The sequence below is a fragment of the Calypte anna genome, chromosome 1 (assembly GCF_003957555.1).
Source record: "Calypte anna isolate BGI_N300 chromosome 1, bCalAnn1_v1.p, whole genome shotgun sequence".
NCBI lineage: Eukaryota > Metazoa > Chordata > Aves > Apodiformes > Trochilidae > Calypte > Calypte anna.
This window is the reverse complement of record NC_044244.1, coordinates 77,887,914-77,952,719: the sequence shown is the minus strand read 5'-3', so window position 1 is coordinate 77,952,719 and position 64,806 is coordinate 77,887,914. Positions and strand designations below refer to the sequence as shown.

The 64,806-nt window shown below is 46.7% G+C and overlaps 2 protein-coding genes and 1 long non-coding RNA gene across 3 annotated transcripts; 1 reads left to right on the top strand and 2 right to left on the bottom strand.

Annotated features, from left to right (window-relative positions):
* Positions 1 to 8,296: 8,296 nt before the first annotated feature.
* Positions 8,297 to 33,439, bottom strand: SPICE1 (spindle and centriole associated protein 1). Its single transcript, XM_030469415.1, is given in 19 exon segments — positions 8,297 to 9,112; positions 9,894 to 9,981; positions 10,300 to 10,402; positions 11,588 to 11,759; positions 14,575 to 14,606; positions 14,609 to 14,968; positions 16,992 to 17,216; positions 19,496 to 19,562; positions 19,564 to 19,644; positions 20,810 to 20,941; positions 24,118 to 24,383; positions 25,308 to 25,448; positions 25,701 to 25,843; positions 26,147 to 26,244; positions 27,821 to 27,936; positions 28,688 to 28,790; positions 31,485 to 31,631; positions 32,656 to 32,703; positions 33,275 to 33,439. Coding segments are annotated over 19 exon segments (2,460 nt in total). The 5' UTR covers positions 33,359 to 33,439; the 3' UTR covers positions 8,297 to 9,058.
* Positions 33,440 to 45,460: 12,021 nt separating this feature from the next.
* On the top strand, positions 45,461 to 49,374 carry LOC115598276 (coiled-coil domain-containing protein 183-like). The gene is made up of 12 exons (XM_030450055.1): positions 45,461 to 45,617; positions 45,710 to 45,831; positions 45,979 to 46,056; positions 46,465 to 46,632; positions 46,766 to 46,870; positions 47,026 to 47,148; positions 47,520 to 47,648; positions 47,798 to 47,846; positions 47,929 to 48,029; positions 48,295 to 48,455; positions 48,841 to 49,000; positions 49,144 to 49,374. The coding sequence occupies exons 1-12, from the start codon at positions 45,461 to 45,463 to the stop codon at positions 49,372 to 49,374; spliced, it is 1,584 nt and encodes a 527-aa protein (XP_030305915.1).
* A 9,036-nt stretch (positions 49,375 to 58,410) lies between these two features.
* LOC115599139 lies at positions 58,411 to 59,013 on the bottom strand. The gene is made up of 3 exons (XR_003988159.1): positions 58,948 to 59,013; positions 58,780 to 58,836; positions 58,411 to 58,451 (listed from the first exon to the last, which is right to left on the bottom strand). It is a non-coding gene; the product is annotated as an uncharacterized LOC115599139 (long non-coding RNA).
* Between the last annotated feature and the right edge of the window lie 5,793 nt (positions 59,014 to 64,806).

Sequence of the window (64,806 nt, the reverse complement as noted above, 5' to 3'; positions counted from 1 at the left end):
TACACCCTTCCTTTCAGGGAGTTGTAGAGACCGATGAGGTCTCCCCTGAGCCGCCTCTTCTTTAGGCTGAACAGCCCCAGCTCCCTCAGCCTCTCCTCAAGTTCCCTACATTGTGTTAAAAATCAACAAGCAAGGGAGATCTCTCTGGTCAGGGCTTTTGTTTTTAGGACTAAAAACCTACTGATCTGTAAATACTTAATGTGTAACAGATGTTAACACCCCTCTGATGCATCATGGCTTGACACTGATGTCTTCTTCATGAGATACACTCAAACACTTCAGTGTCTTTTATGCTGTACTATGAGAACAAAGTTTTAGGTCACGATCAAGTATTCACAAGTTTGAAACAGATCAAAAAAAGAAAGATGTTTCAGCAGCCTCCTTTGGATTAACTTTTAGCGAGGGAAGTGGTTGTGGTTGGAGGTTAGGATAGAAGTTGCAGTAATTGTGAGACAAGATGACTTGATAACGATATTAGATATTGTGGCAGAGAGGAGAGACTGGTTCTTTTAATCATGCTGGTGGAAGGAAATAGCAAATGACATAGTAAGTGTGAGTGTGGGAAGAAAACAGAGCAATCATAATGTCTGCCTTGTGCAGAAAAGGCAAGCTACCTAGAGAATAACATAATCTTCCATCCCTGCAGAGAGATGGTGAAATTGGCTGTGGCTAGCAGCTGCAGAGGAAACCTGAGGTTCCACCCCAGCTGATTTTGTCTGATTATCTGCCCTGAGGCTGATCAGGTTGGAGCACAGGACAGATAGCTGCCAAGTTATTCATGAGCCATTAGCACAAAGCAGTAGCAACCTCTGGATGTCTAGAGGAAGCCAAAGGGAAGTGGGCAGGAGAGTGGTCACGAGAACCCTGTGAGACTCAGAGAAACAAAAGAGAAACAGAAATGCCAAAAGGAAAATAGAAGAAAAAAAAAAAGCAAACCCAGTGGCCTGCAAAACAGGAGCTGCATTAGTACAAGCTCATGATGTGGTTTTGGTTATTCACCCCATAATATTGTTTTCTTAGCTATTGCCTATCAGTGGAGGAAGACTCTATGCCACCAAGTCCTAAATTGTGGAAAGCAATTCAATAGACATGGACAGTGATGATCTGTAAATATCTTCAAGTAATACAGGGCTAGAAAGCACTGTAAGAATTGAATTGGGAGGCCCTCTTCTGTTTCAAGTTACTCAGTTTGCTTTCTAAGTGGAAAAACAGTAAGGATGAAAATAATGTGTTAACTTATAAACACTGATGGACAATAAAGGAGCATAGTTACAAAACCAGAACAATTAAAATGTGAAATTCAAATTACACTAAGCAATAGTGGTTTCCTGGCATGGCTAATTATATCCTCATTTCACCCAAGATTTACTTGAAATAAAGTCCTCTTCAAATTTGTTTCCCTGCTTCTATTGTTAAAGATGTCTATTCAGAGACTCTCAAGTACTTGCTCTGGGTCACATATTCTTTACCTACCACAATTTCCCTGCCAGCTCCTTCCTCTTTTACCTGTTAATTTGCTTCTTATTTCCTACCATTACACATAGGATCATCACACTGAGACACAGAAGATTTGATGGCTTCCTTCAAGGACTCCTGACTAATAATTCGATTGTATTTGCTAATTAGCCCATTCTGGGTACAGCTTAATGTTCCTTTCCTGTTTATATTTTTCTGAAGAAATATTGGCAAAACTTTTTATATCGCGCACCAAAACATCTTAAAAGCATTAATTTCCTTCCTAGACTCTTTGTGAGTAGTGTGGATATAAACCATCCATTACATTTGGAATGGGATGCCCCATGCTTTCCTATGCCTACCTACTCTGTTAATTTCAGGGAGCTGTTTCTGGATATCCTGCCATAAGAAATAAACCTGCCAAAAGAAAAGGTAGTGAAGCTGAAGTCATTAGTGATCAGGACAGCAAAGAGCAGGCCAGCAATCCTCTGGCTTGCAGAAAAGTCCAAGATGACTAAAGATAAAAAATAAGTTTCTGAAAGTTATTTAGAAAGAAATTATGAGATATCTTAAATGGAGGAGCCTGTGAAAGGAAACAGAAAATGGAGAACCTGTCAAAGTGCCACTGTCTGGATTAATGCAACCCAGGTTCATATGCTCATGGTTGGGTATAAATTATTAATAACTGGTCTTTGTGAATGAGACCCTCCCCTGACTTTTGTATGTATAATGTCTCAGACACACTTTCATGTGCACTTAGTTATAAAAAATGCTCTTGGTTCAGTTCATGTGTCCCTATCTCAGCCTGAACTTCTGTGACTAATATTTTCTCTGACTCCTACAGCAGTCTAGCTACTACTAGGCAGTGCCATACAACTTGTGAGGCCACACAAGTGTTGCTTTTTCTTTCTTCTCTATGAGGTGGCAAAGATCAGTCCCATCGGAGATGGGAGGGAGGACTGCTCTCCAGCATGGCAGGATCAAGCCACAAGGAGCAAGTCTGCCTACAGAAAAGGAAAACCCAGTTGACTTTTGTTTGTGCTGGGCCTGGAGGACACACAAGTGCAAAGCTCACAATAGAATTTCTGCAAGCTGATGGCATAGAGGAATGTGACAGCTGCTGCAGAAGGATGACACTGATCCTCTGTTTGGAGACATTGCTTGAGATGGAGAGGGAGGATTTCTGCCCTGGGATCTCCCACAGACTTTCTACAAGGCATCCCTGGGGATACTCACTCTTCGGAGAAACACCTTCACTACCAGACATGTCCCTTCATGCATACACTCACACAGTGCATACACTCACACAGTCTCTCATTTAAATTTGCTTGTAGCTTTTCCCCTCAGGCTGGTGTTGAACTTGAGGGATGAAACTACACTGAGACTCATGAGACCTCATTTAACATAAGTCCAAGTCTCTTCGTTTTCATGCCGGACTCCAAAGTACAATTCCGTAAGCTGCTGCCCACACACCACAGCCAAACTCCAGCAGAAGTACCTAAGCCATTGCAGTGTGGCCTGGGAGAAGTGAAAGAAACATGTAGCAGGACGAATCTTTCTTCAGGGATCGGTGCCTCAAGGTCTGAGAAGGTGTAGCAGTATAGACTTGAGAGTTGTGCTCTAAGTCTATCACTCACGTAGTGGAACTAGCAAGATCGGACCGTGGCTTGATGAGCTACCAGCCTCTCTTGTGACTAGCCCAAGAGTGAGATAGTCTGTGGGCATGAGTTTCACCTCTAGGGTGAGGCTCTCTGTGGAGTCTTGAACCCGGGGCCTTCGGCAACAGAAACAGGCAGCGAAACAACACACCTGACAGAAAACCTGTGCCACTACCAACTAATGGAACAGGGACAAACACTACATACATATGGGTGCTTGGTGTGGCCCTGGAAGAGCAAACCAAAAGTAGATAGGGTACAGAGAGCTTGTAACACATGAAACACAGAAATCAAGCAGCAAAAGAGATGTGGGCCTCTTGTCCTCTAGATTTGCAACGGAGCAGAGTTAGAGATGCGATGTTCCTTTCAGTTGGTAAGCATCCCTTTGAAGATAAAAGCAGCTGCAGCTGCACTGGCTTTGTGCAGACTTGCCCTTGCTGGGGCTTCTGACCAGGCATTCTTTCTTTCCCCTCCTCCCTGCAGCTTTCCAGCCACCTGCTGCCACTTTCAACTTTCTGCTGCTATATATATTCTTTTTAATCTCTCCCGAGTCCCGCCTAGATTTTTTGAAGGGGAAAAGAGACTGGATTTTTTTCAAGACAGGCTTTTTAACGAAGCAAGTTTTATGTGATCTATCAGGACAATAATCTCTCTAACCTCCTATTCCACCATATTTCAGACTTTCAGAAAGACAAAGTTTCTAAATGCAAAAGAGGACTGACTAATAAGACATTTAATAGCATACATAACATACATACCTAACATTTAACAACATGTTTGGAGGAGGACTAAGCTCTCTCTAGAGTAGATGTCAATCTAATGAGAGTCAGCATTTTGTTTCAGGCAGGCACAGGCTGGCTGCAGTTGTGCATACCTTATCACATTAGTTCCCAGGCAGAAAAGCCTGATCTGGCCAGCACACACCTGCTTTCAGCATAGCTCTTCTGCTTCCTTATTCGTTTGCCTTGCCCGTGCCTCCTCTTCTCTGGCTCACCCAGCTCCTTTCCTGTCCCTAACACACCACGCCCACTCCTGTTTAGTGTGTTGGCTGGAAAGTAAAACTGCATAAGGCAGGAGAAGCTCAAACTATTTTCCTCACTTTTGCCATTGAGATCTGCTGAATTAAAACAAACAAAAAACCCCAAAACCAAACCAATCAAACAAAAAAACCCACAACAAAAGTGCAATGGGTAGGAAACCTATTGTTAAGTTTTTCACTCACATGTCCAAGCAAGAATTTAGGCTGCTCACCTCTGTACTGCAAGATGGCTCCTTCTGAGCACCTCACAGACTCACTCAGGTGTTGTGCAGCGGAGTACGGGGAAGCACAGATGATCACTCAACAAAGACAAAGGTCTTTTTGATTTTTTTTTTAAGCTTCTGTCAAAACTATGCCTGTCAGGCTTGTCAAACTGAAAAGAGGCACTCATCCTTTTCTCTTTAGTGCCATCACAGTTGCAACCCAGAAGTTCTCAAGAAGATGGAGCTCGACTGGAGCTTTTGATGTTGTTAGTGGTGAAGTAACTGTGCTCCACATTCTGGGGCCAGGGAGCACACTCAAGCCCTGGCCCCATTCAGTTCCACCACACCCAGAGCTGGAGGTCCACTTCTCTGCAGCTCATGCAGAGAGTTAGAAGTGCCTTAGCTGCAATCTGGAGTCAGGCACTTGTTCTCTGTGCTGCTTTCTCTGCCTCCCTCACACCTTCTTCTGCCTTCTACTCACCTGGAGAACTGATGTGTTGGAAGTGAAGAGTGAGAATCACGTGTGTTTTCTGTGCTTAGAGAAATGCTCCTGTGGCAGTGCACTTACTTAGATGTCTGAAAACGGAAATACAAGGAATATATATAAATTAATATTTCTATTTGTCCATTATTAACATGGGAGATTATCTCCTGAGACTTCTGGGTTCCTCTTCCACAGTACGCAAAGCCCTCCCTGCACTCAAGGGCCACAGAAGGCAAAACAAAATAACAGGATTGTGAATCCTGCCACAGGACAAGACCACATAGAAGACAGCTGTCAGGATGGTGTGCACTCACTGAACACCAGAAAAGTAAATTGCATCTGTTTCCCCACAACTCTGGTCCAGATACAGCAGTAAAGACAAAGACAGAAAACTAAAGCAGCAAAGAGATCAAGACCATTTTCTGACCCATCCACCTTTATTCGGTTACATCCCTCCCTTTTATACCCATCTGTCTGCCTCTGCAGACCCCAGGTGTTTGATGTTCTTATCTGTCTGCATGCAAGCATTCACCAAATATACCTCTGACTGTTTTCAGTCTTGTCCATCCACACCAGCAGTTTTTCTGCTTCTTTTCACAAAGACAAGCAACCTTTTATCTATGAACCTTGTTCTTCTAGCTTACTTTTCTACTCTCCATGCAGCTGGGTAACAAATCCACAGTTAGTTTATTTGATTCTGGGAAAGTTTTGTAACTTTTTGTGAGTATTCTTGGCATTCCTCTGCAGCTGCATCCTACTTCAACAGAGGCTACTCAATATGCAGCATCAGTTGCTCTGTTCTCCCACAGTAATATCGTGGGGATTGCCTTGATCAAAACTTGTGCTTCTAAAGAGCCTAAAATGACCCAGGCAGGACTCACCAGTCTTCCATCCACCTCAGGGACACACGTTTCTCAGTGCTGGGGTACTGTATCACTCACGCCAGCCAGGGTGAGGCAGTGTTGTGCTGGGGACTAAGTAAATGTTGAATTTTCCACCAGTTTGCGTCTGTGTCTCAGTTTCCCCTGATAAAATATCAGATAGGAAAACCTTTCGGTTTTCTTACAAAAAAACCCAAAACCAAAACAAAAAACCTATTAATAAGCTCTACAGAAGAGAACTTCTTGCTGCAGTGTTGGACACAGCTAAGGCCCACACAAACATTGAAGCTCACAGATACCAGAAGGAGCTGCCTGAGGGCTTTTTTGTTTACAGACAGCTGAGCTGAGTCCTGCATGAGCAGTAGGTCATCCAGGCCTGGATAAGCTGCACAGCCCAGGCCCGTTCCTACTCAGGTTAACCATTACACAGACACATCGACATTTTTTAATCCAGTAGATGTTTTTTAAACTTCATCTCTCCTTTGTCTGTGTCTTTGGAGGCATAGATTTATCTCAGTGTCAGGTTAGAAGTGCTTGAACAGAAGTGCTATTTGTAGAACGTAAGGCTCAGCAAGGGTTCAGGGACTAGGTTTAAAGAGACACACGAGTTGTGCTTCTGTGCGGAATGCCTCATCTAGCCTTGACATTTTACAGTATTTCATTCAAAGGCCCAAAGTTATGTGTGCAGAAATGTGTGGATAAACTTTTGAAAAATAAGCTGGTAGCCCTAAATATGATCCCATGTAGATACTGCAATGGAATAGTTGTATCTTATACCATGGACCCCACAAAGAGACACATGTGGTGTCATAGCTGATCTGAATATCCAGAATACCCAGACACAGCATTTTATCTCTCAGGAGAAGCATCCTAAAACCGTGTGTCCAAAGTGTCACTTAAGAACAGGAAGTCTGGCAAAAGCAAGGCACTGAGATACCGTGAGGTTTAATTAGCATACGGCATTTAAATGCATTGCACTACAGAAAAAATTCAGCCATAGAAAAAGTATTGAAAAAAAGGTAAATAAAGCAGCAATTTTTTCTTAGAAGACCTTGTGGACTTCGCATGTACTTCTGAAGTCTAATAGAAAACAAAATGGTGTCAGACCTAAAAAATACTGAGTTTCCCTCTAGCAACTGGAGCAAGTAAGGGTAAGCTTAAAAGCAGAAGGCAAAATCTGTTTACAGGGTAATTTAGACTGGAATACAGCTAGATTACAACTTACAAACAATTAGTTATTTCATAGAATGGTTGGAAGCGACCTTGAAGATCATTTAGTCCCAACCCCACTGCATCGGCAGGGACAGCTCCCATCTAAACCAGGTTGCTCAAAGCCCCATCACTCTGGCCTTCAAGTCTTCCAGGGAGGGGGCAGCCACAGCCTCCATGGGCAACCTGTGCCAGTGTTTTACCACCCTCACAGTAAAGAATTTTTTCCTAATGTCTAATGTAAATCTACCCTCTTCCAGTTTAAAGCCATTACTCCTTGTCCTGTCCTTCCATGCCCTTGTGCTTTCCTGCAGGCCCTCCCCAGGTACTTAAAGGTCACTGTAAGGTCTCCCCAGACCCTCCTCCTCTCCAGACTGAACAACCCCCACTTTCTTATCTTGTCTTCAGAGATAGGAGGGGTGCTTCAGATCTCATCATCTTTGTGGCCCTCCTTTAAACTCACTCCAAGAGCTCCATGTCCTTCCTGTGTTGGGAGCTCCAGAACTGAACCCAGCACTCCAAAGTGGGGTCTCACAACAAAGGAGTGGGACAGTCACCTGCCCCCTTCACCTGCCAGATACACTTCTTTTAATGCAGCCCAGACCTACACCAAAGAGAGTAACTCCCAAATTAAGGAAACCAGGTTATGACTCAAAAGATTAATTCCAAGCCCATAATCCAAAAGGAAATCTTGGATGTTACAGAGCATTTATAGCAATGATTAGCTTAGAGGAAGTCAGAAGCAACAGTATTAATGTGTGTGATGCAGTCCATCCTAACCTTGCAATTCATACCTCTGCATGAGTTGAGGGATTTCTTCCAAGCAATTTTAGCTGTTGCTTCACAAAACACAGGACTTGGAGCCTTCTTCACTTCCCAAAGTTAACAATAGAAAAACAAATATTAGAAATGTCAGTGAATATTTGAACATGTCCTCCTGTGAATCCCTCATTTTTTAGATATTCTGTATCTGTCTAAAAGGAACCTACCCTTAAAAATAAAACCCCAAACAACAAAATCAAAACAAAAAACCCAAAACAAACAATCCTTACAGGAAATGGAAAAGAAAGAATTAATTTATCTTCGTTCTTCTAAAACTGAACGGATTTGAAGGCTTTGTGTCCACCCCACACCCCATAAATATCTTTGGAGGCAAATTTAATAGTTAAAAGAAAAAACAAAAATATTAAAGCAACTTAAAAGCTGGTTTTGAGACTTGCAGATATGTTTTTCTTTTTCTAATCTCTATTATAAAGGTTTTTGTCCAGGTTTACTACAGTATAAGGAAGAGATATATGAGCATTTCCTCACAGTCATAGATTTTATTGTAAGTGATAAAACTGTGGCTAGCCTAAAAAGTCAAATAAAAACAGTATTAAAATATAGTCAGTATTATATACATACATATCAAAGCAGCTTAATACAATTGTACTCATCACATATTTCTGCTGTATCAAGAGGAGCATACTTTAGTACACAGAAAACAGAGATTCTGATTTCAACTTCAAATAGTCACTTTATTATTTGCTATAAAAAGATTTTAAAAACGCAATTCTCAAGTCCAGATGTAATCCCTGATATGTTTACTGAACAGAAAACACAACTTTTGGAAGGAACTGTAAACCACAGAAGGAACACATTATTTCTAATCCAAATTCTTAGCCATCAGGAACAGACTGGCTTCCTAATCTCCACATTGCTTTTGAACATAGTTAAATTCCCTCATCTCAGTTTTTCTTACTGTTTCATTCCCATATCTTGGGTGAATACATACTTCAGGAAGTTTCACATTCATTAAGTTTTCTAAAACCTCCTGTCTTCAGCATATCTAATGCAGATGTCAGATGTTAATTTGTATTGCTTACAACAGTCTACAATCTTGTGAAAGATCTGTTCAGTGGAAAAGGGTAATGTCACTGCATCCTGTCCAGTTTAGAAACTCATTCCCAGGATTTCCTACAGTGCTCTGTACAGCACAAATACAATAAGCATACAGATCTTTTATGGTAATGACACTGACATGAAAGCATTTTAGAGTTAAACTGTACAACTGGAGAGGGTGATTGTTGTGATCTAATTGTGGTTCATAAAAAATTTTTATAAAATACAGGACTTGACAGCAGCATCTTTTACATAATGTGCATTGACAATGCAAACCAGCCTTCTTCTTTTTGCTTTTCCACCTGTGACAAAAGAAACCAGTTGAAATTAATGTATTACAAATTTCTCACAGACTTGTTAGTTAGTTGCAGCTTGTGTGGCACCACAGAGACAGCCACATCACCTACTTCAGACACCTGGTTTAAGCCACATCTACTTTAAGCATTCCTAATTTCCCCACTGAAGATGTACAGTTTGCTGTCAGAACAGGGAGCCTTGGACCCTAATTTTGTTTCTCTTTATCACTCCTAATTAAGGTTATCTTGGACACCAGGAAAGACAGTATTGCATGGTTGCTTTCAAGCAAACAAAAAGATCTGTGTGTGGTTTACCAGACTGCCTGCAGTTACCCACTGTAGTCTGTTCTCTTTACACACCAGGAATCAAAGATCCAGACTGGCAATTTTTCTTTGCATTTGGATTTATTTACCCTTCAGCAACTGACCTTAGCAACAGCTAGATAAGAGCTTGCTTGGCTCTTCTATGTGGTTCTACTAGTACATCATCATGGTTACATGAAATTTTCTGGAGTCACTATGAAAAGACTGACAGAGGTTCCCAGTGCTAACACAGGAAGATGCCCCAGCATAAAGTGTAATTACAGCATTATTCACTTGTAAATAACAGCTCTGTCACTAGCACTCAGGCCCCTTACCAACTGTCTAGAATCCAAACTGCCATGAATTGATTATGATTAGCCTTAGAAGACTTAAGGTAGGAGAGATCTCTCCTGTTTATCTGTCTCACTTTTGCCTTACATGGCACTGCAATCAAACTTTCTGGCTGCAGATCCTTCAGTCTTACCTTTGGTCTTTGGCTGACAGGAGTTAATGTCACACTTTCTGTCGTGGCACTTAGGGGTGAATAAGGTTTGCTAGAGTCTCCTACACACCTGCAGACATTGAAAATGAGATGGAAAAAGTGAAAAATGGCAGTGACCACTAGAATCGTGTCTCACTTCCTTAGTTAGGATGCCTCAGCATCCTTTGTCATCTGTCTTATGTTACATGGCAAGAAATTTAAAAAAAAAACAATGGAAGTTGTGAAAAAGCTTATAGGACCTTTGTCCCATTTCCACAGAGCTGAGTATAACAGAATCAGGGGAAGTCTATGAAGCCAAAGAAAAACACTGCAGCTTTTCCATCATGAACCATTTCTGCTGGACAGTCAAGACACCAGAGAAATGAAATAGTAAAGGGTTAATTTTTACCTTCTTAAACTGGTTGTACTGGCAGAGGAAACACTATCTTCTTTGGAGCTGTCCATAGCAACTGCCACAGGAATAGACACTTCCATTGTCCTCCTTGCATTTTCTAGGCAATAAAGAATAGCTTAATTCTAAAGAGAACACAGCAGAATTGCAAAGCATTCATTTAATTTTCACATTTTTGGAGGGCCACTGCATAACTCTTCAATTGCATGGAATACACATATCAGACACAAAATCAGGATAAACATCAGCCCCATACCCACTCTCTGGAAATGACAGATGTTGAAAGCAGCTACATATTAAGTACATAACATGCACTACAGAATGATTCTTCCATGGATAAACCCTCTGACTTTTGCCAAACAGAGCCTCTGAGACTTGATTTCTCTACTTTGTTCCTTTAAGATTTTATTCACTGTGCTGAGTTTATGTTACAACAGCCTTAGAAGTGTTGTAAGTATTATGAATCAATTGCATATCTACCTGCATGAATATGTACACACACGTGGTCTCTCCTCACTGCCTCAAGTCCTTCCCTTTAGACATCCTCTGTGCTTTAGGAAGGGGGGAAGGGCAGGTGTCCTAGACAGCAGATGTGTACATGCTCATGTGCAGTTCTGCCAGTATTTTTAGTAACTCCATGAAAAGACAAAAGCAGCCTTCACCTGCTAGAGAGTGTTCTAGCTCATAGTTAAACAATGCAGCTAATCTGTGGAATGAACTGCATCTGTGGATATTCCCTTCATATGACTGGAAGCTTCAGTTATTTCTTTCTGTTAGCACTGGCAGTAACTCAGCAAGACAGTTTAGTGGAAAGAGCATCCAAAATACCAAAAATTAAAATGTGGTTGAGAATTGGATAACCACTATGCCGTGATTTCTAGGAGCCTGATGTAAACTCTTAGACTTTTTTCCCTGATCTGTCCCAGCAGGAAAGACTGATTAAAAAAGTCTCTGCAGAGATGACTGATTAAAAAAGCCTGGTTCTGCCCACCAGTGACTATGCAGCAGAATACTTCTGCAGACGATGACATAACAAAGAACAGATTTACCATGAAGCACGATATTTGCAGTAAATTACTATGAAAATAACTATGAAAATAAGAGAAGTTTAGCTGATATATTTTTAGCTTTCTAAAGTGAAGAGTGTTTGCAACACACAGTCCTTAAGAGCAAATATACTGCTGACCACAACTGCTGATCCAATCACATATGAGCACTGAACTCCCAAAAGGGGGAAAAAATATTGTTTTACTAGATTTTGTTTCTCCTGAAGCTGGATACTTACCAGTATTATTTAGGGATGGGGGCAGAGCAGAAGATATTGTCGGTGGGACTGTATCAGGGGCAGCTGATTTCTGCTGGTCTATTAGCTGCAGCAGTTTATCACGTGCTTCTGTACTCTGACGATTCAGCTCTGCTATTCTTTCCTCCAAGCTCTTGGCTACCACAAGATGAGTCTACTTGGATAATTGAATAATTACTTCCAGTTAAAAACTTTGAATTCGCATCTTCAAAGACAGCATGCAATCTGTTTTTTCAAATACTTCTATGCATTTAATTTCAACCCAAAAAGAAATATAATTACATAGCATCCCCTGTGAAAAAAACCTGTTTCTGTCCCTTTCACTGTCCTGTATCTAGGTCCTTAATTTACTGTAACCAATTAATATTTAATTGGTCTTCCTACAAATAGGAAAAGCCAGCTACTGTTTATACCATTAAAATAAACAATAAAAAAAAAAACCCTAACCGTCCCACATTTAACCATAACTAAGAAAATATTTTATGGGAGAGATACACATTCAGGATGGTGAAGGGAAGCAAAAGCATATTTCTACAAGTATCATAGAACTCATCTTTAAACCAGGTTTTGATCCACTCTGACTTCTACCCCTCCCCCTACAGCAACTGCTTCCACAAAATCAACACAAAATCAACGTTTGCATCACCTTGTACAATTAAATGACTAAACATTACAGAACATAATAAAATCTGGAATGTTACAACATTCAGCCTATATTTGCATGAGGAAATTAAAAAACTTTAGGATCCTTAACTGAAAAGTAATTCAGCCACTGTGACAGAACAACAGGAAAGACAGCAGCAAGGGCAGGGATCAGGAATTTCTGTGATGTTAATTCCACTCACTGGGGTGCCACTGAAGAGCTGTTTAGTTGCAGATTAAAGGTTTTCTGTGTGAAGTGAAGCCTTCAAGTTCTTTCTTCCCTAAAGATTTTGGAATTTTCGCCACACAGCAGGACAGACTGATCCAACTAGTATATGCACTGCAATCAAGTATTTGCAAGAGATGTACTTGCATCACCTTTAATCCCATAGGTTTTTGGGTCACAGTAGTAAGAGAGGTAAAAGGCACAGATTTAAACATGTATTTTACAAGACTGAAAAGAACCTGTGGGTTGGTGCAGTGGTCTCACTGTTACTATTCTCCATGTTGTAGAAACCAAAGGCAGGGACTGGATAGAGGAAGATCCCCCCCACTGTAGATCACCTACGGACCCTGAAGTCCATGCACAAGTCCATGGGACCTGATGGGATTCACCTACAGAGAGAACTGCTGGATGAGTTGCAAAGGCCACTGCCCATCATATTTGAAAATTCATGGCAGTCTGGTGAAGTTCCTGCTGACTGATGAGGGGAAACATAACCCCCATTTTCAAAATTGGAATAAAAATAAGAATACCCAGAGACCTACAGGCCAGTCTCACCTCTGTGCCTGGCAAGATCATGGAGCAGATCCTCCTGAGGGCTCTGCTAAGGCAAGCAGGTAACAAAGGGGTGACAGCCAACAGGGCTTCACTAAGGGCAAATCCTGCCTAGCTGATTTGGTGGCTTTTTACAGTGGGGTCACAGCCTGGGTGGGCAAAGGCAGAGCAACAGACATCATCTACCTGGACCTGTGCAAAGCATTCTACACTGTCCCACACAACATTCTGATCTCTAAACTGGAACAATATGGATTCAATATGGATTTGCTGGATAAGGAATTGGCTGGCTGGTCGCACCCATAGAGCTATGATCAGTGCCTCAGTGTCCAAATGGAGATGTGTGAGGAGTAGAGTTCCTCAAGGGTTGATACTCAGGCCAGTGCTGCTTAACATCTTTGTCAGCAACATGGGCACTAGAATTGCATGCATCCTCAGTGAGTTTGCTGACGACACCAAACTGTGTGAAGTCAACACACTGGAGGGAAGGGATGGCATCTAGAGGGACCCTGACAGGCTTGAGGAGTGGACTCATGCAAGCTGCATGAAGGTCAGCAAGACCAAGTTCAAGGTTCTGTACCTGGGTTGAGGAGATCCCATGCATCATACAGGCTGAGAGGAGAAAAGATTATGGACATCCCTGAGGAGAAGGACACTGGTACACCAGAAGCTCATCAGGAGCCATCAGTGTGTGCTTGCTGCCCTGAAAGCCAACGATGCCCTGGGCTGCATCAGAAGAAGCAGTGACAGCCGGACAAGGGAGGGGATTCTCCCCCCTCTTGTCAGACCCCACCTGGAGTAATGTGTCCAGTTCTGGAGTCCCCAGCATAAGAAGGACATAGAGCTCAGGGAACATGTCCAGAGGAGAGACAATAAAATGATCAGAGGGTTGCAGCACTTCCTCTAAGAAGCCAGGCTGAGGAAGTTGGGGTTGTTCAGCTTAGAGAAGAGGAGACTCCAAGATGACCTTACCATGACTTTCCAATATCTGAAAGGGGCCTACAAGAAAGCTGGGGTAGGGCTTTTTACATGGGTGTGTAGTGAGAGGATAAGGAAGAAATTCTTTAATTTGAGCGTGGTGAGACACTGGCACAGGTTGCCCAAGGAAGTTGTGGCTGCCCCTCCCTGGAAGTGTTCAAGGCCAGGCTGGATGTGGCCTTAAGCAACCTGGTCTGGTGGAAGGTGTCCCTGCCCATGCAGGGGGATTGGAACTAAGAGATATTTAAGGTGCCTTCCAACCAAACCATTCTATGATTACTCAAGGTAAGAGACGCTTGATAGTGTTGCAACCATACCTCTCTTTTTGCAGCATAACCTTATCCTAAGCTTCTATGTGTGCTCAATATAAGAAACTAGTATTAACATCCTTAAGGAATGATAAAAATCAAAGTCTCCAAGTAAACGAATGAAAATAATCTTTTTTTTCTATTCTTTTCCTTAAAACACTTGGCAACAGGGAAAAAGACTCTTAAAGCATCACAGATGCTATTTTTAATGTATGGGAAAGCAGAAAGATGAATTCAGCAATACTTTCTTGTTAAATTCTCACCTGTCCTTGTGAAGAGTCTGGACTAGGATTATAGTTTGTATTGGGTCTGGCTGAGGTAGGCAGTCATTTCTGTCTTCAGATAAGCTTCCAAATTTGCTCAGTTGAGCCTTCATGAGAGCGTTCTGTCGTGTAAGCTCAGCTATCTGTCTCAGGAGATCACCATTTTGAAAAGACTCTTCAGCTGTGCTGTTTTTTCTAGTGTCACCTGGGCAGGACAGACTGTTTTTCTTGTGGGAACTCTCCAAGCCTTTGTCTGCAGGAGGAATTGATTGCCTTTGAGAGATGAGAGAGTTTTCCTCAGTTGTGCTCTGTGTTTGCAGGGAAGAAGGTGAGCTCCTTTCCTTGCATGGTTCTTTTTTGGTGTTTTCAGGAGACTGAGAAATGGCTGTAAATGCTACTAAAAGAAACAAAGGAAAAGTAAGGAGAGAGATGTGATCCTTGTCAAGAAACTTAACAGTGACTTACTGCATCAGGCTAGTAATAATCAAGTAGTAACCTGAATTGTAACATCTGTCTGGAATGGTATTATGTTACTGATCAAAGTTACTCTATGCATGATCCTGTTGCAAAAACTCATCAGGTTTACTATTTTCTATTCCAAATAGTCTTACATTTACATCATTAAAGAGAACTAAGAAGAATCTAAGAGAACAAGATAAATTGTCTTGAATTCTCAGAAAGTAAAAATATTTCTTACGTATTAGTCCTTCATTTCTAAAAATCCAACATAAACAAGTCGTGGCATCTAAGAGTTGGTAGCAAACGTCTAGAAAAATATGATAAGACTGGTAAAAAACGTGAGAGTCTAAATAAGCTTTTACTCAGCCCTAAGAAAAAGACTGCATGCCCCCAGTCCAGCAAAAAGATATTAAGGTTATTTTTTGTGTGCTAATGCTGACCACTGATAACACCACACACACATGACCAAATACCTTACAGTACTGTCAGCTGCTACAGGTTAAGTCCAAGTTGGATTTTGTTATCAAAGCCAGATTTTCTGTATTTTATATACCAAATAGCCCATTCCTTCCCAAGCTTTAGTTTTGTCTCCTGAGCAGAGGATGTCATTGAAAAATTTACACATAAATCTGTTTTATGAATATTTTTTCATAAGGAAACATTCATGAAGTTTAACATTTGTTAAACCATTTAGGATCATTAACAGTCTTAGAGTAACAATACATTTCTTACACCGCTAAACTATAGTGAAGTCTATGAATACTGTTTTCTATTGTTTCAAATAACAGAAAAACATCTAGCAGTTCTCAGTGGGATTGAAGACACATGTTTTCTGCAGAAGCTACCTTTAGTTCACTTCCTCCTGATTTATCATGTGACTCCTTGCAGCATAGGTGACCACTAAAAGCTTGAACTAGATCTAAAACTTTCAATTGTCCTGCAAAATCCTTAGATCAAAAAGACCCAAACCCTAGAGGCTGACTTTCTGACTCGATAAAGGCTTGCACAGCAACACAGCTGAAAGGGGGAAGGAAAAAAAAGGAGGGTAGGCACAAAATGCCACTACAGTGCCCATCTTCCTGTCAGCAGTCATCAGGCTAGCCATAGACTTATCCACCTCTCCACATCAGAGGGTTGCAAGGGCCTAAGCACACTAAGATGCATGTGGTTACAATTAAAGTTGCAGGAGGAAACAGCTAACTCGGAGAGTCACAAAGGGTTCTCCCTTCTGCTCACTGCATTAAGTTTAAACAAGAAATACCTTCCTTAATCACCCCTGATGAACTTTCTTCCTCCCAACAGCCAGAACTGAGCTACTGACCTATAAAACTCCTGAAGCCTGTAGCTACTGAAGACTGAGTACATTTGATTATCCAACACTACACAGTTACACATGAAAGTTCTCCAACTACTTCCTGTGTATTACATAAAACCCAGTGGAAACCTGCTCCCAAAGCTTTTAGAAAAACCTTTCCTGAAAGAGTATGCAGCCTACAGACATCCTGGTTTGTGCACTGAATTTCCAGTCTTCAGTAGTTGCACCATTAAAGGTGATGGAGGCCAGATTATACCATCAGCAGATGGCAACCTGATGATATGCTTGCTATAAACAAACAAAAAGTTATAGCAAATCATACCAAAGCAACAATCAAAACAAGTATAAAATAAAAATGCTGGTCTTGATTGCCACTGGCAGGACTGCACAGAGTAGATGGAGAACTGCAGGGGACAAAAAAAAAACCCTAAAGATTGTATAGCAACAGGCATAGGAAGAAATGAAATGCATATCTGTGTGCAGAAGTAGGATATAGGGCCCAGCTATATTCCAGCTACAGGGTCAATGTGGCCAATCATACAAATTTTTAAATTTCCACAGAAAATGAATCCAGGTAGTGTGAGACTGAAACAGTGACATGCTACACAGACTCTGAAGTCTCCTATCACCAGAGAGACCTCACCGTTTTGGAAGGGAGACAATTCCTGATTGCTCTTCTGCCGGGGAGGTGACAATAGTACAGCTGGCTGGAAGACATGAGGTGGCAAGCTTCTACCACCTCCTGCACCACCTGAAGCTTCTGACCTCTGGAGAAACTTAAAAGAAAGCTCTTCTCGTGGGAATTTCAGCATACCTTCCCTGATGCCTGCATCAGCCTTAGGCTCAAAATAGCACACATCAGCTTTTTCTAAAGGAAGAGACAAAAAAAAACAGAGATAGAATTAAAAAAGAAGAAAATCATATAATAAGCATCTTAGTGCCCCAGGGAAAATTCTCAATACCAACTTTTATGTTCAGGTATCTGATAAAACAGATTAGAATATGTTCCCCACAGATTACTAAATTCCTTCTGATTCCTTCTGTACAAAATTCTTTCACTGGAGCATAACACAAATTTTAATTGGCCTTAAAAGCAAAAAGAGTTCTTGTATGCAGCCTCACAGCTTCAGGGCACTAGTAAGTGATCTGTTTATAGATCATGCACAGGACTTACAGATGTGTCTTGTGAGGAATACATATTTCAGTGAGCTGCCTTTGGCAATACTGTCTTGAGAAAAGCAAACCTGCGTACCCGTCCTAACAAATATTATACATTTGATGGCAACAGTGGTGGAGTGGAAAATATTTTTTATAAATTAATTCAAATTGGATATATCTTCAGAAAAAAAAAAAAGGTAATTGTTCTGTATTTAATTACTACTATCTTGTCTCTAGGTTGCCATCTATTTTGAACATACCAAGGAGGCACAAAATGAACAGCATGAAATCAAAGTCGTAGCTGAACTGTGAGATCAGTTATTTTAATACACTTACATCCATTGCTATAGCAGTGCTATCTTTGAATTCTCTCTTCACAATTTTGTTTGGGACATTTGTTTCCAAAAGAAACATCAATGGAAAAAAAGCAGAACATAACTTGATTCCAAAATCCAAGAGACAAAAATAAATAAATAAAAAAAATCATCCTTCAAAGGCTAGGAACCAGAAAAGGCTGTTTGCCTAAGATACTGCTTGTGGCTCACACTAGTGAGGTTCTGAGACTGAACTTAAAACCTGTCACCCACTATTCAATGACTGTGGTAAGAAATGAGCAACATCTTTTTGCCCTGTTTCACCATACAGCACTGCATTTCTAAAGTATCCCTCTTACGTGCTACGTGCCACTATGATACACCCCCAACTCCTTTCTCAGCCACTCTGGTGTCTCTAGTGCAGTCCTGGGAGTTTTAGCACGGAAACTGTGTGTATCTCAAATGTTGGCACATCCAGTCAGATGTCTTCAGCATACAAGAGACCTCCTTCAGAGGGAGGAAGGCATTTTTTTGTACTTCAGGAAGCTTCTGCTCTGGGAGGTTACTTTTCCTGAGCAGAGAGACCAATAAGGAAAAAAGATTGGGAAATTCTAGGTTTTGCACAACTGTTGAATAGCACGGTTTGGGGTTTTTATGAAGCAGGAGGGTCTGTTTTTTGGTTGGCTGGATTTTTTGAGGGGTGCTTTTCTGATTGCTTGGGGGTATATTTTGGGGTTGGATTTTTCATTTGCTTTTATGACACCCGGGGCAAATCACAAAAAAGGGGGTCTGGAACATGGCTTCTTCCTGAGAACCCCACACAGTCAGGAAGAAAGGTTTTTTACCACAAAAATGGTCCAAAAAAACAACATTTAAACTAAAAAATACAAATAGTTCCAAGGACTCTTGGAATATCACAAAGAGTTACTGACCTTGAGAGCAGAAATTGTCCAATTAAGCAACCAACAGGGGAAGACAGTTGGGAGAAAACTCCATGGTGAAAGAATGTAAAAAGTACAAGGTGGATCATGTTTGCTTAGTTTGGCCATCAATGCTACTACCTCAACGTAGCCATGTATCACACAACTGCTGATTCACCTCTGACATAAAGTCAAACACATCAAGACTTCTGCCCGATTAAAGGGCTTCAAGCAGCTGCTGTTTCTGGTCAGCAGCGACCTCCAGTGTTTTACAGAAGAAGCAATCTCACACTGTAGAGCTGTCTTAGCAAGGCGGTAAACAATAAAGGTGGGGTCCTGATTCGGCTGTTTGCTTTTTCTTTTTTAGGAACCTCAGAATAAAACCTGACTTTTAAACTTATCTTAATGGAAGGATACTACTTTAAAAAAAAGGATGACACTTTAAAAAAAAACAAACTACGTATCACTTAAAGTTCAAGCCCAGGATTTGGCTAGAAGGTTAATCTTGAAGTCCTGACCCAGACAGCAGAATGCCAGGAGGGATGGAATACAACCTGTAATGCTGTTAAAAAACAACCTGTAGCACACTCCTTGTGCTTAAAGCAGAACCCATGGCATATGAATTTCCAGAAGTGACATGCATGCTCAAGGAAGAGGTATTGTTCAAGCAGACATCTACTAAATACCAAATTTTCCACTACAGGGATTAACTAGCCACAACTCCCACCGCATTCTTCCCACATGCAGGCACACACCTTGGCCGTTCACTGGACTTGTGCTTGCAATTCCAAAATGGTTTGGACTTTGTTCTCTTCTAGGTTCTTACCAAAGGGAGGTTTTTAAATGCTTGTGTGAGAGAGATCAGCTGTTCATTTGTTACTGTCATGTACTGCTGAAGCTTCTTCTAAAGGATGAAGGAAAAATAAGAGACATACAGAATTCTGTATTCACAGAATCACAGAATGGTTTAGGTTGGAAGGGACCTTAAGAATCATCTAGTTTGGAACCCCCTGCATGGACAGGGACACCTCCCACCAGACCAGGTTGCTCAAGGTTGGCCTTGAACACTTCCAGGGAGGGGACAACCACAACCTCCCTGGGCAACCTGTGACAGTGACTTGCCACCCTCACACTTAAATTTCTTCCTGATGTCTAACCCAAATACATTCTCTTCCTGTTTAAAGCCACTGCCCCTTCTCTGATCACTACATGCCCTTGTAAAAAGCCCCTCTGTAGTGTAACAAGGCAACCAGGTGCCACTAATTGCCACGAGCTTGTGTCGAGCCCACCTGTGCCCAATTAGGGTGGGCCCCCACTGCGCATGAGCAGGACCAGGGGGCCAATAAAAGGGCCCACCCTAATTGGGCACAGGTGGGCTTGACACAAGCTCATGCTCACTCCCTGGCAATTAGTGGCACCTGGTTGCCTTGTTACACTACACCCCTCTCTAGCTTTCTTGTAGGGCCCTTCAAGTAGTGGAAAAGTATTCAGTACTTGAGCAGGTCTGAGAAGAAATTTGGCCTCTTAACACCACTGCATGAATTTGTGAGATTCCAGTGAAGTAATAAGTATTGGTATCTCCATGTTTCTCATTTATTTTCTCTCCTGCCCCTCCAAAATTCTTTGTTTTTCTCTTTTCTAACTCATCACTCCCTCTACAAGGCAGCTTTATTGCTTCATTCCAATTGTAACCATTCAACAAATCTATTTCCACTGAGAAATGGAAAAAAGAAATATGTAGGATTATAACTAGTCTACTCTCTTGCTTCTGTAGTGTTACTAGTATAGAAGCTTAGATGCAGACATTTAAACCAGTAGACCAATAAAGTAAATCTCAGATTAACAGAAATATCATCTCAGACTTTAAAGTTAAATATCATGCAGGAAGGTAAAATGTTATCTTCCCAAACAATCCTTTCTGGCCCCATCCCCCTTACCATAATTATCAGACTCCTTGTTCAATTTTAGTTTTCTTCCTGTTTATTGTTAAGATCTAAACATACGACACACACTAGCAAGACAACTCAGTATTCTAACAAGTCATTCTGAGGGGAACTGGGGCTCAGTACCTGTATAGTAGTGTTTTCTTCCCTCACTAGAAGTGTTTCTGCAGTCAGAGCATCAATCAGTTCTCTGTGTTCATTCAACATCTCCTCGTACTGCTGTCTCATCACTTCTTTCTCACGAAGCTGTGTTTCACTCTGAAGAGGGAGAAAAGTTAAAAACCTGCTATATCTGATACAAATTCATACTGGAAATCAGTAATGGGTATATACCACATCATACTTTTAACAGCTCTCGCCCCTTTTTCTAGATTGACTTCGTTACTTTCATGACAAAATCCAATTTTCAGGTCTTGAGAACTGTCAGAGAGCTTACTGCTCCTTCTATGTTACTCCAAGACACTGTAGAAAATGGTACACATCCTTGATCTTCTGCCTTGACAACTTTTACAAGCTGAAATTACCAGCATTGTCTCTTCACATGGATAAAGTTTTGTCATTCATTGAGTCTTAATGCAGTAATACAGTAACTCCAGGTGTGCTGATGCTTGTCAGTATCCTGTGCTACTTGTGCCTATTCTTTAGTTTCCTTAATTCATTAATGCAGACAAATTTAAGTAAATAAAGGAGAAAGTAGCTGCTTTTTAATGTTTTCCCTCAGGGAAAAGAAAAGTTCTAGAGGGTTTAATTTATTTTTTTAAGAAGACAAAAAGCCTTCTTCAAAAGACTTCGAGCACGATGCAGAAGACCTTACTGTAGATGGTATCTTCAGTGGGCAGTAAGTTCTATTACTTTAGGACAGATCACTGCATTAGCCAGGCTTCCTGCACACAACAGAGTCCTTTACACCTCTAATGGAATACAAAACTGCCACTTTTGGGACCTGTGTAGCTTAAAAAGTGGAAGCTGCAGAGTCACATAAACACATCAGAATTAGCAGGTGGGGCCCTTCCCCAGAGAGATCCCTGCATTTACTCAAAGGAATCCCTCAAGAAGAGAAATACATCCCATCTCCAAAACACAAGAGATCCTGGAAAGCAACTGGGGTACTCTTGTCTGCTGCACAGGCAAAATTAGAAGATGATCTGCCCATAACATAGCATATTTTCTGCTGCCATTGAGGCCAGAATTGAAAAAACACCAACGAAGAAGTGTTAATACACAACACCTCTGTAGCCACATAAAGTAAATGGATAAATAAATATTTTTGAGAAGAAACCATAGAGACTGTCACTAGAGATAGACAGATATACTTCTTTTAAGCATATCAGAGATATGCCATCCACTTTGTGGTTCTCTTTCACCTAGAGAGAACAACTTTACTGATCTGTATTGATCCCAGTGAAGCAGGACGGCACAGAAAATGGAAAAAAAATGTAAACAGTCCTACCACCTCAGAAACCAAAGACAGAACAAAATAAGAATGTTAAACCTGGTAGCAGTGTTGAAGTCTATTGATGCCTTAGGTCATCTGGATGAGCTATTGTACCTACTCATCCTATGGACTGTTAACCTTGTATTGGAGGAAAAGCCTCAAAGCTGCTATGTCTCTTATATTTATGCATGGGGAAAGCATGAGGGTTAACAGCTGTATACATCCATTTGGGTTCAGTACACCTGGAAAGAAGTCTTTTCCTTCCAGCCCATTGCCACTCTTGAAGACCAATTGTAAACCTGAAACCATAGGCTTTTAAAATTCCTTCTTCAAAACCATTTTATTGAAATGCATTGATAGCTGTAATTTGGGCATTAGAACTTTGCTAACTCCCCTGGCTAGGCAAAACAGACGGTGCACAGGGCACTTGATTTATTCCTATCACCATGGTGATCAGGCTTTCAGATATACTCAGGCAAGCTGTGACTCTTCACAGTGAATTCTAAAATTCTATAGTAATTTGAGTTCCATGAAAAGCACAAAAGTCAGCAAAAGTTAAGGATGAACACTGACTACCTATTGAGCAACTCTGAACACAACTAACCATCTTTGTAGCTTGAGCGATTCATATATATATTTCTCCTCATCATTTTAGGTAGTTAATCTAAAAAAGTTGCAGATAATTCTGAAACAACAATCAACTCCTAGAAGGAAGAAATTATAACACATCTATTAAAGTAGAAAAAACATCATAGAGGTGCTCAGTAAAAATTGTCAATACAAGTAAGAGTTGGTACACATCTTTTAAAATAAGAAGTCACCTTAAACACTTAAACTCCTTGACCTTGTGTTTGAACAGGATAAAACCTCTTCAGATACACTGAATGTTACATTCATAAAGAGAAAGTAGCAACTAGGAAGGAAAAAACCCCTGAATATTCTACTCAAAATCCACAAAATCCTTCCCCATAACTGCAAAGGAACCAAATTTAATACCCTGCTTTGGTATTACAACTTCAATCATTCTTATCTTCTTTCAAAGTCTAAGACCTTCTCCGCCAAAGTCCATCTTCTGGTAGTAGTGGCTTTTCACTCTTGAACTGACCATTTAGCATTTGCTTACAGGTCTTAAAGAAAGTAAATTATTCCACACAGACTAAATGCAGGGTAATAAGGTGTTCTAGATCCAGAAAAAAAAATCACATTCTTAAATAAGGCATTGTTTTTTCCCCCAATTATTATATACTCTGAAAAAGAATCAAAAACCAGTTCCACATTCATTAGCAATCTATTGCCTTTGCTATTAAACTGAGGATTGGGGTTTAGGTAAAATATTCTGTATCTATTAAGAGGGTTGGAACTCCCATAACCTAGTTTAAGATTTTACACAAGCCAAATGAATCTGTGAGCCACTGATGCATCTTGAATAACTCTGCGCTGGAGATTAAGTCAAACACACTTTTTTCCTTTTCTTTTTTAAAAGGAAGTTCTACACAGCTTACAGGTCCTCTTGTCCATGCAATTCCATTGATAGCCAGATGTGCATTGCTACAGTGAGCATTTCAGGTCATTCTTGCTTAAGGTGAAGTTGCTACTATAGATAGAGAGGGAAGGAATCCCTCAGAGAAAACTGGGGATTTGGATCCACTGCTCTGACAATAGAGGAAAACAAAGGAAGAAAATTCATCTCTAAACAAGGCTGTAGTTAATACCCTGTTACAAATCTGAACATACTTGAACAACAAGCTTTAAACTATTTCAATTGGTATTGTCTGCTAACAGTCACTGAGAGACTTTCATTGCAGTCTTTTCATCAGGGATGTTTCTAGCAAAGTTTTAACTCCTGACTGCATGCAGTTCAACTAATAAGCAAGTATCATAAGACTTCAAAGTAAACTTGTAAGGAGACAGAAAAAGACCGAAATTCACATCTGTAAAGTAACATGGCATCAACGTGGCATTTCATTCACTCTACAGAAGTTATTCAAAGTCTCCTCACCTCTTTCAGGTAGCGCATTAATCGGCAGAGCGCGTTCACCAGTGACAAGGTAAACCCAGTGAGGCCTTCCCTTCTCTCTGTTTTTTGAACCTCACGGCCTGTACATCGCTCATATTCCTCCAATTCATGCTCCACTTCATGTATCATGCTGTTGAGAGTATCTAGGCTGGATTTGTTGTCCTTCTGAAAGCCAATGGAGACTGAACTAGCTGGAGAATCATCTGTCCTCTGCCTTGCAGAGTTCTGCGCTGTTTGTTTTCTTTTCACTGAGAGGAGAGAGAAGTGTCATTGGGATTTCAATTTCTATAGAAAGCATTGTGATACCAATGAAGTTACAGTGTTTACTGAAGTAAATCTCAGCAGAGGCCCTGTCCTGCCCTGAGCTGAAATGGTTCGTCAAAGAACATCCTCAGCCACCCCAGTTATTTTCATATAATCAAAAAAGGACATTTTCTGCCACCACATTACCGCCTCTCAAGTATGACTGGAGGGCATTTTACAGAACCACAGAATGGTTCAGTTTGAAAAGGACTTTATATTTAATCATCTACTTCCAACCCTCTGGCCATGGGCAGAGACACCTTCCACTAGAATGTGTTATCTTAAATATCTTAGATCAGGATATTTAGAGGTTATCATGGATACCTGTTTGTACTTCCCTCCGACTCAGTTAAAAGCATGGAAATAGTTTGGTAGTGAAATACCAGTGCAAAATATCAGCTGCTTTACAGGTCTTGTATTTAGTGAGCAACTCCTTTACAGCAAAACTTTCATGTTACAGTTGGTATCTCATGTCAGTTCCCATATATAAATGTGTGTAGATTATGGGGCCTGAAATATATCATAAGTCTGTGCAGCACAGAACCGAAAGCTGTACCAGAAACAGAAGAGCCCCAGGCAGGAGAGAACTTTACAGCTATGAAGGTAATGGTTAGCATCAAAGGGGGCCATATTTATGGTTCCCAGATACCTATGGACTTTGTCAGTGAATGAGCAAAATACAGAGGAACACACTACACACTACTGTGGAATGTCCATCCTGCTCAATATCCAGCTGGACAAAACTGTCCCTCATCAAGCTTTGAAGTTAGTCCTGCCAAAACTTCCAAAGGTCCCTTTAAACCTGTATTTTCTTATGATAATAAAGACCTTGGTCAAATTAAGGTATGTTATTTTTAAAAGTACTAAACTTTTTCCTGCAATTTGCTTTTGTTTCCTTGCATGTGGGTTCAGCACTTGTCTCACAGTGTGAGTGGAGTCTGCAGTCTCTTCTCCACCTTCATTCTGAAGTCTTGAAGAGATTCTCTTGACTACATTGGTAGCATTGAGGGCTGATTTAAACACAACACCACACAAAACAAACAAACAAAAAAATACACATATTAAGTATTTCAAGTATGTTCTTAAAAGTAATACCTTATAAATTAATTTTATTAAAAGAGCTGGCTCCTTAGTCTGGAAATTAATCTGAGCCAAATTAGCACATGTCTCTGTCTCTCACCCCCACCCAGAAAAGGAATTCCAGAGAGGATCCTGTGAAGAGCCTAACAACCCTTCAGGAGTTTTGATTTGGCAGTTCCAACCTGACTGATTCAATGATGTGGAAACAGCTATTGGAGTCAAAGGAATATCTGATTCCTGTGATAAAGTAGTTTTTCTCACATCCTTTTCAGCCCACAATGGAGAATTCATCAAGGAATTGTCTTCTTGCAGTAGATGAAGTAGCCTACATTCAAAACAAGCAGAACAGTGAATTGTAACAGGTTAATAGCATGATTCTAGACTACCTGTACATTGTAGAAAGCACCCTTTAAAAATATCTCTAACAGCTCAGGTGAGTTCCCATCTCACATTCATTCCCCATCTAAATGTTTACAACAAAACAATATTCCTAGAATTCTGAGGTAAGGAAAGGAGAAGGGGCAGAAACAGAAAAAGTAACTTAACTATACCCACGTAGCAGCCTTTTAAGTACATCTATTTTCAGTTTTAAGAAGCTATAAGCCTGAATGAATAAATTTGTACTGACCTATGAGAACTGATGCTGGATTTCAAATTCAGAGAGTCATGGTGTCCATCTTCTGATGGATAAGTTGATAATGCTTCCTCCTCCACTTCATTAGGAGCCTTTTAGGAGACAACAACAAAAACAACAGAGACTTCAGAGCAATTTCAGTTTTTCCTTACAAAGAAGTCAGAAATCAATTTTCTTGAGCTATTTCAAGAAAAAACCCAAACTCATTAGTTTTTCTCCACCTTCAAAACAAAATTTAAAATAAAGAAAACCCCGCTCATCTTTGTGGGAGCGGTTTTGGGAGACTTCAGTACCCACTACTGATACTGACAATTGTCTCTGCAAATATTTTTATTTGGATGATTTCTATTAAATAACAAACTTCACAAATACTGTAGGATTTTAAAAGAAGCTTTAAAGACTGAACGAAACAAATACACAGCTATGTCAGGAAGAAGACAAAAAAAGCTACCTCAATTATAGCATTCCTAAAATTTCAGCTATTTAACATTACTAGCCTAACCACCTCATAACGAGATATGCAAAATTACATTTATATTTATGTGTAAAATGCAACCAGAAGAAAAGAGAAACCTATGTCCCACAATCAAAGCAAAACTTAAGCAATCAAATTTGGAGTTAAGTTTCCCCTAACTAGCAAGTTTCTAAGCTTCTGGTTATGCTTTACCAGACAGTATTTAACTTTGATTTTTGTAGGCATGCAAGGAAAAGAAAATCTCCCACCTCAGCAGACAACTATGAGTCCACATTTCTTTTAAAAATTTAAGCTTATCCAGTAGCATGAATCCAGCGTTACTACACAATCAAGGCTTCCCATTAAAAAAAAAAAAAAAAAATCAAACAAACCCCCCTCCCAAAACGAATGACCGAAAACCAAATACTACACCAAAGTATGTCAAAAGGAAGTACTGCAACTGAAACTGCAGGTATTTGTGCATGACAGTAGGAAACATGATGAGAGTATGGCACCATCACTTTTGCTTCCATGGCCCTTTTGGTCTTCATCAGTGAGATGTTTTCTGGGACTGTCACATGCCTGTTCTAAAATCACAGTGAGCACCAGTGGTACAATTCATGTCACAAAAGGACAACTGAATGCAAAGGCAATCTAAATGCAATTTTAAACAAATAGAAGCAATTCAAAGACTTTTTTACAAAAACTAAATAATTGTAAAATAGTGTGAACTATCAAAAACTAAACTTGTAGGACTAACCAAGGCTGTGGAATTAACTGGAGTACTCTTCAGAAATAAATTCAAGCCCAAATGGCTTTGTCCCCGATAAGAAGACACAATTAGAAAATCAGAGGTATATTTCAATAACTAGCACATAGTTAAATGACACAAGAATATTTTTTCTTAGTCTGCAATTACTTTGTTCTCTTGGTAATAATTACAGTATTTAAGAGAGTGCGTGATAACATGAGAGACTTATAAGATGTTGGTGTTTCTCATATTTCAGGATTGAGAAACCAAAAAAATCACGATTCTCACAGTCTCACAAAACAAACTCACCTCAATCTAACACCATTTTTTACATATGTCATCAACACGGTACACAATAGACAGAAGACAGGTTTACACCTGCTAGGAAACTCTACCTTTGAGTATTCTTATTTTGTGCAAATAAAAAAGCCACAGGACATGCATGGAGGTAAATATACATTACCTGGGAATCCATGACAGATTCACTAAGGTTGGAAAGATGGGTGTGAGGATCACATTTTTGTACTATGGGTCTTTGAGATGAGTCACAATTAGGAGCCATTGTTACATTAGGGAAACCTAGAGGAATCAGACAAAACAGGGAACAACACAGAGGACTGGGTCTGCTGTACGTCACGGGACTTAGTAGCAAAAAACCCTTCCTGTACCTTGAACAAAAAGGGTCATAGGGGTGTATGTTGCTTTAAACAACTACCAAAGGCCAACCATAGAGTTATCCTACAACATTTGGCCACGTACTAGGCTTCTGTCCTTCTCATCTATGTAAAGACACTTGTGCAGAAGCAGCATGTAGGATGAAACTGTGATTATAAGCAAAACAAAATGGCAGCCTACAGAGAAAATAATCTAAGTTTAAGATATCACATGCAAACAGCCAATCCTGCCTTCCAGCACCACAAGGACCCACAAACCAGGATAGGAAACTCTTGTTCACAAATTGGTGATAAATCTTTAGTGATATCCAAGAGCAGGTAATCAATCCATGTAGCAATGAGAAACAGAATTACTTCAATGGCTCAAAGCAGTGCTCTGTATAGGCTGGTGGATAGGTTGTGGAAATGGTGAGCATCAGGTATTTCACAGTAAGTGATCCAAATTCCACTGTGGACCATATCAGTAGAATAATGTGCCACAGTTTGCTCTTCCCTGCCGTGGGGGGTGTTATTCTCATCTGTTTCATTCAATATTAACAGGATCATATGTTACGTGATGAGAGGAAAATAGTTAAAAAGAATATTTTACCAAGCAAGCCTATTTACAAAAACAAAGGAGAAAATCTTACTTATACTACCACATATAAAGGGTCTACCTGTTCGTGTGCGAGGAGCATCCCCAAACAAGTCTTTTGCCACAGCCATAGCCTGATCAGATCGTTCCAATACAGCTGGCAAATAGTATTGATCAGACAGAATCTGAAAGTATAGCATATAAAGAAATATTTCATACCAAGCAGACTGATTTTTTCCTTTGTGTTTTTGGTATTGTTCTTCTAGAACAATATCTGCTTATGTCTGCTTCCATCCAGACATAAACAAGAAGCTGGGTGTTTATAACATTTTCATCAAAACATACATCTGGCAATTAAAAAAAATCAGAATGCATCCTCAAATCACTTGATCTCCATGCTGTCAGGACAAAAACCACTTACCTACATGTGACAGACACATAAAAACTGCGCTATCTGATTAAATCCAAGCAATTCAGGAATATCTGTTTCATTTTTGTTTCATCTCGCTACAAGAAGGACACTGAGGTGCTGGAACATGTCCAAAAAAATTAATGAAGCTGGTGAAGGATTCAGAGAACAAGTCTGATTTAAAATGTCTGAAGGAACTGGGGTTGTTTAGCCTGGAGGCTGAGGGGAGACCTTACTGCTCTCTACACCTGCCTGAAAGGAGGCTGTAGCAAGGAAGGGATTGGTCTCTTCCCCCAGGTGACAGAATAAGAGGATATGGCCTGAAGGGAGGTTTAAATTCAGTATCAGCAAAAGTCTCTTTACTGAAAGGGTTGTCAAGCACTGGAACAGGCTGCCCAGGGCAGTGTTAGAGTTACCATCCTTGGAGGGATTTAAAAGACCTGCAGATGTGGTGCTTAGGGGCATGGTTTAATGGTGGACTTGGCAGTGTTAGGTTAGCAGTTGGGAGTCAGTGATCATCCTAAGGGTCTTTTCCAAACTAAATGATTCTATGAGTCAGTCTTGATACTGAAAATCCAGCCTAAAAATAAAGCCAGACACAGCCATAAAAGTTTCAACATCCATAAACACAGGTGTCTACATCTGGCATCAGATGTTTTGGGTCTCTCCATACCTTTCTCCCAAGACACAGCTTATCTCTCTCCCTTAGTATTTCAAGTCCTTCCCTGCCACCACAACAGCAGCCACCTAACAAGGGAGGTCTCTGAGCCCAAAGCAAGAGGATTTCACCTATTGTGAGCCAATGGAGGTGACTGGGACATGGCTCTGTGGGCAGAACACAACTCAAAACTCAGTTAACTGACTGGTGGTTTCATTCACAAACTTGGAAATGAAAAACTAGTCAAATTATATTTCACAATCTGGAAAGAAGGTAGTTACTCTTAAACACCTGAGAGGAGACGAGACATTTGTAAGTGATCTCCACTTCATTGTAGTTAATCAAATTGGCCAGAGAGACTGCAAGTAATTCAGGAGATCCCACAAGAAAGACATGCTCATGCATGTCCTTCTACTCAAAATTTGAGAACTGGGAGACAATATCTGCTCTCCCAGGAATCATAAGAAGAACTGGTTGGCAGCAGTTTCAGAGGACTATGTGCTGTTATTGCTACAGTTTCTTTCAGTGTTGGTTGGCAGGTGTCCTGATTTATATTCCGCCCCATTCAAAAAATTGCAGACAGTGGCATTTCACCTGGTTCACTCTCTCCCCATTTTACTATGCTTTGTTATGTCAAAATGGTTTCCCATACACCAAATTTTCATGTCTTTCTAGTTTTCTGAGCTTGAATTACATGGCAATATATTGCACTTCTCAAAATTCAGCAAGCATCTCACGTATCTACTTTTCCAAATCCCTACTCAGTCTTCACACTTGATGCTAAATCTAGTCTTCCCATCTAGCCATCTAATGTTTACCTGCCCCAAACCCTAAGGCAATTAAAAGTAAGGTGATGTGTTTAATCAGATCAAAATTACCCTGACTGATTTGTTTTCACCCTCTCTAATAGCTGAACATTAGCAGATTCCTAACTTTCACTCTCAACAATCCATAGTTACAGAGACTAACTCATAGTGTTTTTCATTCAGATTTTTAGGCAGACAAATCCCCAAAACATCAAAATTTTGCTTATCCCTTTAAATGCCTTTGCTCTTTCTCTTCAGTCTACAACTACAAGGAAAAAACACTAGTAGCAGCATCTTCCTAGGTTTTTTTTTTGAGTCTTTTGTAACTGAGTAGTATTCAAGGGGCTTAGGAAGATATACTCTCACAGAAGTAAGCAAAAACCATAACAACAGTAACAGAGAAAAGGAGACAATATAGAGTGGTTGTGCACTAAGGTGAGACACAGACTGAAAAGTCTCTCTAGTCATATCCTAGCAGTCATGGCTCCCCAACATTTGCTCTGTCAATTTTCCTTCCAGACAAGCTCTTTCTTACTGATTTCTTGCTTCAACCTTTCTGCCCCTATAACTCTGCATTTTATCTCTCTTAAACAAACAATGGCATGTAAATATGTTCCTCCCAGAAAGAGAAACATGCCTATATCCATCAAAGAAAAATACTAGACAGAGGAAGAAGGCAAGACAGGCAGTAAGAACACGTATCTTTCTCACAGAACACAGTTTTAACTTCACAAACAGTTCCTCTTCAGACCCAGAGAGGTCTGCAGAAATATAGAGGGCATAGCCAGGCAACAAGGATCAAATGAGCAACTGTACAGATCAGTTAATGTTAGACAGCCTAATCCAGTCATTGCATGCACCCAACACAGAGGAGGGAGAGTGTACACATTATATGGAGTCAAATTATCTAACACGGGGAGCAAATGTTGACCTACGTCCGAGAGCAGATTTCCACTACTGCTGAAAATCATCTGCACCAAGCTGAAAGTGAAAATTTAGCTCTCACCTCATGCATCAGGGTCAATTTCCTTTTCTCCAGGGAATCAGCAGCCAGTTGTTTTTGCTTCCTCCATTTTCTTTTGAGTGCTTTCTCTTGCAGTTCCAGATGTGCCAGCTCTTTGTTTTTTGATTTGTGTATTTCATGGCGACGCAACTAGGTAAACATGAAAGAAACCATTTCAAAATCAAGGGAAAATCTAAATCAAAATCTGCAGGGTAATGTTAACAAACTCTTCTTAATTGTATCATGCATATGTTGAATAACATTTATGTTAACTTCATGGTAGTACCAATGACAGCCTCAGAAACATCTGGAAGTGTAAAATGCCATTAAGACCAGCAAACTTTAAAGCACTCCAGAGGTGAATGGGGAAAGTCTCAGTTTACATCTGCTCTACACCACTGACTCAGTAAATACTTTCTCAGCTGTAAGGGAAGGAAAAAAAGAAACACTACCACCTATAATATGCATGAAGAGACACACCCCATTTTCCTGATGTCAGTTACCTGAGATATTCTACCAATTATTTATATATTCAGTTTAAGTACAAATTACACAAATGAAACCTGTGAGGGACTTGCAAAAGTGAGCTATCAGAACAGTAATGTATTGAATCTAGTCTCTCTCTGCTGTTGTGTCCAAGTGTCTTGAAGACCCTCCCAAAATCTATAAGCAACAGCAGTTCATACTGCCTATTCCAACCTGGTGAATAAGTGCTACCACAGAAAACAAACTGGAAGTCACATATTTCATACTAAACAGGTTGCTCAGTGTAAAAAAACAAAAAAAGCTAAATTTTTAAAATTAAAATTTAATATCCTCAGAACTCAAGAGATTCATTAAGTAAGCCATGTGTTTCAGTTCTTCCAGCAGAGACAGGACTTCACTGAGTTTTGATTTGATTATGTTTTTATGCTTTTATGATGACATACACTTTATTGAAATAGCAACTATGGCTACCACCATGGAAAAAAAAATTGAAAAACACAAACTGTTGGATGCAGAATATTGTAAAGAACCAACACAGAAGAAGCAGTACTTTCAGAAGCTTAAAAAAGGAGATTAAACACTGGCAGAAAACATCCTAAGAATGGTAAACACTGACTCCAGATAACCAACTACCCCTCCTTGCTACAGGAAAGGAACAGCAGTGGATAAATAATAGTAACAAACTTACTATGTCCTCAGGAGTTGCACGGAGGACTGTCAAATCACGGACAGTATTCTGCAAATAGGAACCAGAGAACACATCAGAAGCAGAACTGAGGACAAACTTGTTTGGGTTTTTTCCAAGATTCACTTGGGAAAAAAAAAAAAAGCTTCTAAATTACAATACAGCTCGCTAGCATTTTAAGTCAACTCCCATTTGTATCGCATTGCAAAGCATTCCACCCTCAGTGAAGCGGGACATGACCAACAACACCCCTGCCATGACTGCTGGGGGCCTCATCTCAAACAGCATCAAGGCCGAGAGAGGGGCCGTGTCCACGCCACCCACGCACAACTCCCGTCACGGTCTGCCCTCCCCGCCCAAGCCCCCACACAGAAAGGGGAAATCCAGACATGAGTCCATACGGAGAACAGTGACCTCCAAAGGCTCCCCCCGCCGGCAGGTCCGAGGGTACGGAGGCTCCCCAGCCCTTCACCAGCCGGCAAAAGGCTACGGCGCCGGCCCCCTCGTCGTGGCTACCGGGCCCGCCTGCAGCCCGCAAGCCGGAGGAGAAGCGGGAAGAGCGGCCGAGGCCGCAGCAGGCCCGAGGCCCGGGCTCGGCAGCGGGGCAGGGGGAAGCACTCACGTCCCAGTCCCGCTTGACTGCCGGCGGCTTCCTGGGGCCCTTCCTGCCGGCGTCGCGGGGCCGCGACCTCCGCAGCAGCGACATGGCCGAGCCTGCCGCGGGGAGGGCACGGAAACAGCGCCACGGGGGAGGGCAGAGCGGGGCCGGGTGATCCTCCGCCCGCCGTTGTCATAGCGACGGAGCCGATCGTTGGGGTTTGGGTTTTTTCTTTCGTGTTTTTTTTTTCTCTATTTATTTATTTCTTTGTTTTCTCCCCGCCCTAACGGGAGGGAGGTGGCAACGGCTCTCCCCACCCCGCGCGGTTCACGCCGCGTTCCTCTCGCCGGAGAACAGCTCCTTCCCCCCCAACCCCGAAGTGCAGCAGTGCTTTGGCTGCGTTGTCCTTGTCCTGAGGGGTCTCTCCATACTCCACTGGGAAAATCCACGAGCTCCTCCTTGCTGTGTCACTTTTCCGCGCCTTCCACTTCTTAATTCTTCAACTCACAAACATCTCACCTCCCTGCAAATACCCTCTGATACAAAAATAAAAAGAAGACTGAAATTACGAGAGGTGACAAAGAAAGACAATCAGCAAGTGCCTTTGCTGAAACGATGCAGATATGGCTAAGTCTTTTTTTTTATACTGGGTGTTGCTCGACCTGAATTTCAGTTTCTGTTTATGCACTAAACATAGGTACCACATGCAACTTGAAACTGACCATCAGAGTTCAGCTTCTGATAAAAGAAATCTTGGTCCTGGGCACACATGCAAGGAAATGCACCAGATTCATTGCTCACTGTGTTTTTTTAAGTTTGCAACCCAAAAGCCTAATATAAGGGCACATCTGGAGCTGTCTCCTAGCATCACTTTAAATTGTCTTGAAGAACAAGATCTGCTGAAGAAGGCGGTCAAGGTACAACTAGGTTAATCTATCATCCACTTTCAAACCTCTTAACCTCTCTGCTGCTATTAAATGCAATCGAATATAAATGTTAAACAACAAATACAACCAAATATAATGCAATCCAGAAACAATATTAATTCAATAAGACTCTTCTCAAAACAATTTAGCAGCCTATTGGAAAATAGGAAGCAGGTTCATGATTCCCTGAGAACATAATCTGTATGTTGTTGACTGAGGTCTGGAAGGTGAATGTCCTGTCCCATGTCCCCAGTAGGTAGGGGTAAAACATCTTGATCTCCCCTGGCTAATGTAAGCTGCCTCTGCAGAGGACTGCTGTTCACCCGAAGGGGAGTGTCACCTGCAGCGTCCTGCACAAAGGACTGGTCACACACTTTGCAAAAATATTCTATTTTGACTTTTTCCAACTGCCCCCAAAGGCAGTGATCTCTTCTGTTCTATTTCTCTTCCCAGACACCCAGCAGGAACATCTGCACCTTCCTGGTAGCTCTGTAGAGAGGTGGCCAGCCAGCTGAGAGTGCAGCCTGGGTCTGGCAGTGGTTACAAGAGGGAGAGATTTGTTTTGCTTTGGGCCAACCTATCTGAAAGGCCTGAGATGTGCTGGGCTTGGCTTGGGAAACTCTCACAGTTTCAGTATGAGGAAGTAAAGCAGGAGGGCTTTCAGACTCAGAGAGGAGCGGCACACAGAGGGCTCTATTCCCTCCCATTCCCTGCCCATCCTCTCTCTAGGTCATGCACACCATCAGCCCTTCCTCTCTTTCGCCCACTCCTTGCTCCGCTGCTCCTCTGCTGCACTCCTTTACCCCCAGATCCCCACCTGATCTGCAGAAACCATATCCATCGGGTCCTGGGCAGACCCGTGGAGCCCCTCCTGAGGCAGCCCTGCCCTGAGGAGCCTTCAGGCATCCATCCCTGCTTCCATCGAGATTGGGTTGGATATATTTGTGGTTTTGTTTTGTATGCCTTATGTAATTGTGTGTGCTCTGTGCTGGTAAGTCTGTTTCCAAGTGTTTCGATTTCCAACTCAAGTCTCCACTCTTTATTCCCTTTTAGTTTCCCTGCGTGGGGTGGAGAACAATTCTGTCCTTTGCTTTTTGGTCCTTCCAAACTGCTAATCCATGTCAGAAACTTATCTTGCATTGATTGTGACAACCCAGTGAGTATCTCCCATGCCCTTTTCTTTGCTTTCTGATCCTCTGAAAGGCTGAGCTACCAAACAGCGCAGGTGGTGTGTGTGAGAGCTGCAGCCTTTGCCTGGAGTTTGTTAGGGACTGGGTTTAGGGCCCAGGCAGTGTAGTTTTGAAGCAAGTGTGCTCCCTTTGGAAATGGGACAGGAGTCTCAGGAGCACTGTGATAATCTGGGAAGTGTGGGAATATGCATGGTGAATCCTTTCTGAGGTGATGTCCCATCTTTGGAAGCACTCTCAGGTCGTGTTACCATGTCAGTGTGACAGCAGCACTGAGGATGTCTGAGGGCATCCAGGCTGCTGTGTGGCCGTGCTCTGAGTCAGTGGGGGAGAGGGAGTCCTGACATTCTGGCCTCACAGCCTGTGAAGCTCAGCAATACCATTTTCAAGCTACACACTTGCTTTCTTGTTCGGTCTTCATTTAATTTCCCTGGAACTTTCATCCTCTTCCAGGTTGGACGAAATACTGACAGGTGCCTGTGGATGCTCAGTGAGATGCTCTCTTTGTCTCCCTGGTGTTTTTTCCTCTCCTTCCCCTTCAGCCTTCCAGAGGTGTTTGGTGAAAAGAAGAGCCAGTGTCTGTCAGCTGGACCAGGGGTTCCTATCATTTGGGATAAACACCTGTGGCAGATGCTCCGTGTCCTCCAAAGTTACTCCCCTGAAATGTATGTGTCACCTAAAATGTCAAATCTAAGAGTCCCTTCGACAGCTTCATTGTTCTTCTCTGGACCTGCTCCTGCATCCTCAATATCCTTCCTGAATTCAGGGGCCCAGAACTGAACACCATACTGAAGGTCCTTTGGCCCTGAAGAAGAGAGTGGATCAGGCCAAACTGTTTATGTGAATTACTTAATGAAAAATTAAGACTTGTAATATATGCTAATGAATTTGTGTTCATAACTACTAATAATTCAGGGTTAAACTGAGAAAGAAGCTAACAAAGCAGCCGAGACATTTCACTTTCCCATACAAAGCAGCTGAGACATGTCATTTTTCTACTAGAACAATGTAACCAATACAAGGTCCTAACGGGATTAATTTCTAGCTAGCAAAATAATTAAAGTGTAAGTCTTTTCTTCTGTAACTCTTTTCTTAAAACAAGTCTTGTTCTAAAAGCAAGGTACTGCCAAGGCCAGCTGGACACTAAAGGATGTGAACATCCGCACAAGAAGACTATAAAGATATCATCACCAACGGATAAGAAGAAATTATGGCTGGGGTCTTGTAACAATATTGCTTTGTAACAACCTGATGAAGTCAGCAAGAACTAAGAATGTAGTATTGTTGTAACCTCCCCCTTTTACTGTATAAATACCCTAACCCCTTTTCCCTTAACCCTTCGGAACTCTTTGTCCGGCGCAAGCTGGGGGTTCCCCGGATCCGAAAATAAATACCTTTGCTGTTTAAAGACTCAAACTCTGTCTCTAAACAGTTTTGTTTGGCCTTTGTTTTGACTCCATTCTTTTTGCTCATACAGCTGGTTGTTACGTAGCACATGAATGTTCAAGCCAGACTCGGGGTGTAATGCCACGCGTGGTGTACCAACCCATGGTATTGCCTTAACTATTCGTGCCCGAGCAATGTTTTGTGATAAGGTCATACTTATCCAGAGTCCAAGCATCAACACTAAAGGTTGCCAGTCCATAGTGTCGAGCTTCTTCAGGAATCTTCAGGAGTCTTCTTGGCAATGTTCAGGGGCCCTCTTGACCCGGGAGTAGTGGATCCAGGTGGGTCGCTCCTTAATTCGGACTGCGGTGAAGGTGGTGAGCAACACTTGAAAGGGTCCTTCCCATTTCTCTTGCAGAGGTTTCCCTAAAAGATTCTGAACATATACCCAATCACCAGGATTAAAAGGATGCAGTTTACAATCTGGCTGCTTAGGTTGGTGATCCATCACCACTGTGGCATTTTTATCAAAGTGTTTCCCCACAGCTATAACATAGTCATACACATATTGATTACCTATTTGATCTACAGCCTCACTATTTACAGTCTGCATAGCATAAGGTCTCCCATATAAAATTTCATATGGACTCAGTTTTTCTTTTGACCGGGGCTTCACCCTTAGTCTGATTAGAGCAATAGGTAAGGCTTGGTACCAGTGCAAGTTAGTTTCTTGGCATATTTTTGCAATTTGTTGTTTAATAAGATGATTCATCTTTTCTACTTGCCCACTAGCTTGCAGTCTATAGGGCGTGTGCAATTGCCATTTGATTTGCAGTGCCTTACTTATTGCTCGTACAATTTTAGCACAAAAGTGCGAGCCTCTGTCCGAGGAGATGCTCCTGGGCACCCCAAACCTCGGAATGATTTCATTAAACAAGACTTTTGTCACTTCCCTTTCTTTGTTTGTTCTGCATGGGAATGCTTCAGGCCACCCAGAAAATGTATCAGTCAAAACCAAGAGGTACTTATACCCCCCTTTCCTTGGGAGTTCAGAGAAATCAATCTGCCACACTTCCCCTGGGAATTTTCCTCTAGCAATTACTCCCTGGTGTACTTTTGTTCCCGTGTTTGGATTATTTTTCAAACAGCGCTCACATTGGGATGTAACCTGTTTTACTGCTGTGAATAGCTTTGGCCCTGCTATTCTAACTTTTAAATACTGATAAAGAGGATCTAATCCCCAGTGGGCCTTGTCATGTTCTGTTTTTACAAACTGCCATACTGATTTCTCTGGCAGTACCAGTTGTCCTGTTTCTAGCTGACCCCATCCATTATCTAACAGTTTACCTTTGTTCCTTTGCATCCACTTATGGTCTGATTCCTGGTACTCTGGTTGGAAATTAGTGTCTAATTCTTCTGGTACCAGGGCCAATACTAAATCATTGGATCTTGTAGCAGCGAGTTTAGCTTCTGCATCTGCTTCTCTATTACCTATTTCTGGAACGGTGTTACCTTTCAGGTGCCCCTTGCAATGCATTATGGCCACTTGGGTTGGGAGCTGAACAGCCTCCAGCAACTGTAGGATTTCTGCTGCATATTTTATGGGTCTTCCCTGGGCAGTCAGCAGTCCTCTCTCCTTCCAGATCGCTCCATGGGCATGCACGACAGAGAAAGCATACTTAGAGTCCGTCCATATATTAATCCTTTTCCCTTTTGCCAGCTCGAGGGCTCGGGTAAGAGCTATGAGTTCGGCCTTCTGTGCTGAAGTTCCCACAGGCAAGGGATTTGATTCGATTACCTGCTCTGTTGTAGTTACTGCGTAGCCAGCCATCCTTACTCCCTGTTTTACGAAGCTGCTGCCATCCGAGAACCAGTCGTCTGCCCCTTCGAGTGGCTCCTCTTTGAGATCCGGACGGCTGGAATACACAGCCTCGATGGTTTCCAGACAGTCATGCTCAATTGGCTCTGCTGACACTCTTCCTTCTAGGAATGATGCTGGGTTGACAACATTAGTCACTTGAATGTTTATGTCATCTGATTCTACTAAAATTGCCTGGTACTTCAGGAACCGGGAAGGTGACAGCCAATGGCCACCTTTCTGTTCCAGTACTGCTGATACAGTGTGGGACACCAATACAGTCATTCTCTGGCCCATAGTAAATTTTCTGGCCTCTTTTATGTTTATGATTACTGCTGCCACTGCCTTCAGGCATGTGGGCCATCCTTTACTTACTTCATCTAGTTGCTTAGAGAAGTAAGCCACAGCCCTTTTGTATGGTCCCAGTTGTTGAGCTAGGACTCCCAGGGCCATTCCCTGGCGCTCATGTGAGAACAGCCAAAATGGTTTTGTTACATCGGGTAGGCCTAATGCCGGGGCTTTCATTAGTTCCTGTTTCAGTCTTTTAAAGGCTGTTTCTGCCGCAGGAGTCCAGAGCAAAATATATTTAGACTCTTTCAGCAAATCATAGAGGGGTTTAGCAAGTATGCCGTACTGGTATATCCACAGGCGACACCAACCTGTCACTCCCAGGAAGGCTCGCAGGTCTCTCACCGTTTCAGGCCTGGGCATCTGGCAGATGGCTTCTTTCCTCGCTGTTCCCAGAGATCGCTGTCCTCCAGAGATCTCGTATCCAAGGTAGACCACCTTTTCTTGCACCAGCTGTGCTTTCTGTTGGGAGACTCGATAACCGTTTAAACCCAAGAAATTTAACAACGAGATTGTCCACTCAACACATTGTTCTTCTGTTTCAGTTGCTATCAGTAAGTCATCCACATATTGCAGGAGGGTGCCCTCTCCCTGTGGCCGCTCCCACTGTTCCAATTCTTTGGCCAATTGATTTCCAAATATTGTAGGACTATTTTTATAACCTTGAGGTAACACCGTCCAGGTTAGTTGTGTTTTTCTCCCTTTACCAACAAACTCCCATTCGAAGGCAAAAATCTTTTGGCTTTCTGGGGCTAAGGTAAGGCAGAAAAATGCATCTTTCAAATCTAACACTGTAAACCAGATCAGATTATCTTTTAGTTTTGTCAAAAGTGTGTAAGGATTAGCAACCACTGGATGTAAAGTCTTTGTAATCTCATTTACAGCCCTTAAATCCTGTACCAATCTGTAAGTTCCATTTGGTTTCTTGACTGGTAATATTGGTGTATTGAAATCTGATTCACATTCTATCAATAGCCCCAATTCTAAAAACTTCTCAATCAATGGCTCGATTCCCTTCCTATCTTCCAGCCTCAGGAGGTATTGTCTTCTGTTCACTGGTTTAGCCCCTGGTATTAATTCGATAACAATGGGGGCAGCCTGTTTTGATCTTCCAGGTACATCAGTTGCCCACACGGACGGATATGTTCCATTTGTGATTCGGGTGATGTTATGATTATCAGATCCCGGTTTAACACAACTTATAGTCAGACTTAGGGCAGTTATGAATTGTTCTTCGTTTACCTGGAGTTCAAGTTTGTTTTTATCAAATTTGATTACAGCCCCTAAATTCTCTAACAAGTCTCTCCCTAGCAAAGGTTTTGGAGAGTTAGGCAAGTATAAGAATTGGTGAATCCCCATCTGTTTCCCAATTTTGTATTTAAGAGGTTTCAGGAAGAAAGCCTTTTCTGCTTGGCCTGTTGCCCCCACAACATGCACAAATTCATCAGATTTTGGTATTAATTCCTGATTTAAAACTGAATAGGTGGCTCCTGTGTCAATTAAAAAATCCAGTTCCTCTTTATTTTCCCCTAGCTTTATTTTAACCAGTGGGTCTGCTAGGGAATGACCCACCGGTCCTCTTCAGTTATCAGTGTCATGAGCAACTGGAACAACAGATGCCCCTCCAAGGTCTCTTTTTAGTTTAGGGCAGTCTCGTTGCCAGTGTCCCATTTGGTGGCAATAAAAGCATTGATTCGGGTCCACCTTATTTTGCTGAACGCTTCCTCTCCCTCTCATAGAATAACCACGCCCTCTACCTCTAGCATTTGGAAGCCTTGGACTTGCGTTTACTGCTGCTACGATTCTGGCAAGTCTCTTACTCTCTTTTTTATCTCTTTCTCGTTCCCTATTGTTGTACACTTTCCATGCCTCATTCATTAAAATTTCCAGATTTCTATTTGCGGGGTAATCAAGTTTTTGTAATCTTTTTCTAATGTCTGGACAACACTGCCCCATTACCAATCCTAGCAGTTGTTGTTTACCCATTTCTGACCCAGGATCTAAGGGGGTATATTGTCTCATTGTCGCTCTAAGCCTTTCTAAAAAGTCTGTTGGTGTTTCATTCTCTCCTTGTCTTACTTCAAACAGGGCTGCCCAGTTTACTGCTTTCGGTATTGCTCTTCGCAAGCCCTGTGCAATTAACCTTCTGTATTGCAGCAATAAATCATATTGGCGTGGGTTGTTTGGATCCCAGTTTGGATTACTAGTTGGAAATACGACATCCACAGGCTCCTGTAGCAGTTCAGCCCGATCCTTTGCAGTTTGTAAAACAAGTTCTCTTTCTGTCTCTGATAATTCAGATAGCATTAAATTGATATTCCCCCAATCAATGTCTAAATTCTTTGCAGTTAATTCAAACCTCCTAGCGACTCCTTCTGGGTCTCTCCTTAAATTTTTCACGTCCTCTTTCCAATTATTAAGGTCACTTCTAGTAAATGGTACTTTTATCCGTGCTTGTTCTCCTAATTTGGGCATTACTTGCCGAAGTGGGGCTATTGTATAGCCCTCTGGGATTTCTTTTCCTCCCTCTCTTTCACTATCTCCGGTCTGAGTTTTTGCCCTTTCTACTTCCGCTTTTTCTGTCTCCAGCCTTGCTTTCTCTGCTTCTAGTTTTACCTTGTCCGCTTCAGCTTTAGCCTCTATCCTAGCTTTCTCTGCTTCTAGTTTTACCCTCTCTGCCTCAGCCTTAGCCTCTATCCTGGCTTTTTCTGCTTCTAGTCTTGCTGCTTCTAATCTTGCTCTTTCTGCCTCAGCTTTGGCTTCTACCTCACCTATCTTTGCTTCTAATCTCGCTTTTTCTATTTCCGATTTTACTCTTTCCTCTATCTTTGCCATTTCTGTCTCCCTTTCCTTTTCCTTTCGCTCGGTCGCCCTTGTGTAATATGAATGGCTGGTTCCTTCTCCGGGATCATCTCTCAGGTTTTCGGTGTCTGCTCTATTCTCTTTCTTCTTCACCTTTTTCCTTGTCTCCTTTGGGGCTTTCTCTTCGTCTTTGTCTCCCCCCGCCAACTTTTGCGAAACACATTCCAATTTCTTTTTCTCCTCACTCTCCAACTCCTTTCTTTTCTCACTCTCCAACTCCTTTCTTTTATCACTTTCCAACTCCTTTCTTGTCTCACTTTCCAGCTCCTTTCTTGTCTCACTTTCCAGCTCCTTTCTTGTCTCACTTTCCAGCTCTGTGGAGCTACTGCTGCTTTCACATCCTAGCACAAGAGGCTGATATTCTTGGAGGCTAATGGTACTTTCCGCATCACTGTTTTTTTCCTTCAACTTAAGGCACCGTTTCCCTGCACTACAAGCATAACAACAGCGTTCCTTAACTTTGCTGTTCCTTTGATCCTGTTCTAGGGCTAAAACCAAGAGGTCTTGTGATACATTTACTCCACAATCCTTTTGCCATTCCGGCTTATCCCTTAAAGTGAGAAACATGTCTGCATATATCACTTCATCCCACTTTCCTCTTTTATTGAGAAACAACATAAGTTGTTGGATGGTATTATAATTTAAACTTCCCTCCGGTGGCCACTTTTCCCCATCATTTAGTTTATACAGCGGCCACCAATCTCGACAGTATTTCACAAGTGTCTCTTTCCTTATATTTCCCCCCGGGATTTCACCAAGTTCTTTCCAATGTTTTAAAATGCATCCCAAGGGGGTTTTAGCATCAATTTCCTTACTCTGTTCAGTCCCCATTATGCCTACTGGAGAGGTTACAACTGTGGGACCCTTTCTGGATTACCAAATTCTATTCAGATTTCAGCAACTTACAATGTCAACACCTTATTCAACTTATTCTAGTAGTCATGCACATCCAGATTCACACCAATCGCTTCGTCCGTCTCTGGCCGGCCCCCTCGCGGGTGACACGGAACCGCAAATCGGGACTCCGCACTCGCTTCGCAATTAAATTGCGTCTCAGTCACTCACTTTCACACATCCAGATTCACACCAATCGCTTCGTCCGTCTCTGGCCGGCCCCCTCGCGGGTGACACGGAAACGCAAATCGGGACTCCGCACTCGCTTCGCAATTAAATTGCGTCTCAGTCACTCGCACACACACGCACTTTCAGTCAGAACTCTGCACAGGTAAAATCTGACACACAACCTTCCACGTTGCTTTACCGCCTACGGTCACAAGATGTCACTATAAATCTCCCTGCAACCCCCCCCCCGAAGAAAAAGCTATAAAACTTCTCTTCGACAGGGACTCGTAATTACCCAAAACAGTTAATTCTCTTAAAGAGCGGCGCACCAAACACTCAAAACACCTAGCTTACTTACAAGCAATACAACAAAATAAGATAATCCTCAATCACCATAACACAACACAGAATAAGATAATCATTAATCACCATATGATCATATGACCGGCAGCATTACCAAAACCCCTTTACCAACGCAATACAACACCGAGTGTATTTTCCCACTGCTGTGATCTTCAGTTCTCCTGGGGAATTGCACCCCGGAGAGGGACGAACTCAGCGCTAGACAGGACTCCAATCCGTCAGCCTGGGGGCGTCCCCCGCGTCCCTGTGAATCCTAAGAGCTCAAACCTCCTGGGGGACTCTAACCCCCTGGGGGACTCTAACCCCCTCTTTCCTAGAGGCCTCGAAACCCAAACAAATATATATAAATACCTTTTCAGTATGAGGAAGGTCTGGTGTCCATCGGCGCGTAGGAGCCAAGGGAGTAGGGGAGGCTTATCCGACAGAATTCGTCGGGGGGCCCCAAAAGCGTCCCCGGGCCCCCCTGGATCACGGCACGACGGAGTCCTGTCCTGCCGCGGTCGCCAAAAATGAAGCCGGAAGAGGCCAAACAAAACTGTTTAGAGACAGAGTTTGAGTCTTTAAACAGCAAAGGTATTTATTTTCGGATCCGGGGAACCCCCAGCTTGCGCCGGACAAAGAGTTCCGAAGGGTTAAGGGAAAAGGGGTTAGGGTATTTATACAGTAAAAGGGGGAGGTTACAACAATACTACATTCTTAGTTCTTGCTGACTTCATTAGGTTGTTACAAAGCAATATTGTTACAAGACCCCAGCCATAATTTCTTCTTATCCGTTGGTGATGATATCTTTATAGTCTTCTTGTGCGGATGTTCACATCCTTTAGTGTCCAGCTGGCCTTGGCAGTACCTTGCTTTTAGAACAAGACTTGTTTTAAGAAAAGAGTTACAGAAGAAAAGACTTACACTTTAATTATTTTGCTAGCTAGAAATTAATCCCGTTAGGACCTTGTATTGGTTACATTGTTCTAGTAGAAAAATGACATGTCTCAGCTGCTTTGTATGGGAAAGTGAAATGTCTCAGCTGCTTTGTATGGGAAAGTGAAATGTCTTGGCTGCTTTGTTAGCTTCTTTCTCAGTTTAACCCTGAATTATTAGTAGTTATGAACACAAATTCATTAGCATATATTACAAGTCTTAATTTTTCATTAAGTAATTCACATAAACAGTTTGGCCTGATCCACTCTCTTCTTCAGCCCCCATGTGCAGGGCCCTCAGCCTCATCTTGATGTTTTCTTAGAGAAGTACTGACCTGGGCATGGTGGCTTAAGTTTTGCCAAATGAATGGGATTTGCACAGAGGACACAAGCACCCAAGTAAAGAACTGAGTTTATCTCTACTGATGTCTTAAATGACCACTAAAGGGAGAAATGAACAAAACCTAAGTGCTGTATATAGCAAAGTGAACACTTTCCATAATGTGTTACCATCATCCAGGTCCAGTGTCACTGGGGAGTTGCAGTGAGCGTGTGGAGAACCTTTCCCAGCAACTGGGAAATCCTACGCAGTGTGTCCACTCCTGAGGACAGCTGAGGTTTCCACAGCTGGCTGTAAGAGAGTACATCTTTCATAATATTATCAATTGCAGAAAGTCAGAGGGTGGGGTGCAGGTATTTCCCTCTTTAAGGTTTCTTCTGACCCAAACCATTCTGTGATTCTATGATTCCGGGATCATAGATTCTATAGATTCCAGGATCATGTGGAAGCCCTCCCCAGAAACCAGTGCATCATGATGTCACTGAGCCAGCCCAGGTGCTGGGGCACTGAGTCAGGCCCTGCACACACAGGACCAATTGCTGGGACTTCTGGTGCTTCTGGTGCGACTGCTTCCAGTGCTGTGGTGTTGCTGTGCTCCTGGTGCTGTGGTATTGCTGGTTCTGCTCTGCTGGTTGTGCAGTGGTGCTCTAAGTGCTGTGCTGCAGTGCTGTGGTGCTACAGTGCTCCTGGTGCTGAGGTGTTGCCAGTTCTGTGGTGCTGCTTGTGCAGTGGGGGTGTTGGTGCTGCGCTGCTCCTGGTGCTGCGGTGCTGCTGGGCTCCTGGTCCTGTGCTGCTGCTGTTGCTGTGGTGCTTGGGTGCTGTTGTGCTGCGGTGCTGCTGGTGGTGACTCATCCCTTCAGCTCAGCCCTGCGCTCAACCAGTGAGGGGAGGTGAAGTGGTGCAGTGCCTATTGCAGCCCCGTGGTGCAGTTCCCCTGTGTGCAGTGAGAGCCGAGTGAGAGGCGATGGCCAGGCAAGAGGCGGCGGTGACTTGCCGGGGCGCTGGAGCTGCCCTGGCTGCGGGGCCGGAGGGCCGAGGCAGGAGCACTGGCATCACACCGGTACAGAAGGCCAAGCACAGCCAGCGTGCCCAGGAGCTGCGCAACTTCATTGCCCTGCAAGGTGCTGCCCCTCTGGCTGCGGGCGGGGGGCTCTCTCTCGGTGCCTCCCGGTGTTGTGCTGCACGGTACCAAGAGCCCCTCCATGTCCTCCAGAGCAAGGGAGGAAGCTGCTCACACAGATGTGTGAGGAGAAGCTCCGCCAGAGGAGAGAGCTGCTCCCCGGCTTGCGTGAGGCGCTGCAGGACGACGCCCATGCCCTGGCCGTGCTCCAGAAGGTACCGGCAGGTCCCACCTGCTGCACCCCTGCCTGGCGCTGGCCCTGCAGAGCCGGCTCCTCCACGGGTCCTCTCCAGGACAGCAGTAGGATGTGTCCCCAGGCTGTTGGGTTGGTGATGTTCTCTCTGCCCCTCTCCTGCCCACAGAGCAAGAACCTCTCCAGCTTCGGGGCTCGTGGACCGCAGAATCTCCTGGACGTGGCTTTGGCCAGGAAGACGGTGGAGGTAAAGGCAGGGTCCGTCGGGCAGAGGCTCCTCACACGGGGCTGGGACTGTGGGGACAGAGCTCGGCAGAACACGGTGCTTCCCTCCGCTCCCCACCTTCATCTGCCTCTGGGGGGGCCTCTGGGGATTTTAGTGATGTCCGGCCCCTGGGCTCCGTCACACAGAGTCCCCAAGCCCGACCCACCTCTGTCATCGGCAGATGCCCACCTCTGCCTCACCCCACCTGACTCCCAGAGCAAAGCTTTTCCAGACCTGCTCCCACCAGGGCAGGGACTATAGAGAGATATCCCCCAGCACCATCCAGCGTCCCCAGCTCTCCCTTGGTGGCAGTATTCCAGGCAGGATCCCCTTCTCCCTCTCTGTGGGTGCCCAGCCTCCATCCTGCTGACATCTCGCCTACCCATCCAGGAGGCTGAGGAGATGCTCCAGGCCCAAATCCATCACCTGGTGAGGAAAAGTGACCTGGTACTGCACGAGGTGAGGCAGCAGAGCCAAGCCCGGGACGAGCTGCAGAGGTGGCTGCAGCAGCTGCAGGATGCCACCAAGGAGGACAAGCAGCTGCAGGCGCAGGGGCAGGTACCCAGGACCCTTCCTGGGCTGGCAGCACCCACGAGGGCTTTAATCCAACCCTGTCCCCGCTTTCCTTGGCTGGGCATTTGATTCAGCATTCTGGGTCACCCCATGTCCCCCCTCCTCCACTCTGCTCCAGGTGATTCGCCAGCTGCAAAACAAGACTGGGAAGATGGTCACCAAAGTCCAAGCTGGACAGAGGGTGACCAGACACTACCTCACCACGCGGGAGGCCTTGAAGAGGGTGAGCTCCTCCTCCCTCTGCCATTGTCACACCCGCTCCCCCTGAAAAGGCAACCAAGTGCCCGGGGGGCTGCGCCATCCCAGGTGGGACACCATTCCAGACCGGTGAGGGCTGTCACAGTGCGGGGTGACGTGCTCTGGCTCCGTGTGTCCCAGGAGCTGGCCCACCTGCCTGCGCACCTGGATGTGCTGTCTGAGATTGCGGGGCTGTACCACGGGGAGCTGCAGGACACGGAAGTCTTGGCCTTGCATGCCTGTAAAGCTGCAGGTGTCACCCAGGTGAGATGGTGCAGGGCACCATGGGGCCCTTTTCCAGACTCTCAGCTTACAGGTGGCCCCACGGCCCCAGAGCTGCTGAGTCTCCCTGCCATAAAAAGCACAAGAGACAGAGCTGGGTTTGCCCATAGCAGCCAGGTGCCTCCTCAGCTCCTCCTGGGTCTTGGTCTTGGGCCAGGAGGCCCTGGGGCTAGGGCCAGCCAGCCCAGAGCACTAACGATGCTGAAGCCTCCAGCCCCAAGTGCCCACTTTCCTTCCCAGCCTATTTCCACAGGAAGGTCGTTTCTGACACCTGCCCTCCCAGAAGCCCAGGTGGCTCACAGAGGTCTGTTTGGGCTTTGGCTGCCACTTCTCTCTTCTCTGACATGCTCCAGGAGGCCTTGGACAGGATGGAAACAGAGGTATTTATGGAGAGTGAGTTCAGGCAGCGCTCCCTGGCCGCCAAGAAGTTGCCAGGCACCAGACAGTGGCTCAAGGAAGCAAGAGAGAAGCGACGCAGAGGGGTGAGCTGGGATCCATGGCACAGGCAGGGCTGTGGGCAGAGGGCAGGCACCAGTGTCCAGACACCCAAGGGTGGGTGGGTGTGGGCTCTGAAGGGCCAGCTGCCCCAGGTGCCCCATCCGCTTGGGGCTGATGATGAACGTCCTTGCAGACCAGCTTGGGCTTCCTGAACCAGGAGGAGGAGGGGGACTCGCTGGATGGTGAGTGCCTAGCTAGGCACAGGCGGGTGGGATGAGGGCACAGCCGCAGGCATCCTTCCCTGACGCTTCCCTCCCACCCCAGCAGTCAAACTGGAGGCCGCCAAGTCCAAGATGCAGAGCGAGGCCCTGTGGAATGAGAAGATGGGGCGGGCCAAGGCTGCACTGCAGTGCTCCCACCCCTGGGTAATGTAAAGCCCCTCTGTACAAACCCCAGCAACCTGGGGCTGCTCGAGCCCCACGGGGCAGAGACCTCTCTGCTCGCCTGCTTTCCCTGTGGGGTTTTCTGCTCTCCTCTCCCCCTGGTGTTCCCCCAAAGCCCCTCTGGTGCAGGCAGGGATGGAGCTGCTCTTCTCCATACCATGAGCCTGCGGAGATCCCTGCTGAAGAAAGCTCCCTCAGGCCACAGCCCTGATCCAGGGGCTGAATCCTCCTGCTCTCCCCTGGACAGGACATCTCCAGCGGGCTCCTGATGCAGCAGACGCTGTCTACGGGCATGGAACACATCATCACGCATTGTGAGGAGAAGAAGAAGGTGCTGGAGAAGAGAGTGAGGGAGCTGGAGCTGAAGCAGGCCGAGATGAAGTTTGGCAAGCCCCCCGACACAACCAGGTGCTGCTGGCCTTGGGACAGCCCTGCCAACTGGGCCACCACCCTTTGGAGGGACCCGTGTGAATTAGGGGTGTCCCGAGAGGACCCTCCTTCCTCCGTGCCACCGCAGACTCCCACCACTCCTGCAGCAGGACATTTCTCGAGGAGGGTGCTTCCCCCAGCTCTGCTCCTGGCAGAGCAACCAAAGCTCTGGGCGTGGCAGCAGGACCAGACCCTTTTGCTCCTTGTCTGGAGTGGGGAGAGGTCGAGCAGCACGGAGCTGGGTTGCGGGGAGCATCTCTGCTGGCCATCTGGGGTGGGGGACACCTGAGCAGCTTTTGCCCGAGGTTTGTGGTGTCCCTGCTGCCCTGTGCAGATAGATGGATGTGGATGTGTTTGGCTGCAGGGGGCTGGAGGAGGAGCTGCAGGCAAACCTGCAGCAGGAAGAGGCTCGGCTAGAGCACATGCGGTCCCAGGTGCTGAGGAACCAGGAGGTCCAGCTCCAGTTTACAATGGGCACTGACAGCCTCTTGGCCTCTCTGCACGGCATCACCGTGGACGGCCAGGTACCTGAACGGCACCGGGCTGAGCACGGCCCCGGCCGGTGCTTGGTGGTGCCACGGCACAGAACAGTGACACGAGGTGCAGCCACTGTCACCCAGGTGGCTCGTTCTCCCCACCGAGGTGGTTCTTCTCTCTCTGACTCCAGGACAGTCCGGTCAAAACCATGGGGGTGGAGGAGAAGCTCCAGCACTGTGGGCAGAAGCTGCAGTACCTGGTGCAGCAGGTGGCCACCTCAACCCCTCCCAGCCAAAGCCCTGACGAGGAGAAAAAGGTGCGTGGGGACTCCATCCCTGCTGTGGCCTTTGGGGACCCAGACAGGCGACTCCTGGATAGCCGAGCCCAAGCCACCCTCCCTGCTGAGTGGTGTGAACATTGAGGTGAGGCATCTCTCATGTTGGAACATCCACCTCCCCTTCAGCAATTCACCCAGTGTATCTTTCACAGACTTTGGTGAAGATCCAGAAATTGCTGGAGAAAACAGCTGTGACTGAAGGGAAGAACCTGAGGATTTCCTTGGAGGGGACAGACGATGGGGCCCACCAAGGTAGGAAGGCACAGTGGGGACATGTCCCACAGCAACTGTCTGGGCACCCTCCCGTGGGGACTTCTGGGTCTCCAAGGTGTTGTTGAGCATGGCAGGGATGCAGAAGAAGAAAAGCAGGCAGTAGGATGATGAACGTGGAACCACAGCAGGTAGAAGGAGAGAGAGTGTTGGGCAAAAAGGGAGACCCTTGTCTCCAAATCACTTGTTTGTGAAGAATGAACCATGGCTGGGGCTGCCCTATGGACTCTTGGATGCTCTTGGAGGAGCCTGGTGGCATTGCCAGGCCCTGCCTGTCATCCTTGGCTGCTGGGCTGGCAGAGGCAGTCAGTAGTGCCTGTGCTGGGGGGCTGGGCACGAGGGGTCACCATGAGGCCACCAAGTCTCCAAAAGGTGCTGGCTCTGCTCATAGACACGGGGATAGCAGAGGTGGCCTCACAGCCTCTCCTCAGCCCACTCCTCTCCGCTCTGTCTTCCAGATTATTCAGACCGAGACTCCCTTCCTCTCCTCACCCGGGAAGACATCAAGAATCAGGGGCTTCTCCTGATCGAAAGCAAGACGAGAAAGAGGAAGAAGTAGCGGTCACTTCTTCATGCATGGGAGCTTTGTGTGCCCCAGCTCCCCTGTTGTGTGTTGGATACCCCACCCCCCATTGTACCCTTTTCCCCAAGGTTCAACAAAGCAGATCTTGTCATTCCTCCCAAGCCTGTGGTACTGCTGGAATAGGAGGGTCTTAGGTCACTCCTGTCCCCTGGAACGCGTGGCGGTCAAAGCCTGAGGGGTGCTGAGGTGGTTTGGAGGCAGCCCTCTCCCCCTGCCCCTCACCTAGCTGCTCTCCCTGCTGAGGTGGGGTTGGGCTGGGGTGGGGACAGCTTTCCTGGGCAGAGGAAAGCAGGGGCCGGGCTGGCTTTCTCCCCCTTGGTCCTGTGAGCTCAGGGAGGTACCTGAAGGGAAGGTGACCCAGGACAGCAGAAGATACTGCACCAAAGCCTGTTCCTTGGGGATGGATCCCCAGCACTGCCCGTGGCTCACCCACACCCACCCGTGGAGGCCGCATCCACAGAGGGGGAAGAAGAGGCAGTAGGTTACCCCAGGGTTGGGGGGAAGGCTGGTTTTCAAGTCCTACACCCCCAATCCAAGCTTCTGACCCATGGGGTGAACATCAGGGAACGCAGGGTGCTGAGCACAGCAACGAGCTGGGGGCTGTGGGTGGATAGCAGGAGATGAGCTGTGTGGCTTCTCCACAAGAACACAAGCAGAACACTACAGAACCAAGAGTGTGAAAAACGAAGCCCATCCAGCCCCTTGGAAGCCCTTCTCCCCCAAACCCCTGGCTGCCAGTAACACTGCCAGGTGAGGAAGGAAGTTGCTCTTTACTTTTTGTGTCAGAAACAATGTCCCGAGTACAGGTGTCACCGCTGGGCACCAGGACAGGGTACAAGGAGTAGAGCTGCCCTTGTTCTGCTGCCTCAGACGTGTATGGCTCAAGGTTCAAGCCCTCGGGATCGGTCACCAGTGGTGTCCCCAGGGACAAGTGTTGGGCCCAGTTCTATTTAATATTTTCATTGATGATTTAGGGGATTGAGTCCACCATCAGCAAATTTGCAGATGACACCAAGTTGGGGGGGAGTGTGGATCAGCTGGAAGGGAGGAGGGCTCTACAGAGGGATCTGGACAGACTGGAGAGTTGGGCTGATTCCAATGGGATGAGGTTCAACAAGGCCAAGTGCTGGGGTCTGCACTTTGGCCACAACAAACCCCATGGGGAGCTCCAGGCTGGGCACAGAGTGGCTGAGAGCAGCCAGGCAGAAAGGGACCTGGGAGTCTGGATTGACAGGAAGCTGAACATGAGCCAGCAGTGTGCCCAGGTGGCCAAGAAGGCCAATGGCATTTTGGCTTCTATCAGGCCAGGGTTAGTTGTGTGTGTTGTGTGGCCAACAGGTCCAGGGAAGTGATTCTTCCCCTGTACCCAGCACTGGTGTGGCCACACCTTGAGTCCAGTTCTGGGCTCCTTGGAATGTCCCTCAAAAGGACAATTTTAAAATGAATAGCCCTGGCTAGGGTGGAGGAAGGTGCTAATGTACCTGGCCTGAGCTGAGCAGGGGGTGATGCCTGGGAAGAGATAAGACCTGATGGCTGTGTGAAGAGGTCACCCTTTGGAGGGAAGTCCCCTCCAGGGAACCTGTCTGCAATGGCTTTGGCTAGGGTGGGGAGACATCTGGGGTCTCTGGTGCTAAGGAATCTGGTTTCTGGGCAGCTGACTGACAGATGAACAAAAGGAACTCAGGGGTATAGATGGCTGTTCATGCTGTAGCTTCTTTGTTGTCTCATGACCCATCTCTCATTGGACCCTGTCCAGGATCAGAATGCCATCTTGAAGAAACTCGCTGGACTGCTGGAACCTGTTGAAGAAAAGTCAGCTGCAGAAGGCTGTTCTAAAGTAAAGCTGAACCCCATCGTCGTGCATCTCCCCTCTGTGTCAGGCTACCTTATGCCCTAAACCATCCCAAACCCTAGGGCAGGATTGAATAAGAAGTTGTTGCTGTTGTTAGGAAGCATCTTACTGGTGACATCTAAAGCCACTTGTGGCACCCAGCTGCTGGGGTTTCACAAAGTTCTCCAGAGCTTTGGTGACAGATGGGGCTTCCTGGAGGAGTGAGAAAGAAGAGCCTCGAGTTGAGGGAGATGCTCTCACCCAACCCCTGACCAGGAGCTGATAAATCACCTGAGTGGCAGAGGCTGAGGAGACCCACCTGCAAGGAACCTGCAAGCAGTGCCCAGAAAGAGGGCATTCTGCTCAACATTTCCTTCATTCCTCAGGGATTCCTGGGGCTAGCACGAGCTGCCTCTCTGTGGCACTGCTCAGTTCAGCTCCTGCTGGTGTGCAGGGTCATCAAGAACAAAAACAACTCTGCCCATCAGCCCAGGAGCCAGAAGGATGTAGAGAGGGGTAAAGAAGGAGGAGAGCATGTCAAGGATAAACAGAGGACAAGGAGTCTTTGTTTAGCTTAAAGCCAGCACCTACAGGGAGACCACTGTCACAGGGGCCTTGGGACATCCTGAAACACCACTACAAGCCCTCCTACTTTTGTATCCAAAAGGACATCCAGGAAGGGCTCCTATGGGCCAGAAACCACTTGACAGCTTGAGCACTAGACCAGGAGGCAAATCAGAAAGCTCAGTGAACGGGGAAGTTGACCGATTGTTCCAGCTTACGCTCTTCAGACCTCCTAAGCCAGTCACACACTCAGCTGTTTCCCACAGGCAGACAGACAGAAGGGCACAGACAGTTCTAGGGAGGGCAAGAGGTGTGGGAAAGTACCTCTGGATACCATAAAGCTCCAAAATATCTGATGGATGACGGTCGGCTGGGAAGACACGTCCAAGCTGCCTTCATGCAGACAAGTGCTGTGCTTGGCTTCAAGAGTACACCTCAAGAACTCATGGGCATCCTCCTGCATGCCAAGCTTGAAATGTTCTCTGATTCCTCCCCCCCTCAGGGCCAGAAAGAGGTGCCCTTCTGAAGATGAGCACACTGAGATGTGACAAGTGCCTTCTAGGCTTGAGTGTTCCAAGAAGCCAGAGATGGGTGGTGGCTTGACAAAGAAGGGCTGCTTTTTTCCTACATCCAGTTCCAGAGAAGAGCCATTCGGAAAGAGATGAGACCATTTCACTGCGTAAAATCATCTTTTCCAAGTTATCTACAGGAGCACCTAGGGTAATGTCACGGTTTAACAGTGGTCTGGAAACTAAACCGAGTGACAGATGCTCTCTATTGATCTCTCCCTCGTCCCTGACAAAGAGAGAGAGAATAAGGGAGAGAGACTTATGGATTGGAAAATAAACTACACAACTTTTATGAAACAGTAATGTAAATAGGAAAAATTACTAAATATATAGAAATATACAGGAAAACTGATACCACGTTCCTTCCCCCCTTTTCCCCTAATTAACTCTCACGTCACCACTGAGGCTGCAGGGCAGCCCTGGGAAAGTCCAGGCTGGACTTCTGGAGTCGGCAGCAGTCGGGAACTGGAGGCAGGAACACACAGATATGGGGTGGCATGGATCAGGACCACAGGCAGATGAACGGATGGAATCCTCCCAGGATGCTGAAGCAAAATAGGGAATGGGTGAAGAAAGGGAAGCAGGGGCCATGCCTGGCCCCATTGGAGGGAAAAGCCTCAGCTGAGGGGGAAGCTCTTGGGGACACTCTGGGACAGGCTGGGGGTTAGGACTGGGTGATCCTTAAGGTCCCTTCCCTTCCAGCCCAACCCAGGCTGCTGGCATTGCTGAGCAGCAGCTTCCAGCTGCTCCCTTGCTCCTGTAATATATGTATGTGTTTGAGAATTCATGTTGAATAATTCTGAAGTGTTTGCTAACCCGACTTTTATAAAGCGTTTGCTACCCTAACTTTTATAAGGTATTTTGCTACCCCAGCTTTGAGAGTACTAATAATATATCTGCCTTCAACATTGTGAAATCCGCAAACACATGAATTCATTAGAATGAAATATAACTGTTGTTAGTGTAACTACAAGGCTTAGGGGAACAAGAAGCAAGACATCCACAGTTTCTGTACCTTGAAAACACTGCAATGTATCTCCTGTTATGCTAATCTAAGCTGATTTTGCTGCTCACCACATAGCGATGCAATTTAAGGTGGTTTTACTGCTGACTGCAGAGTGTAGCACAGGAAAGAGCGAAGGAGCGCATGTGCAAAATCGAAGGGTACCAAGAGGGCAAAATGAGGGAGACTATTGACTTCATCCAACGATCACCAGGTGGGGGTCAAAAAGTCCCTCAGAGATAAAGTGGGCGTGTGCCTTTGAAGGCCCACCTCTTCCAAGAACTAATAAACATAATCCAGCCTATTCCTAGAAGAGTCATGAATATGTATTAGAATAGTTATGAATATGTATTCAGGTATATAATATAAACTAAAAGAGTCAACTTTACAGTGTGCGTGTGAGTGGAGCCACACAGCCAGTGCTGCTTTGCTTATTGCAATTTCATTAATTCAATTAAACCATTAACAGAAGATTGAGTCTCGGTCATTTATATTAGCGTGACACCTAAAACATCAAACCTACAAGCCTCAGACACCAAGCGTGGCTCCAAAATTCTGCACGCCTGGCCATGGCTCCCAAATGCAAAGTTCAAAGCCTGAAAGCTGTTGCTGGTCCTCACCAGCTTCCCCAAACCCCCTCCAACACTGGGGCTCCACACTTAGCACCTAAAACTATCCCATTTTTCCCCAAAGCCCCTTACTGTACCACCTGCCTCACCAAGCAAGAACATGCCGTGAGATCACTGTCAAAAAATCTCCTTGCCACCGTGCCAAAAGTCTTGCCACCAACCACCATTCCGGTTCCCCCAGGGGCTGGGCCCAACCTCTCTGTGTGCTCCACCACCTTATCCTCAACACAGCCCAGGTCCACAAAGGACATCCTGCCACCTCAGGAAAGAGCTGGCAAGATCATGGAGCACATCATCCTGGAAGCTACACTCTAGCCCATGGAGGACACCAAAGTGATTTGAGTCAGCCAGCATGGCTTCACTGAGGGCAAGTCCTGCCTGACCCACCTGCTGGCCTTCTATAATGGAGTGACTGACTCAGTGGACAAGGGAGGAGCTATGAATGTCATTCTTTGGACTTCTGTAGGGCCTGTGTCACAGTCCTCCCGCCCCAGCATCCTTCTCTCGACATCGGAAAGGCTCAGGTTTGAGAGCTGGGCTGTCAGTGGGTAAGGAACTCTCTGGCTGACCATGGACTCCAGAGAGTAGTGGTCAATATCTCTGCGTCCAGATGGAGCTCAGTGATGAGTGGTATCCCTCGGGGGGTCTGTATTGCAATGAGCAGTTGAATGTCTTCATCAAGGACATAAACACTGAGCTCGAGTGTCCCCTCAGCACATTTGCTGATAACACCAATCTGGGGGGTGCAGCTGACAGCCTCCCCAACCCCCAGGGACCTGGACAAGTTTGAAAAGTGGGCCCATGGGAACCTCCTGGGGTCCAATGAGGTAAAGTGCAGGGTCCTGCATAGGAGATGGGGCAACCCCCAGGATCAACAGAGGTTGGCAGAAAGAAGAGAGGATTGAGAGCAGCCCTGGGGAAAAGGACTTCTGGGGACTGGTGAGCCTGCAATAGAAATTGACAGGTCCAAAGGCCAACCATGAGCTGGACTGCAGCACCAGCACTGAGGCCACCAGCTCAAGGTGGGGATTCTCTCCCCTCTGCTCTGGGGAGACCTCCCCACCTGCAGTGCTGGGTCCAGCTCTGGTGTCCCCCACCACCAGAAGGACACGGAGCTGTTGGAGTAAGTCCAGAGGAGAGCCCGGAGATGCTGGGAGGGCTGGAGCAGCTCTAGAGATTTTTTGGTGAACCCCCCAGATCCTCTGCTTTTGCCACCCCCACCCCTGATACAAAAGCTGTCTGGTTCCTGCCAGCAGAAGGAAGCCCAAATGCAGCAGTCCAGAACTTCTGTTCTTCAGAAATCACACAACCTGCTGGGCCATAACCAAGAGACACACCACCTGCTTTTGCAGAGCTCCTTAGCAGATACAAACCTCTGACCAAGTAAGGACATTGTGTCCTCGTGTCACAGACATGGGTACTGAGGGGATAGAACAGAGCCCCTTCATTCACACATCATCCAGTCTGGAGTGGTGAAGTTTTCTCTAGGATTTTAGGAGAACTTCACGTGTCTCACATTGAAGCTCTTCCAGTTCCTTTGGCAAGCCCAGCTTGGCTTCCTCCAGGTCCTTGTGATCGTGTGTGGCTTCTGCCACAGACAGCTTTCCAAGAGCATCAGCAAGCTCCTGCTCAAACCCAAAGGTAGGAATATTTTGCCTGCCCTCAGCAGCCACCAGCTGAGCACCTCCGAACTATCAGCAGCTCTTCAGCAGGATTTCTGGTTTCAGGTGCACAAACAAAAGGCTCAAGTATTATTCTTGGGGGAGGGGGGAGGGTGTCTCAGTGGGTTTGGGAGCTCAGGGGGAGCCAACTAACCACGACTGCTTGACCACCACCAGCTAACCACCGCCGATTCGGAACTGCCGACTTACCACTGCCAACTGACCCCTATACATTGATTCCGCCAATTCAGCACCACCAACTGACCACACCCAACTGGCAACTGTCAACTTGCCAACGTCAACATTCCACTGCCAATTCAGCACCTCCAACGACCACCACAAACTGAGCACTGCCTCATCGTAACCTCCAAATGACCTCCACCTATTTGCCACCATCAACTCAACACCAGCAATTCAGCGAGGGCAAAAGGCCAGCACCACCAGACCACCAGCAACTGGCAGTTCACCACTGCCTGTTCAGCACCGCCAACTGGCCAACTCCAACTGGCTACTGTCAATTCAGCACCACAAATTGAGGACAACCAGTTCACAACCACCCGCTCGCCAGCACCAATCCAGAACCACCAACTGACCGTCAGCAACTCCCCACCACCAATTCAGCACCACCAACTGACCACCATTGTCATGGTCTGTAAGTATGAATTTTTTATACTTGGTTTGTGAGAAAATATTACTACTGTGCATGTACACCCTACAAATAACAAAAGTAACCAGGTTTAAGGTTTGAACGAAACACAATGGTTTAATTCAGGGAAAATAACATCACGTTGAGAGGAGGTCTTGGGAAGGAGTTAATAGGGGGGCAGAAACACAGGGAGAAGAGGCTTTTAAACAAATTAATCACCCCAAGGAAAAGGGCTATAAAGGAAAGAAAGAGAACATTAAGGTTTTTATTTTTTCAACCTCTGCAGAAAGTCCCAGCTGGCTGCTGCTGTCACTGTTGGCTTGGAGGAACTTGCAGCACTGGGTCAGGATGCCCATGAAACTGAGCCATGCTGCTGCCATCAGCAAGGGTTTGACATGGCAGGACTGTCCCAGTGTCCCATGGTGAGTGAGGACGCTCACCAGTGCCAGGGAAACATTCCCCATCTTTCGCTCCTCCTGGCAGCTGCCAAACAAAGCCCTGAAAGCAAGAAAGCAGCGCTGGGGTGAACTGGAGCTTTTTAAACCCTGAGCCCTCCTCCCCTGTGCCTCCTTGCACCCCCCAGCACCAGCGTGGGCACTGGCAGCAGCCGTGGGAAGGAAAACTTCTCCCCTGGCTCCTGGTGCAAGCCAGGAGCAAGCCGAAGGTGGCCGCCTGGGGACAGACGACGGGACGCAGAGAAGAGTGGCGAGTGGCACAGGGGGTGACCCAACACGGCTGCTGCTCTGGGGGGACAGCCCAAAGAAAGGGACACCCGGTTGTCACCTGGGGCCAGGCTGTGCAGAGGGATGGGATGAGCTGACCTGCGGGGGTGATGATGTCTGCTCAGCAGGCTCGGGGTGCTGCCTGTGGGAAGGAGGCCATGGCACCGGGCTGCTGCTTCCAGCTTGGTTCACACGCTGCCGTCTGCCCCAGGAGCCCTTCTCCCCCCCTCGGGCTCTTTCGGTCGGGGGGGGTCTCAATGACATCTTCCCACCTCCACCTTCATCACTGGCACCTTCAGTCCCACACTGCTGCTGTCCCCTGCTCTGGTGACATTGAGGAGGTTTAACGGAGAGCGGCCTGAGGGGAGTCCTTGGTGTGGAGAGGAGGGCTTGGAGGGCACTGGTTTGGGTTGGAAGGCACTGGTTTGGACTGGGACAGTCCAGTAGAGCCTGGGGAGGCACATGGGAGCCTAGGGGAACAGCAGCTGCAGTGTGGCATTGGTGAAGGTACCGTTGGGAAGATGGCAGGAGGAGATTGTCCCTGAGACATCAGAGACAGCAGCACAGAGCCCGGAGGGACTGCCCTGATCTTTGCTGCTTCTGCAGAGTTTCCATGATCAGCAAGGTTTGAACCGCCAGGGACTGGACTGAGGGCTCAGGGTCATTTTGCAGGCACTGGAGGTCTGTGAGAGAAACAAAAGAGAGCAGTGGTGAAACCTCCCTGTCTGCACAGCCCCTCCCGTGCCAGCCCCATCCACTTCTTTCCCTGGCCAGGAGGAGCAGGTGGGATCAAGGGAGCAGCTGGAAGCTGCTGCTCAGCAATGCCAGCAGCCTGGGTTGGGCTGGAAGGGACCTTAAGGATCATCCAGTCCTAGCCCCCAGCCTGTCCCTGAGCATCCCCAAGAGCTTCCCCCTCCCCTGAGGCTTTTCCCTCAAAAGGGGCCAAGCATGGCAGCCCCCTGCCCAGGCTCTGTCCCCTGCCCCATCCAGCCCAGCTCTGATGCCACTCACCAGAAGACATTGCCAGCACTCTATACCGATGCCTCCTCAGGCGCCGCGCAGCATCCCCTGTGCACAGAGCTCCCGTCAGACCTTCCCCTGCCCAGCACTGCACAGCCCTGCCTGGGGCTGCCACAGGGCCGGGCTGCCAGAAGAGGGTCCCCGAGGGTTGTTGCTCACCAATGAACCTGATGGCTGCCAATCTCACAGCTGTCGGAGCATCCCTGAGCCGCATCTGGCTGAAACTCACGTACTCTTCCACACAGCTCCTCTCCTGCTCCAGCTGGGGAGAGACCAAGGTCACGGGGCTGGCACAGACCATTCCCTTTGTGCCAGAGCAATCCCTCTGCCCATTCCCCAACCCCTTCCCCTCCAGACCCTGGGGGGCTGAGGTGCAGCCAGAATGTGGCCAGGGGGCTCCTGCAGCACCCAGGGGCTGGGGGGAGGAGGGGTCTGCAGAATAACTCCTGGGGGTGGCTCCATGACTGAGGGAGGGCAATGGGGAAATTAGAAAGGGAAAAAGCAAAAAATGGAAAAGGCAAAGGGAAAAAAGGAAAGGGGAAAGGGAAGAAAGGAAAGGAGAAAGGGGAAAATGAAAAGGGGAAAGGGAAAAATGGAAAGGAAGAAGGGAAGAGAAAGGGGCACCAAGCTCCAGGCTGTGTGTTCTGCTCTGAAGCAGGGCCAGCCAGGCACAGCTGTGCCACCCCCATGGGCACATGGGGCATCTCTTGTCCAGCCCAGGCCCTGGCACCTGGGCGTTGTCCTCACCAGGGTCTCTCCAATTCTCCACGTCTCCTGGTTCTTAAGCACCCGCTTGAGCTTCCTCCAGCGCAGGAATTTTGCAGAGACGAGGAGGGCTTTGCCAGAGGCCTGCAAAGCAGCACACGGTGGGAGCTAGCACCACAGCTGGGAGAAGGAGACCTCTCATCCCCCTCCTCTGGGCAAAGCTGCGAGCTGTCCCCAGCTACTTCTGGGAAGAGGCAGCTGGGGACAGAGCCTGAAGAGGGGGGGTTCAGTGCCCAAGGCAGGGACATGGGGCAGCCACCAGCTCAGGTATGGCACTCTGCCAGGCAGCAGGAGAGAGATGGGCAAGAGCTGCTGAGCTGCTGCCAGGGCTGGGGCAGAGGGAAGGGCAAAGCTCGGAAGGGTCAGCTCTGAAGTCTGTACCTCAGCCACACTCTCGTCACTCATTCGAAGGAAGAGTGAGACCAGGGTCCTCCGCACCACCTCCTCCATCTCTTTCTTGTCTCTCCTCACCATCATCCCCAGCAGCTCTCCAAAGAGGATGATGGAGAGCTCTCTCACCTGGCTGGACTCCTGGCAGGGAGGGCGGGAGGGAGGAAGGAAGGAAGAGACCCAAGTCAGGGTGACTGCAGCAGCAGCCTCTCCCTACCCATGGTTCCTGTTGTTCTGAGTGGGGAGGTGCTGCGGGGTGGTGGGCCTGGGGGCAGCGGAGGCCTCATCCTGCCAGGGAGAGGCTGTGCTGGGCTGCAGAGCCCAGAAGCCCTCCCAGCAGAGCCCAGGGGCTCACGTGAGGAGGGCAGCAGCCCTGCCCAAGTGCTGCCCGTGGGGCTGGGCTGGAGGGCAGCTGTCCTTTCCCCCAGGCCCCTCTGTGGGGTCAGGTCCCGCATCAGCCTTACATCATCAAAGAGGGCTGGAAGACTTCCTGCCGCCATCACAGCCATGCAGCTGGCTTCCTTCTGCTCCAGCTGCCCGCCCAGGAGGGCTCTGGATAAAAGCAGCGCCTCGACCTTGACGTCGCTCTCAGCGTGTCTCCTCCTCAGCAGGGTGACAAGGTCCAGCATGACCTTGCTCCACATTTCTGCTGCCTGTGTGAAGAGAGAATTTATTTCTGTGTTGGTGGAGGAGCAGCCTGGCACAAACGCCCTGTGCTGAGCACCAGCCTCCCCAGGCCTGGCTTCCTGGCAGGTGCTGCCGGCATCGCTGCCGCCCCTCCTGCCCCTCCTGCCTGTGGGGGCCGAGGGAGAGCCGGGCAGGGCAGGGAGGGCTCTGTGGGCCCTGCTCAGCCACCTCCTTTCGCTCAGCCAGGCCCAAGCCACCACGTTACCCCCATGCCCCAGCCCCAGGCTGCCAAAGCGGCTCCAACTCGCTCACCATCTGCGGATCTTCTGACAGCACCGCCAGGCCCCTGAGTGCTAGCAACTGCAGTGTGGGACTGCAAGACTCCAGGTACTGCTGGAGGAGGTGCAGGTCACTCGAAGTCTTTTCAAGGTCCTGGCAGCCCAGCAGCTGAAAGAACGGCAGTGGTGAGAGACGGGCAGAGCTGCAGGAGCCCGGCGCTGGGCAGCTCCCGGTTCCCACTGCCAGCTCGGGGCCTGACACAGGGGCCTGACACAGCCCGTCCCGTCCCCTCCCGTCCTGGGGGAAACCCTGCCTGAGGACACCCAGGGGTGCTGAGCGCTGCCCCAGCAGGAAGGGCTGGCAGGCAGAAGGACTGACAGCAGAGCCCTCTGTCCCAGCTCCGAAGACTGTCATCCCACCCGTCAGCCACCTGGGACAGAGGGACGGCTTCAGAAGCATCTGCCAGAGGCACTGCTTCCCACCAGGCTTACCTCAACGTAGAAAGTCATGGCTAAGGTTTTCTGCCAGTGCTCCCCAGACCCAAGCATCCTTTTGACATGGTGGAAAAGGGAGGAGCGCTGCTCAGCTGGGCTCTTCCTCCTCATCTCCCTGGGCAGGGAAAGAAAAGCAGCACTGGCAGTGAGCAGGGCAGGAAAAGCCTTGCTGGCATTGAGCTCTCTGCCCCTGGGCATGGAGCTGCTGAGGCTGAAAGGGGCTCCCACCTGGCCAGCAAACTGACTCCTCTCTGGAGGGTGTCACTTCCAAGGAGCATGTCCCAGCCACCCTCCTGCTGGATCGTCTGGACAAGCTCTTCACATCCAGCAGCGCACAGCAGAGATTTCATGGCCTTCACCGCCACCCTGTGTGCAGAGCAAGGTCCAGTTACACCCAGAGCAGGGGCCCTGGCCGAGGGCCCAGGGGGATGGCAGGGCTTCAAAGGGGATGGCGCACCCCAAAGGGCTGGGCTGATCAGCCTGGGGCTGCTCGTCTCCCGGGATCCGTGGATCCTTGACAAGCTGGCTGGTCAGAGCCATGAGGAGCCTGGGGAAGAGCACTCCCAGGCTTTTCTGACAGTGGGGCCACTGGCTGAGCCTGCACAGGACCTCGGATGCCTGCAGGAAAGACACAGGGACAGCTCTCAGTGCACAGACGCTGCTCTTGCGCTGCCAAAGGCCACAGAGAGCCCGATGGAGGCTGTGAGCCATCTGCCAGCACAAGGTTGATGTGGTGTCCAGAATGCTGCAGGGTGCCTGTTTGTGCTCAGGGGCCCCAGCAGCCCCACGGGGCTGGCACAGAGGGGGTTGGTGCAGGACATGTCCCTGGTGGCCCTGAGGGGCTGTGTGCCCAAGTCCTGGAGGAGGTGGGTGTTTGAGGCAGGCAGGAGGGGCTGCCTCTGCTTTCCTGGGCAGCCAGGAACAGCCCTGAAGCTGAGCAAGACCTGCTCTGCTCACTCACCACTGAGACATTGACGCCTGCTATGGAGCCCTCCATCACACCGAGCAGCTCCTCGACGATCCTCTGCGTCTTTCGGGCTGGGGACAGCATCACCTCCCACATGGCCAAGGCGGTGCTGCAAGCCAGAGCGCTCCGTTAGCAGGGCTGCCTCGGCCACCCTGCTCTGCCTGGGCTTTGGAGAAGGTCCCCAGGGCTGGAGGGGCTCGTACCTGTCACACTCTGGACTGAGCCTCAGCAGAGTCCTGACCATGTCCTCGGGGCACCTCTCAGCCAGCAGCCAGAGCAGTGACTCCAGGCTGTGCCGGGCTGTCACCCTGCAGACACGCTGCAGGGTGCTGTGGATGCACCTCAAGATCTCTTCTGCCTGGAGAGAACACGGGTAAGGAGCGTAAGACAAGAGGGCATGGTCTTAAGCTCTGCCAGGGAAGGTTAAGTATTAAGAAGAGAAGAAATTCTGTACAGAGAGGGTGCTCAGGCACTAGAATGGACTGCCCAAGGGAGGGAGTGCCTTCTCAGTCCCTGGAGGTTTTAAGAAACCAGCTGATTCTATGATTCTCTCATTCTATGGTGCTGCCACTGCAGTGCAACCATCTCCTCAGCTGCCACTGCAACTGCTGGCCTGCCTATCCCATTCCTCTCTGCTGCTTTGGCCTGGCTTCAGGTGCCCAAGAGATTGGGATCTGGGAGGGAGGGAGCAGGGAAAAGCACCAGGAAGGCGTGATGGGCAGGACAGTGCAGCACACTTACATCCACCAGCCAGAAGCCAGGGTCACTCGTGGCCACGTCCAGCAGACTGCAGGCCACCCGCCTTTCCTGGGTGCTGGAATCTCTCAGGACTGCTATAGCCGTGAGGAGCAGGCTTGTCCTCTCTGCAGCCCAGGAGTAAACTCCAAACTCCTGCAGGGAGAAGAGAAGGGAAGGAGGGAAGAGATGTCAGTGCCCTTCTTGTGCTGCTCAGCTGGGCTGTGCCAGCAGCCCCGGCAAGAGGTGCCCAGTGGTGCTGGGCATGCAGGGATGCTGAGAGGGAGGGAGGGTCTCCTTCAGGGTGAGGGAGGAGGGCTGGGCTCATGGGCAGGGCCTGCTGGCCCTCCAGAGAGCTAGGGGCCAGGAGGGCTGGAGCTGCTGCTGGGGCACTCCATGGAGGGACAGCCTGGCATAGGAACCCTCTCCACAGGGAGAGTGAGGCCAGGCCAGTCCCAGGCATTTTCAGAAGGGTCCCTTGGAAGGGTCCCAGCAAGGAGGGAGCTCCTTACCCTGGCAAGGCCACTGGTGTCCATCTCTGCTGCTGCTGACACGCAGCCTGGAGAGGAGTGGAGGAAGGATGAAACTCTTGGTCCTCGCCCACGGCCTCCCCAACGCTGTCGATGCAGCACATCGAAGAGGTGCTGAAGAGCATCTGCTGCCATAGAGCTGATGATCCAGAAGCTGGATGTGCAGCAGAGGATGAGACGTCCCACCATCTCTCCCAGGCACTGGAATAGCAGGAATCAGAGGGCTGTGGAGGTGTCTGCCCCAGCCCCCTGCACGCTGCCAGCTCCTCTGCCCAGCCCAGGGTCCCCCCTCAGCAGCCCCAGCCCAGGGGAGCAGAGCAGCAGGATGGGGGAGGCCCAGCTGTCCCCAGCAGGAACAGCCTCCCCTGCAGCCCTGCTGTCCCCTCTGCCTCTCCCTGCTCTCCAGCCCTCTGCTGGCGTGAGGGCTGGGACTCGGGATAGCCACAGAGTGAGTATCCAGGAGAGTGGGAAGGGCTGAGGGGGGCACCTGTCTCCAGCACCTTGCTGTCCCCTCAGCAAGGGGCTGAGGGGAGCTTGTCTGGCCCTGGGGGCTCCTTACCCTGGCAGAGGAAGGGCTGATGCCTGACTTCATCGCCTGGCAATAAGGACCAGAGCCTTCTGACGTTCCTCTGCTCTGGGGGAGGCCGTGAAGAACATCAGGCCCTGCACGAAGAAAAGCCAATGCTCTGCCCTGGGCTCTGGTGGCTCTCCCAGGGCTGACAGCTCTGCTCAGCACCTGGCAGGGCTCAGATCCTTTCCCAAAGCTTCCTGGCAACAGCAGCAAAGCCTGACTCTGCCTTCATGTCCCTGGGCTCCCTCCCAACCTCAGGGCTCACACCAATCTGCCATGGCCAAGCAGGTGACCAGAGCCCCTTCCCACTGCAGCCTCTGCTCCTTACTATGCCGCCCCCCAAAAGCAGCCTCTGTACCCCTTGGGGTGCAGAAACCTCCCAGCCCAGGGTTGCACTGAGGAAGCAGTGACCTGCTCTGGAAATGCCAGACCTGCAAGAGATGCTCCTGCTCCCAAAGGCTGGAGGATGAAGCTTTCGGCTCCAAATCCCTCAGCTGCCTCCCCAAATCCCTCAGCTCCTGCCGGGAGAAGAGAAGGTTATGGGGCTCCTTGATTGATCCCTCTTACCCACAGGACTCGTCTCTTGATTTTGGTGACTTTTTTTCTTTTTTTCCCCAGACAGCAGCTGTCTGGGAGGGGATCCTTGAGCGTGGGGGCAGC

Coding starts and splice junctions, on each gene's coding strand:
- LOC115598276 (XM_030450055.1), top strand. CDS start 45,461: ATGGCCAGGCAAGAGGCGGCGGTGACTTGCCGGGGCGCTGGAGCTGCC. Junction 47,649..47,797: donor GAGAGAAGCGACGCAGAGGG/GTGAGCTGGGAT, acceptor ACGTCCTTGCAG/ACCAGCTTGGGCTTCCTGAA. Junction 48,456..48,840: donor AAGCCCCCCGACACAACCAG/GTGCTGCTGGCC, acceptor GTTTGGCTGCAG/GGGGCTGGAGGAGGAGCTGC.